The sequence below is a fragment of the Miniopterus natalensis genome, chromosome 3, assembly GCF_054644295.1.
Source record: "Miniopterus natalensis isolate mMinNat1 chromosome 3, mMinNat1.hap1, whole genome shotgun sequence".
NCBI classification, from domain to species: Eukaryota; Metazoa; Chordata; class Mammalia; order Chiroptera; family Miniopteridae; genus Miniopterus; species Miniopterus natalensis.
Window position 1 is genome coordinate 31,454,843 of NC_142083.1, and position 72,089 is coordinate 31,526,931.

Consider the following 72,089-nt stretch of genomic DNA (forward strand, 5'->3'; position numbering starts at 1 on the left):
TAGGCTCCAGAGATTTGATGCCTCCCGCAGGATTGGGAGAAAAGCAAAGATGTTACCAGAACAAGGGAGAGCTCAAAACATACCCCCTTAGGCTATCTGCACTCACCCTTCCCTGAGCCTGGAATGCTCTTCCTCCAGATTTTAAATGGCTCACTCCTTTACCTTCTTTGAATTATTTTTTACATGTCACCCTCTCAAGGAGGCCTAATCTAAGCCCCTTATTTAATATTACAGCCTTCCCGATCCTCCCCCACCCCACCCCTACCCTGCCCAGCATTCCTGATGTGCTTCAGTCAGTTCTTTTCTTTTCCCCACAGTTTATCACCTTCTAAAATACTAAATAATGTGTTTGTTCATTATGCTTATCAGTATCCCCCTCCTCCTCCCCCCGGTCTTATTCACGGATGTATCCCAGGCACCTGGCAGAGGACACTGTAGTCGCTTAATAAATATTTATTGAAAGAACAAATTATTGTTCCTAGCAGTTTCTTAGGAGATACCTTTTAACAAAAGAGCTATTTTTATTTCAAAACCGTCTACACTTGAACATGTGTTGTAGGTGTTTTGAAGGTTCTTAAATACCACTTGTTCGTTAAAGATTGTGTTTTTCCTTATAACCTGTATATATTCTTTCAAAAATAAAGGTAGAATGTGCTTCGAAAATGAATGTAAACTATAACATGCTTTGTTCAAAATGTTTATATTCCTAATTAGCAAAGTACGAATGAATGGTTTATTATTAATCATAATGAGAATAGCATTTGTGAACAAGGCAGAGAATTCTAGTTTATGATATTCCAAATGATATTCTTTCATTCTAGAGAATGAAGTTTTTACTTTCTGGTGAGCATATGAAAAATGGACTTAACTATCTAACTCAGCTTCTAGAAATATTTAATTCAGCCCTAAAAGATACTATCTTTAACAGTGTAGCCATTAGACTCTAGGTGCCAATTCCTGCAAAGCATCCTTAGCATAATCCGTCAGGAACATTCAGATCAAGAGCTGCTGGCATGACCCATAGGACTGGCATGGATTAATGGGAAGTTCAGGGAAAATAATGTTACTGAAAGAGAGGATTTTTTTCTGGATAATTCTGCCAGTCAGCTTCCATTCACATGTAAGTGCTTGTTACTTTGATATTGATTTCTGTGAGCTATGTCAATCCTTTATTTTTTCCTCTATACATTACCACTTGTCCTAGCACCATTTATTTTTATTTTATTTTTTATTGAATTTATTGGGGTGACATTAATAAAATTATGCAGGTTTCAGGCGTATAAGTCTGTAATACATCTTCTGTATATTGTATTGTGTGTTCACCACTCCACTATTTCTTGAATAGCCAGTTCTTTACTTCCTACTCTGCAATGCCGGCCAGGTCATATATCAGGTTTCCACCTAGGCTTTGGTGTGTTTCTTAGCCTTTAAAAAAAAATGTTCTGTATATAATTATTTCAGTTTTTGTAGCCTCAATCAACTGGCCTTATGCCTTGCTTTGGCTGAGAAACCCCTGGTGGAAGCAGGTGCCAGTTCTGGACCACGCGGGGCTTGCCACCTCACTCTCTGGGTGGGCCCCTGACTGCGCAGGAACAAGCGTGGGCAGTTGCCCTGCTCATGCCCACGTCCCCCAGCTGTCTTCCTTCCACACACCTAAGAGCTAAGTTGTCGTCTTTCATTTCCTCTAGTTCCCTTTGTTCTCCCTTTCAAATCAAAAGCTTGCCACTGTAGGTTTTTACCTAAACTGAAAAAGGAAGTATAAAAGAACAAAAAGCGTATCTATAGGACATCGAAACAGTCAAATTGAAAGTGAAAATTTTCCTTGCACATTGAGATACACTTGCCAACGAGAAGAGTGTTTTCACATGCACTCTAGGAAACATGGGCTTCTTTTGATTTATCTGAAAAATGGGTATTCAGAATGTTGATAAGAATTTGGTTGTTTTTTGTTTTATTTTTAAATTTATTTTTAAAATCATATTTTCTTTTTATTGTTGACTGTCTTCCATCTACAGATGTCTTCCATTTTCCCCCCTTTGCTCCCCTCCATCCAGATCCCACCCTCCCCTCTCTCTGGCACTCCCCACCTTGTTGTCTGTGTCCATGGGCTGTGCACACGTGTTCTTTGGCTGTTCTCTTCACCTTCTTCCACCCCGTCATTCCTACCCACCTCCCCTCTGACCTCTGTCAGTCTGAATCATGTACCCGTGTCTCTGGTTCTATTTTGTTTGTTAGTTTAGTTTGTTCATTAGATTCCACGTATAAGTGAGATTATGTGATATTTGTCTTTTTCTGACTGGCTTATTTTGCTTAGCATAATAATCTCCAGGTCCATCCAAGCTGTCGATAAAGGTAATAAGAGTGCCTTCCTTTTTACAGCAGTGTAGTATTCCATGTGTAAGCAAGGCAAGAATTTGTTTTTAATCTAAGTGTGTTGGGATTGTATGGACACAGCCGGAACTAACCCTGTATGATGAACGCTTTACCCGTGGCATTACGTATTTCACCAACTCTGCATATGCTAATGACAGTCCCTTTACATATTTTGTAACACCAAATTCCAAACTAAGCCTTTCAGTGTCTGTGCTCTTACTCTATATAACTATAGCATGAATCATGTTATTTCAACTTACAAATCAAATATCCACAGATCATTGTTAAATGACACACTCTATGAGAAAGTCCCCTGAAGATACCACACAAATTCCCATTACTCTGTTCCTGGAGAGAAAAAGGGAGGCCTTTGAAGAGGAGCTGAGCCTGGAAACTCCCAGGACAGAGGGAATATTGAAGGAAGCTGGGGTTTTCGTGAAGCTCCTGCCGACGTGTATCACACTTGCTCAAACTTTTGCCTCCCCGTGTCCTTCCTACAGGAATTCTCTCCCAAGCCGTTCTCTCCCATCAGCCTCTGCTGGCCCTCAGGGTTTCCCTCCTCAGGTTGTACCTGCACAGATTTCAGATATTTTTCAAGTTACACGTTGTGATAGACAGAATTCTAAGTTGGTTCCCAAGATTCCTTTTCCCTGGTGTACGCACCCAGTGTAATTTCTTACCCTTGAATGTGGGTGGAGCCTATTAATATGGTTAATTTACATTCTATGGGAAAGGTGATGGTATAGTCACTCAAGCTAAGTTTGTGGTAACTTGTTATGCAGCATTAGAAATATAATAAACATTTCAGATTTTAAATTAGAATTAAGCCTTATCTTTCATTTCTTTGCACATTCCAGAGGACCCAGGTTGGTTCTGTGTGCAAAGCAAGCATGTAATTAAGATTTGCTCATAGATTATTATTTTTTATTATTATTTTTTAAATTTATCTTTATTGTTGAAAGTATTACAGGTGTCCCATTCCCCCCCCCCCCCCCCAATTGACCCCTCGTTCTTGCTCCCACCCCCTCCCCAGGCCTTCACCACGTTATTGTCTGTGTCCATGGGTTATGCATATATGCATATAACTTCTTTGGTTAATCTCTTCCCACCCTCCAAGCCCCTTCCCTCTTCCTTCTTCCCACTGAAATATGATTGTCTGTTACATGTGTCAGTGTCTCTGAATCTATTTAGTTCATCAGATTCTTTTGTTCATTAGCTTCTTCTTAAAGAAGACCCTTCAACTTTTCCTGTAGTGCTGGTCTGGTGGTGATGAACTCCTTTCGCTTTTCCTTGTCTGAGAAGCTCTTTATCTGACCTTCAGTTCTAAATTACAGTTTTGCTGGGTAGAGCAATCTTAGTTGTAGTTCCATGGTTTTCATCACTTTGAATATTTCTTGCCACTCCCTTCTGGCCTGCAAAGTTTCTGTTGAGAAATCAGCTGACAGTCGTATGGGTGCTCCCTTGTAGGTAACTAATTGCTTTTCTCTTGCTGCTTTTAAGATTCTCTCTCTGTCTTTAACCTTTGGCATTTTAATTATGATGTGTCTTGCTGTGGGCCTCTTTGGGTTCTTCTTGTTTGGGACCCTCTGTGCTTCCTGGATTTGTAAACCTATTTCTTTCCCCAGGTAGGGGAAGTTTTCTGTAATTATTTTTTCAAATAGGTTTTCAATTCCTTGGTCTCTTTCTTCCCCTTCTGGCACCCCAATAATACAAATGTTGGGCCTCTTAAAGTTGTCCCAGAGGCTCCTTATGCTATCTTCCTATTTCTGGATTCTTTTTTCTTTTTGCTCTTCTGGTTAGATGTTTTTGTTTCTTCATGTTCCAAATTGCTGATTTGATTCTCAGTGTCCTCTACTCTACTGTTGACTCCCTATAAATTATTCTTCATTTCAGTTCATGTACCATCGATTTCTTCAATTATTTTCGTGATACTCTTACTAATATCCTTGAGCATCCTTATAACCATTATTCTGAACTCTGTATCTGTTAGCTTGCTTGGATCTATTTCATTTAGCTCCTTTTCTAGAGATTTCTTCTGTGCTTTCCTTTGTGACATGTTTCTTTGCCTCCGCATTTTGGCTGCTTCCAGGTGTTTGTTTCTATGTAGTAGGTAGAGCTGCTATGTCTCCTGGAATCTGTAGAGTGGCTTTGTGTAGTAGGTGTCCTATAGGATCCAGTGGCTCAGCCTCCCCAGTCACCTGAGATGGGCCTTCTAGGTGCTCCCCTGTGTGGGCTGTGTGCACTGTCCTATAGTAGTTGAGCTTTGGTTGCTGTTGGTGTCCCTGGGAGGAACTGACCCCGCGGCCAATCAGCTGTGAGGACCAGCTGCAACTACAGCCAGAGAGCTGCTATGCTGGAGAAACCCTGATGGAGCAGGATTTACTTCAATGGAGTTCTGGTGTTCACCAAGTGGGCCCCTTGAGTGTCACTCGTGGATGTGGAAGGGTTGTAATCCAGCGTGGTCGAGCCTGACCACCAGGTGCACTGTCTCTGGGGCTTCCCGGGAGGTACAAAGTCAGCCTGTACCAGTGCCTTGCCCAGGGCCCCCCAGCATGAGCTACACAGCAAACCGTAGTTGGCTGCTACTTGTGCTGGGCTTGGAGGTGCCCAGGAGAGGCCAAGCTATGAGCCAATGCAGCTGCTGCTAGTGCCAGGCCTGGGGCCACTTATCAAGCCATATGGGGCCCGCTGCTGCTTTTTGAGAGATTTTAGGAAAGTCCTAAGCATGAGGTCAAGAGGCCACTTGCACAGAAAAGCCCCTGGAAATGGCCCGGATGAGCTGCAGGTGGGGGGGGCGGGGCCTCCGGGAATCACGGGGCGGGGCCAAAGGTGTGAGTCCGGTGCTGGCGATTCAAACATGGCGCCTGCCTGCGGGCTGTGTGCGGGAGGACACACCACGGGAGCAACGGCCTCCGCCAGCCCTTCTGCCCGGGAGGAAGCCGCCCTCCGCCTCTCGCCCGGATCTCAGGCAGGTTAGTTCCCCCCGAGTGTCCCGGGTCCTTTCAGGCTGCTGCCCGGCGCTGGGCTCAGAGGGAGCGTCCGAGTGAGTCCGTGCTGGGCCCTTTAGAGGATCTGCTGGGGTTCCCGCAGCCTCCGCGACCCTCAGGGACAGTCCCCGCTGGTTTCACTGCCGGGAGTTGTGGGGACGTCTCTTCCCGGCCCTGGGGCCCTGGGCTGGGGGCCTGCTGTGGGGCTGGGACCCCTCGCTCCTCCGGGAAACCCCACCACCGAGATTCCCTCCGGGTTTAAACTTCGGCACCGGGGGTGGGCCCGAGGCCGCGTCTCCAAGGTTCAGCCCCGACCCGCCCGCGTCTCTGCCGCTCCTCCCGGTCTCGGTGCTTCTTCAGCTCCCTGGTTGTGGGGCTTCTGTGCAGCCGGATCTCAGGAGGCTCTGAGTGCTGGTGGTTCTGTATTTTAGTTGTGATTTTGATGTGGTCGCCGGAGGCGGCGGGTACAGCTGTTACCTACGCCGCCAGCTTGTTTCCTCTCGATTATTTTTTTGATTAATATAATTATCCTGAAAAATGTCTCCCAATTTAGCCTGCTTTTCTGCAACTAGAAAAGTCTTTGAACTTTTTTCCTGAATATTTAAAAAATATCATCTTTTTTTTTTCCTGGAAAATTCCTTCTTTCATTATCCTATCAAGCACATCCATGTTTACCCAGACAAAATAAGTAATTGATGTAGGTCAAAAGATACTTTGAGAAGGAAAACCATAATATTTGGGAAGATTTGTGTTGGGTAGCCACAGTCAAAGTCTAATCTACTTAAATTATTAAATTATGGAATAATGGCATGAGAAGTTTGATATGAATAGGTCAGAAGTTTAAATTTTATTTGTGATATTTCCTACTTACGTTATGTATATTAAGGGTTATAGTAAGATTAATAGCAATAGCTTACCTTTATTAATCACCTAGTATGTATTGGGAAATTTTTATGACTTTTATACCTATAAACATTTCACCCTTAAAATTATCTATAACTAGATTACTATCATTATCCCATCTTACATGTAAGGAAAATAGGGCACAGAGAGGTTAAATAACTTGCCTGGGGTCAGATGCATAATAATAACAATAATAATAAACCTTGTATAGCCCTTGTATTTTATATGTATTAATCATTTAACCCTTACAATAATTCTGTGAATTGAGTACTATCATTGACTTCATTTTAGTGATAAGGAAACTGGCACACTTAATATATCATTTTAGAGCACTTTAATTCTCTAAATATTTTACTCTCATAAATTAATTAACCAAGTTTAAAAGTTTGACTTACATAGGAGATATTATATAAATTTTTTTTTCAAAATTTCAAAATCAGTTTAATACTGCCAGATTAATCTTCCCTGAGGCCCTTCTAAGTAAGCATGTTGTCTTCTACCAAGGAAACGTCAGTGGCCCCCCCTTGCTAACTGACCAGATTCCAACAACTTATTGTGGTCATTCAGAGTCTTCTAGGACTTCACTCCAATATGCATTTCTCATTACATTTTCTTCTGTAACTCAGTGTACTCTGGGTTCAGTAAAATTAGCACAGGTAATGTTCCCTTCAACCAAGATTTCACGGATCTCTGCTTTTCTGATTTAATCCAGGCCACCTGCAAGGCCCTCCTCCATCTCTACTTGTCAGAATAGCATTTCCCTTCAATTTCTTATGTCAACTTCTCTAGCAAGACTTCCTTTAATTCCACAACCAGATGTGGTGCTTCCTTTACTTTGCAAATGTCTTGTGGAACATATCACATTTATGTTTATATTATAGTCTTTTCTTTCTTTCAATCTTCCTTACATACTATATATTTCTTAAGAATGAAAAAAAGTTGATCCCATAGAAATGCAGTTGAAGACCTGATATTATTTATGTTATGGGAATTCATTCAGTATAAATTCTCTTCTGAAAAATTCTGAATTTATTTCTGTAATAGTTTGATGAAAGACAAGCGGAGATGTTATTTTTCAGGTTAGAGGGTTCTTCCTTCCTATTTATGACAGTACTATGTTTTCCTATACATACATACCTTTTCACTTAAAGGATATACTTTCACAGCTTGTATCTGGCATATTTAAATTGCTAGCATCATTACTTTTGCACTCTGGGGCCATTATGAAACAAAGTGAAGGCGGCTGGGACACAACTTCTGAACACAAAGGTTACTGCAATATCACCTTAGTTGTTCTGATAATTGAGAAGGCTGCTAAGTGACTAAGGGGTGGGTGGTTTACAAAGCACGGATAAGCTTGATGAACAAATGGATGATTCACAGCCCATTCAGGATGGAGTGAATTTCACTGTGCTACTCCAAATGGCCCATGATTTTAAACTCATGAATTGTTGATTTCTGGAACTTTTCATTTAATATTTTTATTCTGTGGTTTACTGTGGGTAACTGAGACCATAGCAAGCAAAACTATGGATAGGTGGGGATGACTGTAGTTGTTAGCTGTCCTTAGAAGGGGGAGTGAAGTCAAGAACACCCTACATGGCCATCCTAGTGATGTCACTTTCCCTCTCCAAGTTATTAAACCAAACATTAGTGTAGGTGCCGCTGGGAAATACTTTTACAGATATAATTAAAGTTCCTAGTCAGTTGACTAAGTAAGATAATAAAAAGTTAAATTATCCTAATGGACCTTAGTTGGAAAATCTTTGAAACAGATCTTGAATCATCCCTGTGAAGAGAGACTCTCACCTTGTCGACCTGAAAGTTTCAGCTGTGCTCTTGGGATGCTAGCTTATCCACGAGCTTGTCTTCTGCTGCCTGCTTCCTGGATTTCAGACTTGCTTAGCCAGCTCCCTCACAGGAGTAAGCAAAATCCTTCACATGGGTGTATTCTATTTATATTAACATATAGCTATACATATATAACCTCTCTCACTGGTTTTGCTTCTTTGGTTGAACCCTGAATGATATACTTAAATTGAGGTTTTCTTGCTCCTGTTAATTCCATACAAACTTTCATTTGATTAAGTAATCCAGTCATACCTTAGCAATCAATTTAAATCAATTTTCCAAACAGTGAATTTGCTATGTATACATTTATCCAGAAGTTTTATAAAATTAACATTAGAAAATTATAAATGTTTCTCATGATGAATGCTCTGAGAGGGAAAGATACTATGAATACATTATCCACTTTCTTAAAAGGATGAGTTTCAAAGCAGAGTGGCATTTGTCTTCTGGGAAAATACTTTAAGTAAATAATTTATTCTTCTCTCATAAGCAAGCTCAGATCCTTCCAAACTTAAAACAGCAAAAATATCAATCAGCGTTACTTTCACCCTCATTCCTCTTCTAAGATCTCAGAAGAGCTGTCTATAGTCCTAATCTCCATTTGTTCACTTTTCCTTCACTCCTCAGCCATTAAGATTTTGTTTCCATCCTTAAAACTCTACAAAATCAGACCTGAGTCTTTGTCATTAAATGTAACAGACACATTTAATGATCACTTTACTTAACCTCTTAGCATCTTGCAATAATATTTGAGCTCTCTGTCCTTCTGAGAAACCTCTCTTTCCATTGGCATCCATGACATTACAACCTCCTGGTTTTCCTATTGTTTCCAGATTCCTCTTTCTCTGATCCTCCTGCTGGCTCATCAACCTCTGGCTATCCTTCAGCACCTCAAGGCTCAGTCCTAGCTTTCCTTTTTTTTTTTTTTTTGTGGTATATTCTCTCCATAGGAATATTTTCCCACATGCATGGCTTCAATAACCAACCAGATGCCAGTGACTTTCAAATGTATATCTCCATTTCAGATCTGACCTTTGTATCCAACTGCTTCTTCAGTAGCTCTACTTACGTGTCTCAAAACACCTTTAAGACAATGGGTCCAAAAGTTAACTAATGATTTGGCCCTTAAACCTTCCCTTCTCCAGTATTCCTCAGTTTAGTAATGAGCATCATTATCCAATTGAACAAGTTAAAAATATGAGAATAGTCTTCATATACCCTTTTGCTTCACTTACTCCTCCCCAAAGCCTCTGTCATATTTATCGCCGTGTCCTGCTAATTTGGCCATCTACAATCTGACTTCTCCTCTGTGTATTTTCCACTCCAATCCAACTGCAAGCCACCTTCATCTCAAAACTAGACTGTAAAAGTCCCCTACTGAGTTTCCAAACGACCACTGTTGCTCAATACCCTCCAATTCATTTTTTACACTGCATGCAAAAAAAATATTTTCAAGCCCCATCTTACCCTGTTACTTGTATGCTTAAAAACCTTCAGTGGCACCCTAGCTGGTTTGGCTCAGTGGTTAGAGCAGACTGAAGGGTCCAGATTCAATTCTGGCCAAGGGCACATATCTCCATTGCAGACTCAAATCCCTGTCCCGGTCGGGGTGCGTGCAGGAGGCAACCAATCGATGTGTCTCTCTCACATTGATGTTTCTCTCTCTCCCCTTCCACTCTCTCTGAAAAGCAATGGAAAAAATATTCTTGGGTGAGGATTCAAAAAAAAACAACCACCACCCTCAGTGGCTTCTTAGTCGCCTATATCTTCTTTGTCATTTCTTGCCATTTTCTCTAAATTTATCTGCCCCAACTCTGAGGACCGCACATGCTGTCTCATGCCTGCCACACCATCTCCAGCCAGCACCCTCACTTAGTTAACGTTTACTCATCATTTGGATTTTAGCTCAAATGACATTCCTCAGGGAAGGATTTTCTTGTGTCCTTGATCAGATTGTCCTGTTACAACCTCTCAGGCATCTACATTGCTCCTTAGTAATACGGGTATCTGTGTGCTCTATGAGAAGTGGAGGTATACCTGTTTTTCATGATTGTATTTTCAAGTGGGAGAGCAGGGATAAACCGTGGTGGACACTCAGGGTACTTGAAGAACAATGACAACGATGATTGATTCAGTGAAGCACCATTGCAGCATCCTACACAGTGTCTGTAAAGTATTGGTGTTGAAACGTAAGAACCTGAGAATATGACCTTGTGGATTTTCATATTTATTCTTTCTTAATTGCATATACTGCATTTGCAGAGTTTCTAAATCACAGGCTGATTTTTTTTTTTTTAACTCTCGGAGTTGAAAATTCATCCTGTGATGTGAAAATCAAGCTGTGCTCTCCCTATTTAGCATCATCACCAATCCCCAAATTCTGCAATTAAAAGTACAACTTTGTAGGTAATGCATGAGGATATTCAGCTTGTTTATCCATAGCTTTAGTGCCTCTATAGATATTTTTGGAGTAAAAACATTCCTTGCATTTGTAATACGAGCAACTGACACAAAAACACACAGCAAGCAAAAAGAGGAAAAAGTTCCATCTTTGTATGACTCACGGTTACACCTACAGTTTACATAACTGTCAGGCAGGGTTTTTAATAACCTTTTCCAAACTTATATTTTTTCTTCTTGCATCTCTGATAATTGTCAGTTAATAATTGCTAACTTCCCTTCTATAAAAGAAAGTTCATGTTATGAACTCTTCAGAGTCCTGGAGTTTTAGGACAGTTGTACCGATAAACGAAAGACAGAGACTAGAAGGAATTCGCTTGTGCATAAGAGGACTGACATGTGGGACCAATACGATTCTAAGGTCAATGAAAAGAATCTTGATCCTGTTCTTTTTTTCCAGGTTCTTGGAATTTTAGTCATCAAATAGTCAGTTAGGTCAATGAGATATTTTTTATTGGATCAAGTCAAAAGAGTTATTCCAAGAGCTAGAAATGTTTTCAGAAATCCCAGGTGTTGCAGCGATGTAAAATCCACCATTGTCAAAATATGGTGGAGTGTCCTAGGCCTGGCCTTCCCCACAAAGAGCATAAGGATTTTCACTTTACTTTGTTCCCCTTGCCCCTCAGCACTGGCTTCATTTAGAAAGATGCAGGGGGGTGCGAAAAATAGATCTCAAGTAGCCTGATGGCATCTTTTGCTCCATATTTGGGTATGGTTTCTCAAACTTTTGAAACTATTTTATATTCTTCTGTACAGAATTCCTGCAGGAAGTATAGCTATTTTTTAGGACCAAGTCACATTCTGTTGCTGGGCTTGTGTGCATTTGTGGGGGGAGTGACAGAGCAGTCCCAGGTTGAGGGCTGTGTCATGGAGAGGCCAGCCCTGTGTCATGCTTAGTTGGGGGTTTACATAGTGGAGTCAGAAAGGAAACTAGGGCACCCATGGGAAACTTTAAATCTGGCATTCAGGGCTCAGGAACATGCTAGGGCCGAGGGCATCGTCTGGGTTTCAGCTCCACCAGCTCAAAAACAGAAGTCCTTGCGTCTCTTAAGCTGCTGGGTTTTATCACCAAGAGGCACATAGGTCTGCTACTGTCCCGACAAGCAATAGCCTCCACCTTGTAAAAACACATGTAGACAGGTAATTGAAGACACAAACTCCTTTCTGGGATTGAGCTTGGAGGAGGCAAGTAGTAAAAGCAGGTACTGAAGCCTAAAGTTAACTCATCTAAATTTATGTACAAATAAAACCCAGTGAATGATAAAGGAGGTGTGTGATTAACCCTATAAGGGCATCACTGGGCTTTGTTTCAGTGGAAGGCGCTCTCTTTTGATGGAACCACCATCACCTCAGAGGTAACTATACAACAATAAGTGGACACTGTCTCAGAAATTTCCAGTTTGTATAAGGAATGCTCTAAAGAAATTTGTGAAATATCTTAAGGTTATCCACAGATGAATTGTTCACAAATTAATTGATATTTATCCTAAGTCATAATGAAATATTGGGCTTTCATTTTTCTTTCCAAGGTAAATAATAAAATTTCATGTAATATTGTGAACATTTTCCTGCAGAGCTAAGAACACATTATCTTGATTTAGCAGGAAGAATTATGTTTTAAAGATAATAGGCACCTCTATACATTCCCCAGTCAAAGAAAGAATGGAAAAGGGCACTCGCATTATTAAGAGGCATTTTTTGGGTTGTATTGAGTCCGTCTTGCCTACATACTAAAAATATTTAACCTCTGGTTAATAAAAATGAAACAAAAATATGCAGAACAACTAGTCAAACAACTGCTTATATTATAATATTAAATGATCAGTTTAATTAAGCACTTCATTTGTCACCAGCTGTATTAGTGTTGCATGGACACAGTTTAAACCAGCTGAAATTCAAATTCTGACCACTAGCCATGGGGTTATAGCAAAGTCACAGTACACTGGAAACTGTACACAGTTAGGCAGTTAGGTTTAAGCTATTCTAAATGCATAATAGTAACAGTGCACCACTCATTCCAAAATCCATAAAATGAAATATTGTTCATCAAGATCAGGACATCTTTCTCTGTGTGTGTGATTCACGTTTTATAGGATGTGAGCAGCTTGTGGCGCATATTTGGGGACACTGGCTAGTGGTCAGCCACACAGATAAAGTCTGACCTACTGACTTAATGTCCGTTCAGAGCCGATTTTAGTATCCTGGCTACCTTTTGGAGGCAGGTTTTACCTTACAGTTCTCACTTTATTCAGTGCATTAAAGTGTTCTCATTCATTTTATGCCACACTTGGTCTTTGTGGAGTTGGGATATTATTATGATTTCCTTAGGAACTCTGGAATCACAACCCTTAGGAGGAATGATGGGATCAAGCAAAGGCTGATAGAGATGCTGGAAAAAGCCGGGTCTCGGATAGAGGAGTGGATTGAGTATCTCACTGAGTCCTTGTCTTCCGAAGGCGTGGCTTTATTTGGTGAAATGATCTCTGAGATTATATCTAGTGGAACCATCAGATAAGCCTGGCATTAAGCAAGATCTTGAGTATTTAATCATATACTTTCACATGCAAATCCATTTGATAGGAAATGATCTGACTTAAATGAACTACAGCCACCCTCAATGTCTGTTCAGGACACAAAAGATATGGTCAGCATCCACTGTTTTTTTCTCAGATATTCTAAGCAGAACAAATGCTGTCACTGAGAGGCTAATTGGCTTATGACCAATTTGTTCATAACTATCACATCAGTATCTATTATCTTTACAACCCAGTGCAGACTACTGCAAGGATTCCTGACCTGAATCAGAGAAATCTGGCAGATAAGTCTGGCCCACAAATAGCTATAAAGCAATTCAAGGCAGGTAAGTGCTGGAAGAAAAGTAGGATAAAGTTCCAAATTGATTCCATGGTGAGATTTAAAAAAAAAAAAAAATCCCAACTAATACGTGTTAGAAATAAGTCTCAGTTTGATCTTACATATACATAATGGATGCACTCCAAAGCTGTTATTTTGCAGAATACTTTTCTAGTATGCTATTAGATGTGTTGTTACCAAAAAAATTTTGTGTTTAGCAACATTTGGAAAATGCTAAATTGTGTATAAGGGGACCACTTATTCCCCTATCCTGATGTTTTTATCAGACAGCATGCATCTCCAGGAGTATTTAAATAGAGTATCTACCTCCTCCCATCTCACACTCTCTCTGTCCCTTTCTCCCACTCTCCCTGCTTCTGCTTCGCTGGTATTCACTCTCTCCCTCTGCTTTTTCCTGTGAACCTGACATTTATTGAATCAGGTTTATTGGATGACTGGCTGACTATACCAAAGGACAAATAGGCAATGCTGACTTTGTGAGGCTGCTTTCAAGTTCTAGTATGTTTTTGTATCCCTGTAAAGCTGAGCACTGGTCTTTGGGAGTTATTAGACATCCTCAAATAAAGCGACACTGTGATCCTTGTCTGACTACTGTGCCTCTGCTCTGCTAGTTAGAACCAGAGAAGAGCAGGAATAATTAGCTGACACTTTCAATCTTGAATGCGTTAATCATCTTTGTTGCAGAATTCTTTAGATCTAATGCTATGATAATGTATTTTGAGAATATATAAGTAAGGTATGTATTAGTACAGTATTTTCTAAATCAATTTGGAGTTACTAGTAAGATGTACCAGAGCTATAGTAGATAGCATTTACTAAGCATAAACTAAGTGCCAGGAACTATTAAATTTTTGCAACATAATCTCATTTGATTCTTATGATAGTCCAGCAAGACAAGCATTGTAATCTAATCATTTTGCAAATAATGAGTTAGTCTGAGAAGCTAAGTAACTTTCCCAAAGTTACAAAACAAGTGAGTGCCAGAGTGGTCATTCAAACACAGATCTTGCAAACTCCAAAGATCCTGCTCTGGACCCCTGAATTATAACATGGCATATTCAGCTTGGGGCAAGAGTAGGTTTGCAGTTGTGAGTATGCAAAACAGAGTTTATTCTTGAATGATTACTTATTAATTATTGTATTATTTTCCGTATGAACAACTGTAACCTTACTTTGGTCCATCCTGCATTTGGGAAAAATTTGTACACAAGATATACATCTTCCCTGGGTTACCTTTCAATTATATGAAAATGTTTTTGGCTTGCTAAAATTGTAGAAAAAGCTGAGAGTTGGACTGAATTCTTGCTTTAGGGGAAAAATCAAGCTTCCACATGAAAAATTTAATAGAAGTCTGGTGGGCTGGGAAAGGACATCCATTCCTTCTCGCTATTACTGGCAACAGTATTACCTATTCAACTGCACAGGCAAGAAGAATTCGGAGGAGAATATTTTCACATTTATTCCCATGTTCCAGTTAAAACGCAGAGGCATCCACCGAGGGGATGTGACTGAGCAGTGTTTTAGGAGATTGTTTGGGAAAAGACCAATGATAATTTAGAATCAGTAATGTCACCATGGAAACAGCTTAAAATACAAAACCACACCCTGGCATTCCAGGTCTGTTTGTGTGATTGACTTTTATTTTGAAAATTATTGAATCTTTTAGTCCATGTTCCAATATTTATGAAATGAGTGATTCTCAACACCTTGCAAATACCCCGGATGCAGCAATGTACTACCTTTGGCTCTTAAGAGGAAAACAAGCTGCTTTGCTCCACTTTTCTGATTCACAGGGGGCAGCAGGTATTGTACCTGGCAGAACAAAGAAAACTATAGCAGTGGGGTTACTACTTACGCAGGATCTCGGAGAGAATCTTCCATGCACTAGAGATCTGAACTTGGAATAGCAAGCTAATAAGGGCTGTTAAAGACGAAGGATTATCACACGAGTGTTAAGACTAAAGTGCCAGATGAAAATACTTGCTTGCCCAAACTGCTCTGCAGTCATGGCAACTATGTGACATGGTTTTGGTGAATTGGGCCCAAGCCGAGGGCTTTAGGGAAGGTTTTGACTTTCTTGATTCAGGTACTGTCCCTTCCATTGTCTTCCTGCCTTGACCGCAGACAGGATGTGTGGAGTGTAACAGCCATGTTGCCACCATGGGCAGGATGTTTGTAGATAAAAATCCAAGGAAATATTGGGGCGGGTTTGGTCCTTGATGGTGTTTCTGCATGACATTTTCTGCATGAGCGATGAGGCAAATAGTCATCATCTAGCGTCAGCCCTCATTAGTCAAGCTTCCTGTTATGTGCAACCAAATGCATTTCTAACGTGTCTATTGGGTGAGCACTCTTCGTAGGTCTCCCTCATTTCTGTGTGTCTTGCAAGCAAAGGCAATGACTGCTTTAGCCCAGACTCTCTTTTCCAGGATGGTTGAATAGCAAATAGCCTTGGAAGATAAACATAGTGTGTCCCCCCAGAACAAAGGGAGGCATGTTTCCTATTCGGTATAGAAAAAATAATGCTTCCTTCTGCAACAGAGGATCTATTATGAAAGATTCCAGTTTTTCTAAGCTTGAGGTTTCATTCTTATAACAAAACCCACCATGTATGCAGTGTTACCTAGTGTCTTAGTTTGAGCTGCTATGATAAACAGCAGTTCTCGTGGTTCTGGAGGCTGAGAGCTCCAAGGTCAAGGTGCCAGTAGCTCTGATATCTGCAGAAGGCCCTAGTTTGCAGATAGCTGCCTCCCTGCTGTACCTTCACAAGGCGAAGAGGGAGAGCTCTGTTCTTTTCCATTTCTTGTAAGGGCACTAATTCAATCAGGAGGGCCCACTCTTATGACCTCATCTAAACCTAATTACTTCCCAAAGGCCCTACTTCCAAATACCATCACAATGGGGGTTAGGACTTCAACGCATAAGTTTTGAAGAGACATGGTCAGCCCATAGCTCCTGGCCTTATTCATATTGTTCTGTAGGAAATGAGGTTAGAAGAACTGGTAAAATGCTAATACTATGACTACTGTTATTGGTGTGAGTGAAAAGTACTTTGTCTCAGACCTGGGAGTCTCATGTCTTCTAGCTGCATCCATGAAAGTGCGGCAGTATTACTTGTGAGTTTGCAAGTGGGGTTTACCCTCAGACCTTGAGTAGCTCTGAACAAATTGATTGCACTGAATTCCATGGATAAGGATTGTTTATACTCCATACATATGAAATAAAATGCCAACGAAATGGTGCCCATCATTTATTACATTAAAGAAAACAAACAGAAATTCTAGCAAACTTCATATTTGTAAAAACTAACTGTGCAACACACATATAATTTTAATTGGCCATATATCCAGCAACATAGAGTAAAACTGTAGAATTTAAGAGGAATTCACAGACAAATGAAAAACTGTTTTAGAACCAGTAGAAAGAAAAACAGTATTAGTTTTGCAGAACGTTCTATCTATGTTTTTGTGGGTGAGGTTGGAATGGATCTAGGATGCAGTGGAAGGGATCAGAGAGAAGAAGATATGTATGAAGGATTGAATAGGTGCCATAAAACACAAGTACCCGGTGTCCCGGGAGTGAGCAGAAAGAGAACTCAAATATGATATGAGTCTAAGAAAGCCTCCCTGATGTGGAGAAAGACCTGAATTTGAATATCAAAATGACCCATGACTTACAAGGATAAAAAAAGAGCAGACAGATTGCCTGAGAAAACTCCTGAGATTAAAAAGTAAAGAACAGATCATACAAGAATCTAGGAAGAAAAAGTGTATTTTCACATTGGAAAAACAAATAAAAATGTTGCTATCTGTTTCACAGTACTGAATGCCAGAGTACCACAAGCAAAAATAATTTAGACAACTTAAGTGCACACGAATAGAGAGTCAGTCAAGGAAATTATTTTATGTCAACATGATAAAGTACCTTGTGATTTTTAAAGCGATAATACAACTTAATGTACTAATATGGACAATTATGGAAAATGGCCATGATTAGTTTAAACTAAAATGTCACAAACTGTGTGTTTATTTCTTTCTGTGCATTTTCTTCAGGTCTATCTTATTTGTATTTTCCTGTAGCTGTGCCTAAATTAGTGTTTAATCTATTATCGAGATTCTAATTTAAATAATCATATTTTTTATTCCTAGACATTTAATTCGGATTATTCAAATGTTATCTATCTAAATATTAATACTTTTAGTTATCATTAAAGCTAAAAAGAAATCTTTAATATAATTTTTTACACTTCTTTCATTTTACTGAGGCTTTTGAGGCTCCAGAAAGATCTACTTTTTTGACCAAGGGCACATAGGTAATTAGTGGCAGAGATCCTATTGGAATTCTGTTCCTTTGATTCCCAGTTTAGTAAATATTTAGGAGGTTCAATGCATTGAAAACATACAATACTACAATATATATAAGAAAAAAAGGAGATTAAGTACTTAAAGTATGAGTTGCCAGTTATAAAAATAGTAAAATAACAGCATAGGGAACATAGTCAATAATATTGTAATAACTATGTATGAATGGGTACTACAGACTTATGGTGATGACTCTGTAAAGTATATAAATGTCTAATTACTATGTTGTAAACCAGAAACTAATATAATACTCTATAATATTGTATGTTAACTACGATTTGAAACTAATTTTAAAAACAAGAGTATTTCATGAGATTTAGTGATACCCTGGTTATAGAGTGGAGCTGAGAAGGACCTGGAACATTAGGAAGTTAAGAGGCTCAAGGATTCTGAGGATCTGTGTATTGCTGTATGCATGGCCTGCTTCCTTGGCAGTGCTAGCCCTAGAGGCAAATCCACATATAACTTGATTCCCCTGTAAAATAGCTTAATTTCTATAACTACATAGAGAATAGCTCCTAGTACTAACAGCAAGTTGCCCAAGACGTACAGGAGAAATACAGGAGTAATGGTGAAACTCAAATGCAAACTCATGTACATCTGAATACAAAGTCCATATTCTCTCCCACTTTACAACCAGAAACCTAAGGCATATTTTTAAAAATAAATACTTCGTTTAAAAAAAAAGATACATGTCACTAATTGAACATGATGCTTCTCTTAGCTGAACCTGAATACACCATCATATTTATTATCACAGAATCGATGCCATAAAACTGTGTTCAATCAGAATTAATAAACAGATTAAAATCTTTTTATCATCTGTGACCTGTCTTAATGTCATTTTACAGATGTAGACACTGAGGATGAGAGAGTATTCTTGATGAGTTCATTTATCTAATTCATGTCAAGTCTTGAATGAACCTATGTTTTTGTCCAAGTCTGTTCATTAAGAAATAATTCATCCAATCTTTACTGGATACTTGTTATCTGCTAGATTGGGCACTAAATATTGTGTCACACATATGAAATAGCCATTATTAAAAAATTAATGGCTTTTAAAAAATACATCAATGGATAACTTTAAACTTTTCCGATTGAGCAATGAAAATATTTAAACACAAAATAAAGTTATGAATTTAGACATCTCTACTCAGCTTTGATAGAAACACATACCTAAATTTTAAAAAAAGTACTGTAAAGAAGATATTAATGGGTCCTTAATTAATGTTTGTTTTTACTAGCCAGCTAGGTTTAAGTAGGCCAAATTTAGATAACATTAAAACACTGTGATTTTATATATTGTACTACCATATGTACTCAATGTACTGAGCCTACCAAATACTTACTGTGCTGTGTACACATCTGAAGATATGAAAAATTAAAACTAAACTATGAATCAAAGGAGCAGAATTCCAACAGGATCTCTGCCACTAATTACCTATGTACCACTGGTCAAAAATTTTGATCTTTCTGGAGCCTCCAAACACTTAGTAAAATGAAAGAAGTTGATCAGAAGTCAAGACTAATTAAGGACTGAAGTGAAGACCCTGAAGTTGGTGATTAGAGCACACAGACCACTTTCCTGCCAAAAGACCTTTAAGGAAGCTTCTTTGTTCAAATTGGACCAGCAAAGGAGAGCCAACACATTTCATATTTTTTTCTCAGAAAGATTTTCACTTTGGAAAGAAAATAGGGGTTGATCCTATTATGATTGATCCAATAAAAATGGATTTTTTTGTTTGAACTTTAAAGTATGTGGGTGTGATGCCTAGAATCGTTAAGTACAGTAATTACTGATTCTCAATGCAGATTTAGAGATGGATGGATCCTGGAGATCATCCCATCAAGTCAATGATTTTCAAAGTGGAAAACTTAATATCTAGAAAGGTTTAGAGATGTGTCTGAAATAAACAGCACTAAACCTACAAGGAACTGACAAGTTCATCTAGGAAGTTTTGAAAGTTAGAGAAATTTTCCTAGAAATGATGAGCAACTTTATCAGTTTTTCCAAGCCAAGAAATCATATTTCAAACACTTCTAAATCATTTATACATGCAGGTGCAAACACTCAGGAGATCAAGGGAAAATGTCTTTATTTGAAAACACGCCTGCAGTCTGAATATGAGAAACTAAGCTATTCCCCAGGCAAAGGGAGGAATTCTAACTCGGAGAGAGCTCATAAGAACTTCAGAAGGCAATGGTAATATACCTTCTGATATCCCTGGAACATGAAGGCCCCTTGGGCATTTATGGACACTTAACATATTAAAAATGCAATTCTGGCTTTCCTGAAGTTTTCTCTTTCCCTGCTTTCCATTTCTCTATCTTCTTTGCCTTACAATAGCTATAACCATATGCTAAGGCATGCGGCCCCCTCTCTACCATGTAAGTAAAGCGACAATGAGGACTGAAAACCTTTAACTTATGAAGAAAACAACCCCCTGCCTTTTTCTTCTAAAAATCATTGTTTCTCTTGACTTGCATAGAACATACCACTATTTTTTTCTTTCTGTGTGTCAGAACATTTATAGAAAAAGAGATTCTCCACCTATGTTAAAAAGGAATGTAAAATAGAACAACTGGAAGCTTAATTTTAGCTTCACTGTAATTTCTGTAAACTGACTTTCTGTTTTGTTTCATTTATAAAAGACCTTGTGGAAATTTGTCTAAAAATGCAGGAGTCAGGGCAAGCACTTGGTGGAGAAAAACCTTTATTAGAACTAAGGGCTATCAATGGATTTTTCTTCTTTATAATAAGAACTCTGCTCAGAGATTGCTTGCTATAACATGGAATTTAACACTTAGAATTCCATCAGAAGGACTTTATCATCAGAGAAGTGACCTCAATTCAAGACTTCTTACGACATGCTCCTTAAATTAGACATCACTTTATTTCGCCAGCTTTGCACCGCCTTTTTGAGGACTGAATGTTCCAGCCTCCAGGAGTGTTCTGTGCACCCCCTCTGTAATTTCAGTATGCATCACAGTGAGATTGCACTGCAGTGGATCTGCTCTTTCACACTCTAGGTTGAAAGATAGTTCTGAAATCTTTCCCTAGTTGAAACTTAACTGTCAGATAAATATTTTTTTTAGCACAAATTATGTGAAACTCAGACTATCCTCAGCCCTAAATATGGTTTATTATAGGCCTGTGTTCCCTGCTGGTGCTCACTGCTTGTGCCACCATCGCTTTCCCACCTGAAGTTATGGGTTTGAATCGTGGTCATAATGCCTAGTTATTTACAGAAATGAAGATAAAGGAGAGTCTAATTGTCTAAGAAGGAAAACCAATAATGAGGTGATAGGAAAGCTAGAATTGTTTGTAAAGAAACTGTTGCCCAAAGGAGAACTCAAAAGTTGCTTATCTTAAGTTTTTACTTACTCCCCTTCTAATGAAAAGCAGCAAGGGCAGGGCGCCGAACACGGACCCCTCCCCGGTGGGCTGTTTCCGCCGTCACCGCCCGAAGCCCTGTGCCTGCCGCGGCCAGGGCCGTGCGGCCAGTGAAGGAGCTTGTATGCTTTGCAGTGAAAGAAACACCGCAAACCGAAGGCTTCTTCGTAAGTAAAAGGGACAGACAACTTTCCGTCCAAGTTCATGCTGCTGAGATTTATAGCGATTACTTTTTTCCTTCTCTTATCATTTCCTTCCTGGCTCACCTGCTGTAGTACAACGCACACCGTTACTGTGTCTAAGTGCACAAGTATTTCATTAGAGTTTGAACCGAGTTCAGGGTGGAATGTACACAGCTTTGATATTAGAAAATATGTGAAAGACGTTGGATCATTCGTATGATATGGATGAGGCATTTCAGGAACAAAGAGGTCAAATAACTGTGGAGAGTCACAAAGTCGGTTAGAGCATCTCGCGTTACGCAATCAACTGAGCCCAGTTTGAAAACGTTGATATGTGCTCTTTGCTGCGTGCACGTTCCATGCCTTATAATCTGGACTCACTCTCATTTCTTATCAGCTCCCCCAGCTTGCACACCCCATTCCCGCGTTCATCCCACAAATGTTTTTTATATTATAAATAAATAACACTGTACTCCAGGTACTTACCAGCACTCTGCCAGGTACTACGGATTCAAAGGCGAGCAGAGCAGAGCTGATCCAACCAAGAGTCTGATATGGACAATCAATCAGATGATCTCAGGGGCACGTAAATGTTGATCGGGACACGTATTTTGAAGGAAAAATGCAGGCATTCTTTAGATAGGGAATGAGAATATGATGTGTGAAAGGCGACAAGAATGAGCTTAGAGGGGGTAGGAGGAAAGTTAGGCGGACAGAATATAACATTCCTTTTCCAGAGGCAGGAGAGGGTGTCATTCCGGGGATGGGGACAGGTAGAGAGGAGATGAAAAAGCAGAGCGCACTGAGGCTGGGAAGAGAGGCAGGGGCCAGAGCATTCCTGTTTGTGGCCATCAGGGGTTTTCATCTTCAGAGGATCCTAAGAGTAATGGGAAGCTTGTGAAGAGGCACAACCAGGAAAATGATGAATTTGAATTTCATGTACTTAGAAAGATTATTCCAGGCACAGTAAGGAAAGTGAATTCAAGAGGAGCAAACTGGAAACAGAGAAAGTGGTTACACATCTATTGCAAAAGTCAAGAGGCACGGTGGGAGCATGGGCCAAGATGGGGTGGGAGAGAGCGTTAAACGTTGCCCCGAAAGTCAGCGGTACCTGGGCATTAAAGCTGACTAGCCTTGAGGGCAGTGGAACATTTCTCATAGCTGACTTGGTTTCTAGACACAGTCATTTTTTGGAGCGGGGGGAGTTCAGGTATGAAATATCTCTTTGTAGCCACTAAACTGAGATTCATAAATGTCTTCTCAGATTTCCTGAACCCTGTTTTCTTAAAAAGGGTGCTCAGAGCATGTTAGCTTGTTGAGGGTGCCTACTCATTCTGACTTTTTGTTCATGTCTTTACTTTTAAATAATAACTTTATTTCTAAAACCTCCAAGCATACATGCTTATGTGAAACAGGCACTATTAGAACTTACCTAAGAGGTGTAAATGAATATAACCATTTAGGATGGTAATCGGTACTGCGTCTCAATGGTCTGGATCACGCGTATCCCTTTTGCCTAATAATTTATTATCTGGGAGACTCTTCTAAAGATAACACCCTAAAGTACCCAAGGCTTCTATGTACAAAAGTGTCTACTAATGCACTGTTTCTTAACAGTAAATAAAGGTGACTAGCTACATATTCAAATACAGGGGAAGGAGCAAGTAAATTATGGTATCGTTGTCTCCCTTATACATGTTTATTTTTGCAATGAACATGTCAGAATGGCTATTACCAATAAATCAACAAACAAGTGCTGGAGCAGATGTGGAGAGCAGAACAGGAAACCCTTGTGCACTGTTGCTGGGACTGTAAATTGGTGCTGCCACAATGGAAAACAATATGGAGTTTCCTCAAAAAATTGAAAATAGAACCACCATGTGACCCAGCAATCCCACTTCTGGATATTCAGCCAAAGAAACCCCAAACATTAACTCGAAAAGACATATGTGTCCCTGTATTCACTGCAGCGTTATTTACAACAGCCAAGCTATGGAAGCAACCTAAGTGCCCATCAACAGACGAGTGGATAAAGAAGATTTGGTACTTGTACACAATGGAACATTAATCATTAAAAAAGAATGAAATCTTGATATTTGCAACAACATGTATGAACCTAGAGAGCATTATGCTAAGTGAAATAAGTCACAGGGAGAAAGACAAATGCCATATGATTTCACTTATACTGGAATATAAAATACTAAATGAACAAACAAAATAGAAACAAACCCAGATACAGAGAATGAACTGATGGTTTCTAGATGAGAGGGGTGTTCAGGGGATGAGTGCAAAAGGTGAAGGGATTAGGAAGCACAAATTACCTGTCATGAAAACCGTCATTAGGATGTAAAGTACAGGATGGAATATAGTCAGTAATATTATAATAAGTATGTATGGTTTCTGATGAGTACTAGGCTTATTGGGATGATCACTTCATAAGGAATATAAATGTCTAAGCACTATGTTGTACATCTGAAACTAATACAGTATTGTATGTCAATCACACACCAATTATAAAAATGGTTAAATAGAAAAGACAGGTTGGCTGAGGTCCACCTATATTGGGGAGGGCCATCTTCTTTACTTAGTCTCTCAATTCAAATGCTATTCTCACCCAGAATCACCCTCACAGACACACTCAGAACAATGTTTAACTGGATAGGTAGGCACCTTGTGGCCCAATCTAGTTGGCACATAAAATTAACCACCACAAGCCTTCGTCTATAGATAAAGGAAATGACTAGAATCCACTCTAATCCTGTCAGTTTTACGACATAATTTTGCAGTTTGGAAATGAATAGTTGAATCCTTTAATGTTAGTACACCACGATGCCATCACCACCAGCTATGTAAAATGCAGTAACCCAGCCAAGGAACATTTTATAGCTGTGATATTCGTAAGAGGTGGCATTTCATGATTCAGCCAGCCTGCCAGGAAATGAGAGATGTTTAAATTTATAAAGGGTTGCAATAGATTACATTTAATATTTTTCACACTACTTAGCAAGACAGACCACTAGTTTATAATATTAAAATTGGGGATACTTATATATTAGTGATTAACATATCCAAAGTAGCTATTTCTTTTACTGTAAAGCATCAAGACACTTTTAAATTAAGATTTTATCACAGTTACAGTCAAATAGATGTGTCCCATTCAAAGCAGCACCTTTGGAGGAAATGTACCCAACTGAACAAAGCTGCTATTGTTCAGAGGAGGTTCAGAAACCAAAAAATATTTCTAACTATTTAATAATTTATCTCACTTCTGAAACAAGCAAAATTTCCCCATGTCATTTCTTTTTTCTACTTGTCTCCGTTCTAGTAAATTTTGGCCTTTAGTTGATATAAAATTCACTCACAGAAGATGATTTAACCTTACACCGGGTATCCAAACATTGAACCACAGCTTTTAAGGTAAACTGAGAGGAGTTCTGAGATAGAGCTGGACAGTAGCAGCTTCACTGAAATCAATGTGTAGCCCCGTAACACCAAGTCCAAGGCAGATGGGAGGAGAGAAAGGAGCCCTGGGATGGAATCTGAAAATGTTATTTCCAACTGTGCTGCTATTCCAGCGGGGGCTGATGCCCCTTTCTTCCCTCCTCCCCCTTATTGTTTGAGACAGTTTCAGCTGAATTCTCTCACCTCTAGCTCCATGAGTGTGTTTGTTCTGAAAGACACAAAGTCAATTAATTCTAATTGCTCTTGTCAGAGTTATTGTTTCAGAGATTAATAGTTAACTAGTCCGCCATCACTATGCCAACACATGCATAGTCTTTCACTGTTTGTTTTATTTTTTTTGCCAGATTTATTCCATCCAACAAAAGAAAAGGGCTTTCAGCTTATACTTGTGGGAAAGACATCTCCTTCTAGCGCTTTCCTGTCCCAGTCGGTGGGGAAGCACGCCGCCCAGACCGGCTGGCAGCTTTGTTGCATAAGGACAAATACAAATTAAAACGCTGAGGCTGAAGTCTCCCTGTTAAAAATTAGGGGAGTGATTTTCCTGTTTCCTTTGTGTAGAGCATTTACTTTAGGAAACTTCTAAGTTCCTTCTCTGTCTCTTTGAAAGTATGAAAGAGTTTTAAAAAACTAAATAAGCCTTAGACCAGCTCTATGACCCCAAAGCCTTTTTCAAGGACCTGAGAGCCACCTAATTAATTACCAAGAAGAACAGCATCCCTATCAGTTCCTATGAGAGAGTAGGAGCCTAATTTCGGCAGGTCCTCTCAATCCACGTTGCAAAATGACCTCTTGTCATAAAGACATGTTTACTAGTCTTCTGAAAAAGTCAATTAGCTAATCAAGATTGCCACCCCAATTACCAGTGAATTCTGGATGAACTCTCTGTAACAAATTGTACTGTTAAGTCCTCTTATTTGAGGGCCAGTTATTGTTTATCTGGAGAACATGCGTGTAATGGATTGTATCTGCTTGCCTATATAGAAGGGTGAGATTTCTTTGTCATTGCAATCTCTTGGCGATTGCTCTTGATGTACATCACAGAAAGACAAATATTGTATGATCTCATATGTGGAAAAAACACCCCCCACCAATGAAATCAAATTTATGAGTTAAGAGGTAGGGGCTAAGTTGGAGAAAAGTGGTCAAAAGGTAAAAACTTTCAAATACAAGATAGATAAGTACTAGGGGTGTAATGTACAGCAGACTGACTATTGTAACACTGCTGTATGATACGAAGGAAAGTTGTTAAGAGTAAATTCTGAGTTCTCATCACAAGGAAAAAAAAATTTCCTTTTTATTGTATCTATATAAGATGATAGATATTAACTGCAGTAATCATTTCACTATATATGTAAGTCAACCACTTAAACTTTGACAGTGGTGCATATCAATTATATCTCAATAAAACTAGGGGAAAATAAAAAGCCATGAGAACTTGAGGCAGGTGCAGTCCTGTGGAGGAGAGGAGGGAGGAAGGCAGGGCAGGAAAGGCCTTAAGACTAGAGGAGAGTCTAAGATAATTTTGGCAAAGTTGACGAGCAGTCTGCAAGCCCCGGCTCCCGTCAGTGTAGTCCTGCCAGGCTCAGTTAAGGGCCCGATGCAGCCTGTCAGAAGCAAGGCCTTGGTATCAACTCATTGGGAGATTTCAGAGAGAACCAGAGGGGCCAGTTAATTATATGCCCTGCACAGGGAGAGCCGAGAGGCACATTTTCATCTCCACAACAAATGAAGGGACAATCTTGTGAGTCAAAATAAGGTTTCAGCTCTGCATATTTTCCTCATAAACACAGCAGGTGGGAGGCGGCACATGCTGGTCATTCTAGGTGGCTCTACTCAAGTTCTCCCTAGAAGAGGGGTGTTGCACTCATTCTGAAGAGAGCATAGGTTTCCCCACTGTGGAACCACAAATTGGCATAGCTGCCCAAATGTAGCATTGCCAGCTCAGCTCTCAGAACTATCTAGAACACCTTGGACCCAGAACAGAAGAACCTCAGAGCAGAACCTCTATTCACGAGGTTCAGTTCTGTGTCTGGAGCACATAGGCACTCACATAACCCACACTTTGCTGGCATTTGCCTTACTGTTAAAGCACTGCTTGCCCTCATTGTTTCCTGGATTTTCCAGGGAATATCCCTCATCTTCACAACCAAATCCTGGTAGCCACTACAAAACATATGATTTTTTTAACTTCTCCCATTTCAGTTTTCTGCCACTGGGAGCCACCAATTGTTATTTCTTATAGCTGTTTTGGTGGAAGGTCTAGAGATGCCCAAACTGTATGAATGCTTTAGAGAAATAAAGTGATGCTGTATTTATGTAGAAATGAAGAGAGGAGCCATCTCTCTGTTTGAAATTGATATTTACATATTTATTAAAATAAAAGGTAAAATATTGTTTATGTCATACCCGGATTTTATAGATTTCAGTGATAAAGCTTTTATTAGCACTTCTGTAAGTTTCCTTTCTCTTTATTAGATGGAGATAGGAGTTCTTTTGGAAATATATCCAAAGACAGATATTTAGAAAATACACCATACTGCACTCATAATTTCCTTTCCCTGTGTTGACGAACTCTCTTACCGGGCCGAGCTTGTTTGCCTGACTGCTTCTTTTCTGAGGATGCCTTCTCCCCAAGAGACTTCCCAGTCCTTGCAGCCATTGTGTCACTGCTGGCCCATCCTTCGGTTTGCTAGCCAAGCCCTGCCGCGATCCCAGTGGTGGGCAGTCAAGCAGCAGCCTCTGCTATATAAGAGCACCTGTAGTTACTATTCCAGACAACTGTTGCTCTTTCATATCTTCTCCTAAGTAGCACTATTTTTCCCATTGGACTTATCAGAGTATTCACTAACTGATTATATCCTAGAGCACAATAATGAAAATGCATCCTTAAATCAAAGGGAGAGATAACCCATGTCAAATTGATTTTACTTTAATAGGTTTGGCTTTCCCTTCTTGTCCATGCCCTCCTACAGAAATCCAATAGAATTCTTATATTCATCTTAAAAGCAATAAAACACAAAAATAGAAAAATAACACTTGGTCACTCAGCAAAGAACATTGAGCCAAATGTAACATTTGTAAGCACCTTAGAAATATGAACAACTGTGCCTTCAAGTGACATTCAGCCCCTGGAGCGGTGGGCGCACCTTCCTGTGTGATTGCGTTTAATACTGTCATGCCCTTGATCTAGATAACTACAGATCTCTGTCTTAATTTTTTAGACTTCTGTCTTATAGGCATTTTCTCCAGGTACTGTTTTTATGTGTGTGGCAGAAATATGGCCCTTCAAAGAGAGATTTATTGGAGACAGGCTAGACTTGTCCAAGTTTATTTACTATTAGATGGAAGTTCTCTGCCCCAGAGAACAGTCTGGTGATTGCTTAGGAATAATTCAGATTGTCTTTAACTGAGGCGTTTGTTCATTTTTTAAAAAGTTAATTTTTAAATCTCTAATCTTTTGCATGAGTGGTTAAAACTCTATTTTTTTTGAGCTCCAGTTGTAATGGCACTATCCAGGCCTCCTTGGATGGTTGCATTGGACTTCCAAATACAACTTCGCAGAAACACTCCTTATTTCATGCTTCTCAGTGCTGCATTGACACAACGGAACCAAATTACTATACTATTTTTATTAGAGGGTAGTATCTCAGAGCCCAGAGCATCTATCTATTTCCTCAGCTTCTGTGTTCTCTTGGAACTAAGCCTACACCCGTGACTCTCTGGAGGCTGCCCAAGGACTACTGGAGCCCCTTTGCCTGTGTGCAGAGAGCTGGAAATGTCGGGATTTTATGTCCGTCCTGGGATGATGGTGCAGGGTCAGTGCATAGGGCAAGGAGTCAAGCCCAGTTCCCCCGAGTCAGGACACATTTACATACCATTCATGCTGCAGAATTCCCTGTGGAGTCAGATTAATGCCAGGCCATTTTCCATAATCACAACCTTGTTCGGCTTTTTCTGCTTCCTAGCCTTCTTTCTTTCAGCTCTTGCTGTTTATTATTGGAAACACTTCTTTGACCAGAAATCCTCATTTCAGAATTGGTTTCTCCAGAACCCAGGCTAAGAAACTAAGGAATGGAGACTTTAAATATCCATTTTAAGGGCGCATATAAATGAGGGAGATCAAAATCAAAGCTAACTAAAGCACCATTCTTTTTTGTTGTTCTTGCGACTAGCTCATGACTAGGGACTCTAACATCTGTGTTGAAGTTCTTACTTTGCCATAAATTTACCTAACCTCTTTGAGCCTGTTTATAAATCTGCAAACTGGGAGATAATAGCAGCTGCTCAGACTGTTGCATACAGCGTATGGTGATGATCACATAAATTAATAGAGAAATACTTTATAAACTAGAATGCTCAAACAATGGTTCCAAAATTGGAAAAATAGAATATAGAGTCCCAGGTTCCACAGACCCTACGCTCGGCTCCACAGATTCTTATTCATGGGCACAGAGGAGGTGGTGAACCTACGTTTTTAGCAAGAACCCTGGGTGATTTAGATGAAGATTGTCCAAGTTAAATAGTTTGAGAAACATGAAACTGTACGAGATGAGTTGAAACCATCATTGTCATCATCTACATAGAATAGTCTTTATTTCCTTCTGACTTCTATGTATAAAATTTAATTTTTTGTTACTTGAGTTTTTTTATATTATTAATTCACTGATTTTTCCCATTACTATATTTTCTTTATTTTTTAGCTGACACTTGCAAAATTGTTATAATTTACCCAAAGCAAGCAAAACGAAACAAACTCAGCAGGAAGACTGAGCACGTGTATGAAAAAAATACTTGACAAGGACCGGGGGGAAATTTTTTAAATTGGGTTTTGGTGAATTATTTTTCATACAGACTATGCTCACTAATTAGCCGTTGATATTAAAAAGTTCAGTGAAAACACTCACTGTGGCAGTTTAAAAAACGAATTCAGCTAACGCACTCATTAAGTCCAGAACATAATTAGTCACACAAGAGTGACATAGAAACATGAAGTAGGAAGCCCACTGACTGGAACCTAGACTCATCTGTGACCTTGAGGGAGCCGCCGAACCACCCACATCTCCACAATGTTTTGCTGATGGTCAAGAGAGAAAATGCCTTTAAAAAATGCCATTTAATGGAAGTTAAAGTTCTAATAACTGTGCCTTTTTTCTGTGTGTTGCTCAATACAATGTCATATACAAATAGGACCATACTTTTATAGTGTTAAGTTGATTTTCATTGTTCTAAACCTCTTATTGGCAATAATTTATAATAATATATATAATGTATAACATATAACATAATTATATGTTTATGTTAATTATATAACCATATACATACCAAAGTATATGTGTGTGTATACAAACCAAGCCAAAAACAAAAAACCAAGTCAAGGAAGCCGTTCTTTTCAGACATAGAGCTGCTGGAAAATGTAGCGCCAGCTGAGGAATGCGGCAGCAAGGGCAATCTCTCTTTTCCAAGCTTGTTTACTCTTCTCAGTGCTACATTGATCGAGGGATGCCTCAGGCTTTGTAGCTAATGTCTCTGGAGCAGATCAGTTTCCTGATTTTTTCCCCCTCTGGAGCCTGTCCAAGGAGAAAGTCAAAGGCCTTTGTTGAACAGCATTTTCCACCCCAACCTGCTCATTCATTTGAACCAGTAGCACTAGTTCTATCAGAATCAAGGGGGTGAAAACAGCATGGGGCTCCTTAACTGATGCTTCCAGTTGGTTTTCTCCTGCTCTGTTTATTTCCTATAGCACCACTTTGGCGTCTTTTTTTACTTTCAAATGTCACTGTAATATACACGTGTGTGTTATATATATATTACATATACACATACATACATAAATGCATGTGTGTACATATGTGCATGTATGTAGCCCCACTATATTAGATGGCACATACATTGTACTACAAAATATATGTTAACATGCTTTACCTTCCCCATCACCTTGTAGGCTGCTACTTATCTTCCGGCGCTGGGTTCATACTGAATGTCAAATTCGTTTCAGATGAGTGGAAGAATGAATGCCTGCATGGATGGTTAGATACATGGGTGAAAGCTTGCAGTCTCTAAGCAGTTGAGAGAATAGGATTAATTTGGTATTCTTATGGCAAGGAGATTTGTGTGAAAGTCCCTTTCCTTTAACCTCATGTTTAGAAGACTTTTTACAGTATTCACATTTGTTTATTCATTCAATAAATGTTTTAAACACCAATTCAATGTACTTTGATAAATATTGGGGATACAGTAGTAAAAATAAAAATGGTTTCTGTTAGCCCAGCGTCATCCTCCAAGACCTATCCTTGACCCAAAGTGTATATTAATATCTGATTTTCAAAAAATATAATCAAAGAGAACTTTTACTTGGGCTACTATTTAAAGAGGTTGTCCCTTACACCCCACCCTCTCTATCCCTGCCCCTTAAGGCTTGGGGGCCTAGTTTAATATTTTCATAGTACCTTGCAATTATAATATTTACTTATAAACTTGAAGATTTTGCAGAGGCTACCTTCTCTCCAAGAATATGAATAAAGAAAAACTATTTTTTCCCCCAATGCTACAGAAATTCCCTATAAAGTTGTGGAAATAGCAGATAAAGTAAACAAAAGCATTTCATATCTCCTATCCCATGTAGATGATCTCTGAAGAGTAGTCGGTTGGATGGAATATGCTTTACTGTGTATTTAGAAGAAATATACTCCATATTTCCTGTAGAGCAATAAGGTCACAATGGCTTAAAAATAACAAGGATTTATAATTTACACAGATAAATAATTTTTAAAACATTTCCTCTAATAGACCATAAAATTAAAAGCTACTTGTCAGAGATGGCTGGGAAGAGCTGGAGAAGTGAGGAGATTGTGTGGTAATCAATTTACTGTAATCCTTCCTGGCCTGAAAATAATTACATGGACTGATGTGAATTTTACCTAAGATTTTTTTTAACTTCTGTTAATTCTCCTTCTTTTTAAAACACAGTATTATACACCACGCATTTTGGGGGAAAACGTTAATTAAAATTGAGGCAAGGGTGTTATGGGATGAAGTCCTCCTCATTACTGCAGATGTAATTAGTTAAGAGGAAGTCATACTGGAGTAGGGTGAGCCCCTGATCCAAAATTGATAGGGGAGGGGCATGTAATAGAAATAGAATCACAGTTGTTTAATTACTACTCACTATAAAAAAGAGAGATTTTCTTACCCTGCAAAGCCAAAGAACATGTGAACATGTCACAGGGAGGAGTACAGACCCTAGAGATAAGGCAACTGGAGCCCAAATCAAGGACAGGATGTATCTGAAGGGAGGCAGCGTTCTGGGGCTAATCTTTGGCAGGACAATGAAAGAAGGCAGTCCCTGGCAACTCACTAACTTTAGATTTCTTCCCACCCACTAACCCTATATAAGAGTTAGTTTGAAATGAAATGTTGGAGAGCAGAGTTTTTCAGGATGACCTGCTGTGCCCCCCACTGCCGGCATTATTAGAATGAAGGCTCATACATGATTCAACCTTGTCTCTGCTTTTGGCTCAAGTAGTGAGAGGCAGCCTTGGACCCGTTTAGTGTCTCATATAAAAATGACTGTTCTGAAGAGACAGATGCAGGAGAACGTGGCCATCTACAAGCCAAGGGAAGAGCCCTGTAACAGGTCCTCTCTCAGCCCTCAGAAGGAGCCAGTCCTGCAGACACCTCGACTTCTAGCCTCCAGAACTGTGAGCCAATACATTATGTGGTCTAAACTCCCCAGTTTGTGGCACTTTGTTATGGCAGCCTGAGCAGACTAATACTGACGGAAAAGCCCGAGCCAGTCTGCAGAGTGAGGAAAGTAACCAGAGAACTGGAGGAGAGTATCTTTAGATTCCATTTCATTTTCCTCAGCGTTTTCATCCAGTGGCCTGAACACAGGGGATATTCTGAATATAACAGATGAGCTAAAGCGGTTTCATATCTATTTCTCTTTAAGATATGTAACTACTGTGCTGTAATAATACAAACGTAAAAATGGCAGGGATTTAAGAATAAACACAGGAAGAAAGATTTACACATATGGAAATGTTTTTAAAATTTTCATGTCTATCAGAATATTTTATAGAAAGTGAAAACTATTAATATTGTAAGAATAGAGAAAATCAGTTTCCTTTGCCCAACTACTCCTATTGCATATCGCTTCCAGGAGTGCCTCAGTGTGGCATCTGTCCTTTGCTTATTTTTTTTTACATAGGAAGTAAACAATATATTAATAAATAGCTGCCATCCCAGCATTAGTATTTTAAAAGGCTATTACCTCTCGCAGGACAGAGCCAGTGTAGCAGCTAATTATCACTCTGAACAACAATAAAGCAGAATAATAAAGGTCAGATCTTCCCCCACGAGGACACTCACATCTCAGCATTTCTGACAGTCATCAGTAATGAAAGGTGGTGGCAGTTATGTGTGGTAATTCCAAGCTAAGGAGTCTATTGAATGATGCATTTGTTTCCCGTTACGGCACCAGGCGCGGCACTATAAGAAGTTAGAGTTTGTTACTCCCTCATACATCAAAGTCCGTTGGCCGGTGCTATATTTATTGACCTGTCCAACTCCTTTACCATGATTGATCACGTTTGCCACCCAAAGGTTTTCCCTGTCACCCGTCATAGCAAAGTTCTCAGCAATGCTTTGAAAATTAAAAGTCCGCTTAGCTCTTTCCCTGGGAAAATTTCAATTTCACAGGAACGAGGGGCATCCAGTACTGTGGCAGAAGCTGCTTATGCTGCCCTACATGCGTCCCCCCTCCTTTATTACCAAAGGAAACCCCTACTTTGTGGGGTTGCAAGACACCTGCCAACACATTTAATTTCCCAAGCTTCTTGATAGATTAGCAGTAGCTTTGTGATCCAGTTCTGACCCATAGAAGAAGTGCTGCATTGGCTGGAGCTTACAGAAGAGTGTTGTTTTTCTCGTATAAAAAAAAAAAGACAAATTATTCAGTGTTTACTTTTTCCTTTCACTGGCCATAGCTGGGCTTCTTTTTTTCTGGAATATGAACACGATATATGATAGAGGGATGACAATTTTATGAACATGGCAATGGAAGGACTCAGTAAAGTTGCTGCTGTCTAGGTCCCTCTGGCATTTCTAGGGCCCAAACTACCAGCTCTGGACTGGTTACCTCTGAGCTTCTTAAGCGAGAAACATCGCTCCCTGTTACATTTAAGTCACTGGAATTTATCTGGGTTTTCTGCTAAAGGCAGACAAGGACACTACTAAAGGAGTTCGCAGATGTAGAGTACAGGTGCGACTGGTGCAGAGAGCTGGGCTTTGACATGATACTTTGTATCAGGGTAATGACTTTTTCTACCAATCGATTTCAAGATTAAAATATTATATTTTAAGAGTTTAACTTGGAGACTTTGGATTATCAAAAAACTGTATATGTGGAGAACTAAATCTTTTTTCGCTCTTTCCTGCTGCAATTTATCATGTCAAAATATTGTTTGCAATATAATTTTATTTTTGTCTGATCTTCTTGGAGGAGGAGAATTCACTGAGATTTGTCTCCCGTTTTTAATTATTAATTTTTATTCTCCATGAGTTCCTTTCTATGCCTATTGGCTAGTTTTAAGGGAAACAGTGTGTTTGTTTTCCCTTCGATGCTTCCCTACCTGTCATATTGAAAACCATTTGCTTTCCCTGGTTTCTGCAAGAAAGTTGGGTCGGAATTAGAAAGCTCTCCATCGGCAAACCGCACACAAAGTCTATCATCTTGTAGCCTTATAATCCCTCCAGGGGCACTGAAAGCACAGTGTCAGCTAAGGCTGATCTGGCTCTTGCATTCACTCAGGACTTTAGAAATAGCATATATTTCATCAGCCTTAATGACTGAAACTTCACTGCAACTACAGGATGCAGCTGCTGTGAGCAGTCACCAGTCTAGTTTCAGAGTTTGCTCAAGTTTTGCCGACTAGTTTGTTTTTATTCTATAGAAGGTAGCTTATCCTATTGAAAAATGGAATACTTAAGGTTTCAGAGGAAAAATAGTTGATTTTTTTTTTTTTTTTTAGCAAAAAGCAAATACAATTGGGAAAACATTTGCTTCACATGAATGGCCCTACTTTTAGGAGTTTATAAAGCTAATCTCTTCCTTACAGTATTGTTTTTATCAAACGCATCTCACGTCACTTCCTACATTAGAAGAGGGTTATATAATTATAATATAATTTCTGGAATTCCAAGAATTCATTTTCTAATTGCAAACCAAAATGGAAACGATTTCAATTATATGTGGCAAAAAGCTAGAAAACATGTACTGCGGCACAAATACTTTTATAAAAAAATGACACCAGTTCACCTATTCAGGGCAAACGGACAAGTGCTTTCGTAGGCATCATGTCCTGGGCCTGACACCACTGTCTGGAGCTCCAATTACAGACCCTAAAATAATCACTTATCCACTGTAAAATGAGTCAACATGATTACTTCTTGTGAACTATCTTCCAGAATAGGAAATGTAAATCCACCAGCCCTGTCAACTCCTAATGGGGCAGCAGAAAGCTCAGCTCAGCACTATGCTGTGGAGCAAGAATGTTCTCTGTAACTGCGACAACTAACATGGTTACTTTTCCACAAAGCTCGCAGAATAACAGCAATAATATAACGTTGCTAATTGTTCCTGGCATTAATGAAACTGTCAGGCAAGAATGGGGATCCTGCTTTCACTTCGTATGGGTTAAAGCCTCCTGCCTCGTCAGTTTTCATCCTTTATGAGCCACTCCCCAAACAAATGACCTTGGAATGTCATAGGGCAGTTTCAAGCATGGAAGAGATATTGGAAGAGATGTGGGATCTGGGAAAGGATCACTGTGGCTTTTAGAAACGTATCTCAGTAAGAGTGTTTTTAGCTTAGGAAAGAACCAGTTTTAATTTACGAGTGCAACTCTGAAACACGATACTTATTTTGTCTTTATATTATTTCTTGGCAGTCAAATATCTACTCAACCATAGTGTGGTTATTACAAATGATGGAAGTACCTGAAATAGTGATATAGACTGCTATCCTCTTATGATTAGTGGCACCGCCACCAGTTCTCTATCACTGAATGTAACTGCCTTTCAGCACAGCCACGCCACCCTTTCAGGGAGAAATCACTCAGTTTGCTCACGCTTCCTGAATGAGTCCCCAGGTTACCCAGCAAGAGGTTGAAATTATGTGTATAATTCAGTTTGGATACACACTTGTTTGGTAATATGGAAAACAGGCAGATGAATGAATCATTAAGAATTCTCTGATGGCAATCCTGACATCTCTCCCTTAGTTATGACCTTCTTATCAGACAAGAGAAAAGTTTGCCTTGAAAACTCTCGCTGTCACTGACTTCATGAGCCTAAAAACAAAACTAGTGAATTGTTCACAGATATGGAGAGAATCCTCATCTCACAGATGAAAGAACTGCCCAATAATAGTTCTTTTAGAAGTTATTTAAAATCTTTAGCCACAGGGGATTTATCCAAAAACTGTTTGGCCAGTAGTTACTAGGTTGCTTAGTAGTTTTGCCATTTCTGAATAAATGGAAACTAATATAAAGTAGACAACTCATTCTAAAATAATAATTCTATTTGGGAGAGTATTTAAGATTATGTATCATTGGAAACAGGAATTCAGTGTTACAATTCCTCTGGCTCCTTCCAAAATTGCCCATAGTTTGCCTTTTTGAACATTCCTTCAGGAAGCAGAGCCAGCATAGTGTTAGGGGGCAAAGGGCAGGAGCTCCCTCTTTTATTATACATATGCCTAAGATTTAGGTTTTTCATCAGGCCAACCCAAATGCTCCATTGCTTTCTGCAGTAGGATTTTAGGGGCCACCTTTATAAGGGGCACCACTTTATAAATCTTCTCTCCTTTAGATAAAAATTGCAAACGTCTGGCTCCTGGGCTGAATTTAACTGATATAGAAATGATTAATTTTTGAAAAATTAATCTCTTTAGTTTAAACTAATTATAGATGAATCTGCAGGTATATAAATAAGATAAAGAGATTCTGTAGGCCAATTATAGATGAATCTGCAGGTATATAAACAAAATAGAGAGATTCTATGTGCCTTTACCCAATTTTCCCCAATAGCCATATCTTACAAAACAATAGTCAAATACCACAATCAAGATATTGACTTGGCTAAAAATCCACTGAATTTTCCCACAGACATGTTATATTGCATAATTTTAACCCATATTGTGCTATAAATCTGAATAGTAGCTAATATTTACAAATCAGAAGGTTTTACGGAATGAAACAGATTTAAATCACATTTCAAAACTGATCCTTCATTGTACACTTAGTGTTAGGCTGGAACCAACTAGCATTTTCATTATACCACAGGCATTCTCTATTCTGTACCAATCCCCACCTACTCCATGTTTCTCCTTAACAGCTCACCTAGTCTACATATTAGGTTCCTATGGCTGGCACTACTATGTAACCCTAACCTCTTATATTTTAGCATGTCTATACCCCAGTGTCCTAAACTTAAACAGTTATCCGCCCGAGGGCACTGTGTTCAGTGAGAGCCAGGAAGACTGAAGGTCTCACTAGACCTCTAACAGGTGAGTAGCTGGGGTCCTTAGAGGAGAAGGCCAACTATTTTTCAAATAGAGTAATGTCACCAAATAAAGCAAATGAAATTACACAATGTCAAGTGAACAGTGTTTTATTTCCAGTCCAGACTTTTTCCCTGAGGTCCAAATATATATATTTGACAACCTACTTGACATTTCTACTTGGAAATTTAACACATCCAATCTTAATACACTGAAAATAGAACATTTGTTGCCTTCCTTTCAAACCTGATTTTCTTAAAGTGCTATTTCAGTAACAAGTTCCACCATGTAACCACCCCTTTAAGCCAAAGACCTGGACGTCTTCCTTAATTCAACTCTTTATCTCAAACCACCTTTCTTCATATGAAATTTATCCATACATCTTGGTAGCTGTGTCTCCAAAGGGTATCCTTAATCTCCTACCCATCGAGCTAACCCACCAGTGAGCTCTCACTCAGACTCCTGCAATAGCTTCCTACCTCATGTGTGTGTTTCCAATTTGTCCCCTAGAATGTACTCTAGATATTATCATTTCTAAAAGCATAAATCACAACCTACAAGGCACTTTGCAATTTAGCCCCTGGTTATTTTTTTGGTACCTTTTTTTTTTTTTTTTAACAAAAGCACCAAATTTTTCCATCTTGGGGCTTTCAACGTGCTCTTCTCTCCTCCTTCCTTCCTTCCCCACAAAGCTCACCACCCATCCTTCCGTCCTTACTTTAAATATCACCTGAGTTAACTATCACCCCATCACAGACACTTCTGTTCATCATTTCAGCTAAAGTGGCACCTTTTCCCCAATCAGTGCTCACTTCTTATCTTATGAACTATTTTACTGTTGTGTATGTCATTATATTATCATATCTATGTGATTTTTATATACATTTGTTGTCTGTATGTTTCAGCTACAATATAAGTTCCACAGAGTTAGAGACCTGACATGTCTACTCACTTCATATTCCTCAGACCTAGAGCACTGACAAGGTCGTAGTCAATGCTTATTAAAACCTTGTGAATGGGTAGCTTGATTATTAGGGAAATTAAAGGGTAAATTATAAGTGGTATTTGAATTTGGCAAAAAAATTACAAAAACCTAACATAACACCTTTCAACGTTTAATTATTTTTTAAAATTTAAAACATATCAGATTATAAATAATTATCTCTAACTCACTACAATTTCTACTTTCAGCGATGACAGAGTAACAGAGGGGAAATTTACCTTCCCACCTTAAATAACTGAACAACCAGGAGGTATATAGAAATAATGATTTTCAGAAAGTAGAAAAGAAGTGGCATAGGACAGTGATCCCTACAGAAAGAAAACTCATGACGTGAGCTCTAAGATTACTCCAGCTGCTGCCTGGAGAGTCTCCACATCGTTACAGGCAGTGGGGATCCCAAACAGCCTGGTTAGCTGCCTAAACTGAGGAGAAAGTTTGGGAATCCTGAGAAGTGAAAGTGGCTGGAATTTGACGTGCAGGTTGCTGGAGAGGAGAGAGATGCACAGAATCCAGCAATCTGCAGAGGGTTCCTCGGTAGTATCCAGCTGGGCACTGACGAGCACAAACAGTGAGGAAGCTGGGGGTGGCGGTGGGTGGGGAGGGCAAACACTAGACAGGAGCCATAAGAAAAATGCCTGGAGCGTACACAAAGGCAGGAATAATTTGTGTTTCTACTAGTTCAAGTGAAAAAAAAAAAAAGATCTTGAAATACACAGGACATCCTAAAGAGGATTAAAAAAGACATATACTTCTAATAAGAAAAATTTAGCCTCGACTAATGGCTGCTCTGTTTCCACATAACAAAGCAAAAAATGACTCAACTCTTCAAATCACTTAATTGCGTCCTGGAATCAAGTCTATTTCAGGGATACAAAATATGAAGGACCTAACAATATGAACTCCACAAGTCTGGCATCCAAGAAAAAATTTGAAGATGCATAAAAACATACAATATTAAAAGGCATGGAGAATTATCAAACTGCTGGAGATGTGAAATACAATACCTGAGATGAAGGCACTGAATGGAAATGCCAAGAGGTTAGACACGAAAGAACAATACATTAGTCAACCTGAAGACATCTCAGTTAAACTACCCATAGTGAAACAAAGAGAAAAAATGGTGAAAAGAAAAGAAAAATAATGAACAGAGTGTCAGTGAGCTGTGGAACATCAAACAGCCTAAAATATGTTCTACTTGGGAAATCCCCAAAGTGGGTGAGGGAGGCAGAAAAATATTTGTAAAAGAGTGACCAATATTTTTTCAAATCTAAGGTCCAGGAAACTCCAGGTCCAGGAAGCTCACAAATCCCAACCATAAGAACCATGAAGAAAACTGTAACATGGCCCATCATAATCGCATCACTAAAACCAGCGCAGAGGAAAAAAATTCTTTAAAACAGCCAGAGGAAAAAGGTCTGTATGAACAGGAAAATGAAAATAAGGTAAATCAGAATCACTTCAGAAATATCTTCAGAGTACAAAATGAAAAAGGGACCTAGAAAGCTAGAAGTGTGCGAGAACAAAACGCAAAAATCCAAAAGCAAACAGACAAAAAACTGTCAAACTCTGCACACACATTTACTCAAAATGGATCATGTGCCATAAGCGTATCAGGAGCCACTGGCGACTGAGGGTGGGTGGCGGCAGGGAGGAACAGCTGGATCACAACAGGGCATGAGAAAACCTTAGAGAGATGGATGTGTTTATTTCACTGTGGTGATTATTTACAGGTGTGTACAAAGGTTAAATTCATGAAATTATATGCTTTAAATGCGTGCAGCGTATTGTATGCCGTTTCTACCACAGTAGGCTGTTTAAACAGTAAAGCAAAATCAGTGGCTTTGCTCTTCAGTTCCATCTTTTTGAAACAAATCTCTTTAGTTGACCAAATTCGAGATCACATGTGAAGAGCACCTTAACATGCTATTATTAGCATCTTTTTTGCTCTAAGTGCAAGTCAGGAACTGTTCTAAGTATTTGTCATGGATTAAGTCCTAGTCTATCATAACTGATGAGGCAAATTTTATCATTAAACTCTTATGTTTTGTTAGTAAATTCTATCATTAACTTCTTGAAATGGGTAAAAAAAGAACCTGTTTGACATGACATATTTAGAAGGAAAGAGATCTGGGATTAAACATAGGCATAGGAAATACATGCCCATACACTTAGTAACAGCCCTTGGTTGCTTCAGCTGGGGGAGGGGAGTACTAGGCTCCAAATAATACGCTGAGTGAGGCAGACTGGCTGCCACGAAACTGCTGTCAGATCAGAAGCCTTTGAGAGCCGAGCAAAAGACATTGCTTCTGTTGGTGAAAGAAGACAAAAGATGTCTTTACAACAATGATGACAGCTCCGGAGCCTAGGAGAGGTGAGGGCGATACTCTGCATCCTGCCAGTGAGAAAGGATGAACAATCAAAGCCGATTCTTTGTATAAGTTGCTAAGAGAGTCACAACTGTTGACAGAAGGCCCCTCCTGCCAATCACTTCTGCCAGTGCAGTGCAGGCCAGGGAGTCAAAATAAAATAGGGGGGCTGGCGCTACAGAAATTGGTGTCAGGAGGAGACGGGTAGGAATTAGGACGAGGAAACATCAATTAGCTCAAGCACTACAGTTGGCTTAGTATAATTAACTTAAGAAGGACTGAGATGGTAGTTAAAGTATATTTACCCTTTATTTTAATCCATCTTCTACTTTATACTCTGACTTATAATTTCATATGTTTTAATCAAAATAAAGCTTTTATAATCTGCTTTCATTGCTTTTTGTTTGTTTTAAAGATGGGACATGCTTACACAGCTTGAAGCCTACTAAACCAGATGAAAACGTTCGCTCCTTGTTATATTGCCCGCGAGGAAGCCGGGTGGCCACAGATGTGATGTTTACTGGGTCAGTCTCTTGGGGTTTGCATCTCCTCTGCTGTTTTCCAGTTAAATTGCTCTGCATGGGCTGAGGGAGACTAAACAGTGGTCTGACTTTGATCTGTAGGACGGGCATAAATATAACCATTCTCATCTGTTCTAGTGTTTTCACAAAAACATGCATGCAAGTAAAGGTTTCCAAATTTCTCCCACTTCACCCAGCACACTGGAGGGTTGGACCCACTTTCACATTGCTCCTATCGGTTGCTCCCTAAAGCAGCAAACCTCAATGGTAAGGAGGTCTGGAGAATAGGCTGGCAGGCCTTCTGGGAATATATTAGAATCTTGCAAATATAGTCGAAATGAGAATAGCACTTGTTTTGTTTTTATAAAAGCGTTTTGAGATATAATAAACACCCATAAATTCAACTGTTTTTAGTATATTCACAAGTTGTGCGACTGTCACCACCATCGATTCCAGAACGTTTTCACTAACCAGAAAGAAACCTCCTACCCATTCGTATCATTCCCCATTCCTCCCCTTGCCCAGCCACTGGCCACTGCTACTCTGCTTTCTGCCTTTATTGATTTGTCTCTTCTGTAGATTTTATATAAATGGAATCATACAGTATGTGGACTTTCCTGTTTGGGTTCTTTCACTGAGAATAACGTTTCAAGGTTCATCCATGTTGTAACATGTATCAGTATTTACTTTATAACCTAATAATAGTCCATTATTTGTATATCCCACATATTTTTATCCATTTCCTAATTGATGTACACTGGAGTTGTTTCTACTTTTTCACTGTCATAAATAAGGCTGCCATAAACATTTACATACAAATTTTCTGTGGATATTTGTCTTCATCCCAACAAGTAGTATTACTTGCTGGGTCATTTTATAATTCTCTAATATTTTGAGGAAATGCTAAATTATTTTCCAAAGTAGCTTCACCATTTAACAAACACACAAGCAATGCATAAGGGCTCCAATTCTTTCACATTCTTACCAAGACTTGGTATTTTCTGTGTTTCTTACTTTAGTCATCTTTGGGAGTATAAAGTGGTATCTTATTGTAATTTTGAATTGCATTTGCCTAATAACTAATGGTGTTTCACATCTTTTCATGCCCTTGTCAGACATGTGTATATATTCTCTGGGAAGATGTCTATTCAAATTCTTTGTCTATTTAATTTTTTTACCTTTTTGTTGCTGACTAAGACTTCTTTATATGATCATTGTAATACCTCCCCTTTGACATACAGTGTCTTGTGCAGTGTCCTTCAAAGTGTGATTCAGGAGTCTCTGGTGTTCCTTGAGACTCTTTCAGGAAGTCCATAGGGTCAAAACTATTTTCACTCTGCCAAATGTACAATGAATTTTTCACAGTGACTACCTATGTGTGATATCATAACAGAGTAATGCACATATGAGAAAATCCAGTTGAATTGTGCTAAGCCAGACATTAAAAGAGTTACCAAAATGTAAAACAATGCCACTTTCTCCATAATAAAAAATAACTGTTTTGGAAAATATCATTAGTTTTCATAAAATTATGTTACAGATAATGTAATAGGTTATTATTATTTTAAAATGGATTAATAAATATTTTAAATTATAATACAATAATGTTGATTACTATATAAGCCACATACACAAAAACTCTGTTGTCTTCAATAAATTTTAAACATGTAAGATAGTCCTGAGATCAAAAAGTTTAGAACCATGGACATAACGTGATGCTTGGGCACATAGAAACTCCGTAAAAGCCAATCTAGTCTTTAATGGAATTGCTCCGTTCAGTGCTAGAGGAAGGTTTTTGGTAAATCCTTTTAGCGATACTTATTCTTAGTGCTGTGTAGTTAGAGGCAACACGCAGAAGAGGAAATGAGCCCCAAAGACGGAAAGGAGAACACAGCAATTTCCCATCTCACTTTTGTGTTTGTCTTTTCCAACATATAGCTTGGACCATAAGAAAATTAATTAGTGATTATATCGTAATGTCAGTTGTTTCCCCAGTTAAGTCTTTGAATTCCAGAATTTTCATGCTAGAAGGACTCTTGGAGTCCATCTAGTCCTGCAATTCCCAACTTAACTTTGAATTTAAATCACTTGGCTCCACCTCAGTTCTATTGAATCAGTGTTTTGGCTGACATTTTGGCATCTATATGTCCAAAAACTCTCTAGGTATTTCTAGTGTGTAACTGAGTGGGAATTACCACAGTAGGCAATTCCTTTGTTTTATATTTGAGGAAAAGTTCAGAAGGGCAATAAAATTGGTAAGTCATCTCAAAACCAGTACAGGAACCCAAATTTCTAGACCTCCAACCAAATATAACTTACCAAACACTATACATCAGTGTGAAAGAATTTCAGATCCTTTTGAATGATAGGTTTTTCTACAGGATGAACATAAGGATTCTGAAAGCTGGAGCCATAAGAGTGTTGAGTCTATACATAAGCCTCCAGATACACAGTCTGGCCGAGCCTGTCAGCTTGGATGCTGGTCTATACACAGTTCCCACCTTTACCAGCCCCTTTATGATGCCACCAGCAGCAACAGAAAGGAGTCACAAGTCCTTAAACTTGAGAAATGTCTTTGATACTGTAGGGACCATCACTGTAGATAAGTATAAGGAAGAAAGGTACTTTGTACAAATGTCATCTCTCATTCTTAATTTACCAACACAACTTTTCTTTCATGTTTTGGTGACTAAGGCAAAATTTCCCAACAAAGATAGAATGCTACTAGTTATTAGTGCCCAGTTAGATCTTTAAAGAGAAGTAAATGTGACTACTTCTCTACAGAGAATAGAACCAGAGCCTGAGAATGAGACATCACTGTAGTCTCACTAGCATTCTTCCTATCGACAACACCCATAACTGAGGCTAGATGTTGGTATCAGCCCTGGGCAAAACTGTGACTATTTTTAATGTTTTAAAGATAACAGAATTATCATCTTATATTAAGACTTCATAATTTATAAAGTATTTTAAAATTATTACATCATTTGATTATGTACTTACATTGATTTACAGTTGAAGATACCAAGATGTGGAGACAGAGTGATTTGTCATTAATTATATGTATTAATTGGTAGAGTCAACATATTAATTGATACAGTTAAATAGAAGCCTTGAATTTGAATCCAACTCCTGTGCTCTTTCCAGAATACCAATGCTATCTTCCCATCTTAATTCTATAATATTAATTTTTGAAACTGTTTCATAAGTTATTTCCAGTGAGTTAGACATATAAAAGAAAAGCTTCAAATTAAATTTTAAAAACTCTAATTGTGGTGTTTTAAGCACATGTGTGTGATTTGGGGGGGTGGGGGGGCTCATTTCTCTCTCTTGTACTTACCCCAACTGATGCACACACTGTTTCTTGTATCTGTACCTCTCTTCTCCTTTGCTTATAAGTCCTGCTCTAAGAGGTCCTGTATGACCACCCTAACTCATATAACCTCACTACTTGCGTTTCAGACCCTTGTTTGTTAATTCCATACTCTTATCACCATTTGGCATTTTTTGCATGTTTGCTGACTTAGATACTGTTTCTTCCCTCCACTAGACTCTATGTGCCTGTCTTGTTTACCACCATATCACCAGAGCCTGGTCTGGTGTTGCTACTCCTTAAATACTTGAATGACTGTAGGTCTATGAATTCTCAAAGCTACTTAACCCTCCAGCCAGCTCTGCTGGGCAGTGCCATTAGGGGGCAGTCTGGGCTGAGAGTGCCTTTGGAGAAAGGGTTAATACTGTGCAAAAACACAGTAAAAGTTTTGATGTTTTTGGTGGGGTTTCTAAGTTGTGTGTCACCAATCCTATTGATCCCTCAGGCACATTGACTCACCAGAGCTTGAAATGTAATATTCTGACTTGTGTCAAGTAAGGTGTTTTTTTGTGTGTGTGTTTTTAACTTGCATCCCCCAAAGCTGTCAAATTCAGAATTTTGCTGAGCTGTGTTAATCTCCCATCTGTGCAGAATGGAATTCACAATGAATTTCTGGTTAATAATGTTGGGTTTGTGCTTTAGAGAGTGCATTTGACATATTTTCAGAAAGCGCGCTTCTTTCTGGCATAAAGTTTAATAGCATATGACATGTAGCAATGAGCTCGGGATATGGAAGAAGTTTGCTAGTTTTATGAGTTTTTATGGTTTGGCCTTCACCTTTTCTTTGGACTTTTCCCCTAGAATATCACACAACAGAGACAGAAATGTGAGGAACTGAAGTTAGAAATCATTTCCATTCTCATTGTACAACTCAGCTCATGCTCTCCATGTCATCTAACAGAGAAGGGACTTCTGGTACTGATGCTCCCTCTAGAAAATACCCAGTGCCTGCCACAGAGTAAGAGGGCAACAGAAGTGAATGACTGACGTTAATGACAAAGACGGATAATGAATGTGCCTGAATATTCTAACTGGCTAAATGCTTAATTAATAGAAATTCAGGCTTCAGAAGCAATAGATAAAAGTACAAATGTGTGCTGTCCGAATGGCTGGGAGAGGGAGGTACATATTACAAAGAGGAAATTACTCTCTAGTAATTAAGACCCTAAAGGGGCTTGATATTCAAAGAGCTAAGGAAGGATATGAAGTTCCCATAATCTAGGAGTAAAATCTGAGGACTAAATGAGAGTTAAATCTTTCTTAGTAATTAGACGAGATCAGGACAAGCTCAAGTTAAGAAAAGAATGATGACAAATGAAGTCATAATTGAAAGTTGAGCTTGAGCCACCACCTGGCTGGAGTATTATGATCAGATGGAAATCAGGGCTGAGGGAGCTTTAAATATTCCATTTGATTTGCGTTTGTGATAAAGTAGATGTTGAAAAGGGAGGAGATAAGGAGTGTCTCTTGTTTTTTTAAATTCAAAGCCAAAAGTATACAACCTTAAACTCTGGGTAGTGGCAGGAGAGAAAGAGCACTTTGCATTTTATCATAATAAATACTCCAAGGTGTGTGCACATCTGACATAGCAGAGCTGAACTCCGCCTGTTCCAGGAATCCTAGCACGGCTGAAGGAGATCTAGATGATAGAGTATGAGGCCAATGGCAACGACACATGGAGCTTTTAAAGGAATGATAAGCACTGTTGTCACCAGCCCTTCCAAAAATATGACATTGGGATTAGTCTGGGTAAGGAAAGGACCGCTGCTACTAACCAAAGTTCAGGCTGAACTTTATTTTCTAGATTGTCCATATTAAACAGGTGTACCTAATATGGTGAACGAACATGACTTTGGAATGTAATCATAAAGTAGTTGTTATCTCCCATTGTTCCTTTAAATGTGCTCAGCAGCACATATTCATTGCAGTGGTCAGGCCTATGACTTCTGTTCACTCTAATGTCACAAACCACTGCTTCAATTTAGTAACTGGAATGTCAAAATTCTGAAATTATTTCAAGTTGTATATTTCCCCTCCCTCAGCTAAGAACTGGTACAGGATGGGGGGCCTATAATGGGGAAGAGAGGGAATATGCTTGGCAGCTTCTTTCTCTCTCTGCAGAGTGGTTCCACATCCCCTTTCGCAGCTGGGTCACTGAAGTTTCTGACCCTTCTGTGGATGGAGTGAAGGGTGGGGAGAGAGGAAGAAAAGTCATACTTGAGTAATCACTTTCAGTTAATTAACACTGAATCTCTGGGCTTAGAAGATGCTTAAGCGAAGTCCTTTTAATAGATTCTTTATGAGTCCTTCAGAGAATTTCCTTCATCTGGGATTTCTTGTCTCTGATTTCCATTTTTAGCCTCCAGAAATTAGGAAATTCATTAACCGTTTTCTGCTGAATTCTGTCCACCCATTACGGAGGACTGGGCTCAAAGAATACAAGGTCTTCTTCCCAACATTATACTTCTCAAAGCTTCCTCTAATCTCTAGCAGCATGAATCATTTAAACTCTTGATCTGTGTAAAGGATTTTAAAGTCATTTAACTTGTTTTTAATTTTTAAAAAATGTGTTTTGCTCAGGTACCTCATTTTAAAATATCTTACTGATAGTATGTATGCTTTATGTAAAGACACAATAATCGGTCAAAATTTCCAATTTAACATCATGCAGATTATTATAGTAAGATTTTCTTTTAGATGACAAAAGAGACAAAGCAATCAGGAATGGGGTCAAAGGATACACATATATCAAGAAAGATGAGAAATAGGAAAAAAGTTCTGGTTGCAGTTTAGATTTGGAGAGCATTATCAGTAGAGCAATGGGAATGGAAGGTAGATTGCAGGGGGTTGATTAGGAATGGATTGTAAGGAAATAAATGTAAATGACTTCCTCCCTATGGTGGCTAGAGGAGTCCTAATTTCACATACTGTTAAACACAAGAGACCCTGCCAGCATGTCCTGGAAAAGATCCTGGGCTCAGTGGTTCCACTCCACCTCTTGTTTTTCCATTTGGTTCCACAACCCAGTATACTGGGGTTTGCAAATGGACATTTTGCCTTTATTCAGAAACATGCAGGCTGCTGCTGAGCACAGAGAGAATCAATATTTCACTTCCTCCTAACCCTATACACCACCCCATTAAACACAACTTGAAAGAAACCAACTGTACAGAAAGCCAGCCATCCTACTTCTGAGAATTCTTTCTGAAACACCTTTGAGAGCTAGCATTTCATCAGGCAAGCATTACAAATTGGTATGAGAGGGTTGGGGGAAGGAGTAAAGAGAGCATGGATCTGATAACGGGTGTTCAGGTGATCTAAAAACTGGATCAACAGATTTTTGAAAACAGTGGATGCGGAAGGGAATTAGCACACTTAGAAAGAGACTCAGTCGAAATGGACAAAGGTTCATGCTGTCTCCTTTGGCAGCAAGATGTAGTGAGCCTCTGTCTCCTTACAAAGAGATCCTTCAGGATGAGATAGACCACAGATGCTATAGGATATTTTTTAACATGAAACACACATGCACACTGTAGAATTAAACGAGTCAGAACAATGAAAATTCCAGGTTTCTCTAAACTTAGCTGCATCTTCGCAATGCAGCAACATGTTATTCCAGCCAATGAATTCGGCCAATATTTTACAATGATGTAAATTGCAAAAGAATGGTCACGGGACTTTCATGTGGCTGATGCTGTTGGACAATCTTCAGCTTTTTGACATGAGGTATATTTTGAGGCCATTAGATGGGAGAGTTATCAGACTGACAATATCAATGGGATTTCAGGCCACATGACATTTGGTATTTTACTTATCTATCTTTTCTCCTTCCTACTCTCCAGCCTCCCTGAGTTCACAAGGAGTTGCAAGGTGTCTAAAAGTCTTTATCTCGCCAAAACTCTTATAAAGTCATACTGTTTTTAAACCTAGGGAGGAATTATTATCTTATTTCTAAGTGACAAAAACATAGACAAAAAGAGGCTCTGTGGGGAAGGGAGTTGTTTGTTTCTGAGCTCAAGTTTTAATATTCCATCAGAAATAGCAAAGTTCAATGTGGGGGTACTTCCCAGGTCACAAGGTTTCATTGCTGTGTGGCTCACACAGTAAGTGCTTTTGCAAGCAGTCCTTACCAGAAAAACGCCCCCTCAGCTCATTAACTTCTCTGTGGTGTTTCCCACTCTGCATTGCCCCTGCAATGGGAACTGCTCCCTATGGATAACAGTTTGGGAAACAGATGACCCCATTCAGTGGCCCTTCTCACAGGCACCAGTGTTTGAAGGTGCCCCTTAGCCTGTTTGCAAAAGGGGGCTCCAAATCCATAGAAAGCGAGGAATTAACCCATTCGCACATCCGTGATCCTCTCCCCTAGTTCAAGCAAACCTTTGTCAACTCTGATTTTCAGTTCTTGGGAGGGTAGATTTCACTTCTGGCACGTGACCATCCCAAGCTTGCCCAACCCACTAGCTTATAGGTAGGTTTTGAAACACCAAATAACGTTACCGGAAGCCCTTTTGTGAATCCAAAGCTTATCCAAAGAGGAAAAACAATGCCGTCTCTGTGAAGTTCTAGATCTCTCATATAGGCTTATGCATCCCATCATGATTTGTACATGACATACAGACTTGCGAACCCGCACTGTGCACCGTGTGTGACTCCCCGCACACCCGAAGAGGGGCAGGCCCTGCTCCGGAGTGTGCCTCGTGGTGGAGCCGATCGTTCTTGAGGGAAAGCAGCCATAGCAGGGGTTCTAAAAGTGGACTCAAATTTACCTTTTCCTAAGGAAGTTGTCCATTCGTAAGGTAAGCCCCCACCTCGAAAGGCACCCCGCTTTCTGTACATGGAGAGCAGAAAGCCTCCGTTTCCTTTGCTTGTTTCCTTAAGACGCCCCCACATGCCCCGCGCTCACCAGCAGAGCGCACTGGGGCTTCGCGCTTGGTGACCTGCCTGTGCTGTCCCCACGGCCTCCCCAGCTGGCCAGGTCACTGCCCCCGTCCTTCTTTTATCTTCAGCGAAGACAGTACTGAAGACGGCTGCCTGGGGTGGCCATTCTCTTCATTCCTTTAATGAAAGAATTGCCAAATTCCCTATAAGCACTTGGATTCTGGGAATAAAAACTTCAGTTCCAGGACTCCACGTAGGTGTGTTTGTGTGACTAGCAGAAAACATGCCAGTTTGTTTCAATCATTGCAGAGAGTGGAGGCTTTTAAAATATGACAAAAACCTGGAAATTTATGGAAGGAAATGGTGATGAAACTATAGGGAAAAAACGATGACAATTACCTGATAAAATTACCCATCAACTACGATATAAACAAACAGATCATTTTTTCTCTATTAACAGCCTCAACGTGTCAAGGGCAAAATCACCAAGAATCCAACAGTTAGGTGAACAAACAGGAAGCTCCCAGGAAAGGAAATACCAATGACTCAAACCTATGGGGAAAGCCCAGCCCGCCTCACTCATAACAGAAACACAAACTTAAAAAGATTTGCCACCCCAATAAATTTAATAAAAAAGTGAAAGATTAACAAAGGTTGAACAACTTTGATAGGTTCTGGCAGAGTATGGGGCGCTTTCCTGTCAAAAATTGCTGTTGGAATATAAATTGGTGGAACGTGCATTGAAGCAACTTCTGATATCTGTTGGGGATATTAATTTTTATCTTCTTTACCAAGAAACAGCATACACATCTTTCTACTGTTAAATCAACTAACAGGCAGGCCATTAGGCAGTGGGGGTGGGGGAAGAAGGGATGGGAGGGACTCTGATGCCCAGAGGTCCTACTTGAGCAAACCAAAATGTAAGCCTGTAAATGCCTCCAGGTATGAATGAAAACCTGAAGACAACCAATCACAACCAGCCAGGCGGGCTTGAAGCTACAGTCAGCCAATCACTTCCTTGCTCGCTTTCGCCTTTTCTCTATAAAGGTCTTGTCTGTGGAGCGCTTCTAACCATTTCCAGTTTGGCACTAAACTCTTAACATTTTTAATATGCCTCGATTTATCTTTTAATAATACTATTATAATTTTACTGATGCAGAAATTGTGTGCACAAATAAATATATTCGAGATTTTTTTTGTAATTGAAAAAGTTTAAAATGCCCTGGATACCCATTACGAGGCAAATGAATAATAAGATTTGAATGTGCTTACATGATGCAGTACTATGCAGTCACTGAAAAAGTAATGAGGTAGACATAGACAGAGAAATGTCCTCTAAAAACATTAAGGGCAAAAATCTGGTTACAGGACACTATGTACATCATGTTATCAACTATCAAATGCAAATATAACATTATCTGCATAAGAAATCATTTTAGTGTGACTAAGACACAGTGGTGAGTGGAAAATTACTTTTAGCTATATTCTTTTATTCCTTTAGACATTTTCTATTATCATACACTAACTATTCACCAAATTTTCAATTAAAACAGTTCTTCCTAATTAGTGCTACTCTCCCTCCTCTTGACTCTGAGTCTGGATGCTCCCTCAGAGCTGTGTCATGTCCATGCTCATTGGGTTACTCGCACAGCAGAGGAAGAGAAAGTGAATTGACACTTCTGAAGCACATCATTATTTATCACAATGAAGTGCTTTGCAAAATGTGTTTTTCCACATTCAGTCTTTATAGCAGAAAAGAAAAGTGTGTGTGTGTGTGTGTGTGTGTGTGTGTGTGTGTGTGTGTGTGTAGGAGCTGGATAGATAGGAGCTGTTCCTTCCCAAATGCTACAATGTTCTAGGTACTCCACATACATTCTATTACTTAATTATTTTAAGAATCCTGAAAAAAAGTCTTATTATCCACACTTTATAAATGACAAAAATAAAGTATAAGATTATTAAAAATCTTGCCCAAAGTTATCCAGGTCAAAAATATCAAGACTGTGATTTGAGCCCTGAATTGTTTAGAAATACGCAATAAAAATTTCAACAATAATGACAACAAAACAGTTGAGCTTGGGATATGCCCTCTTCGTGATTCAGCTTCTATGACTGATAAAGAACTTGACTGCTCTCAAAGCGTTCAGAGTTACCTTCATCATTTCCAGTCTTAATTTTCCCCATCTAATGCTTTATTTGGTTTTGCTTTTCCCCAGAGTTCAATATTGTTCAACTACTTTTTCTAGGCTTTCAAAATAAGCAATATTTGAGTAGGTTGTTTCCATATGTTACTTAAGGTTACTATGCATTTAAAATCACCTTATGCAAATAGGATGCCTTGACACAGACTTTAAAAGCATATTTTCTCTTGTCCTAGAATACAATCTAGGAAGAATTTTTCAAGCAAAACAAAAAGCATGCTAGATAGTCCTTTTCCCCCCTCTTTTCTTCCTGAATGTATAAAATGCATTAGGACTCAGTAAGGTAGGCATCTGGCTGGGCTGGGGATGAGTGAGTTATAATAGTCCAGAAAACACAAAGGAAGAGTAGCTAGGTTGACGAGAATGTTTGTGTGGGTTAGTGGAAATCAGGTAAACAGTGTAGAAGCCCAAGGACAATGAGGCTGTCTTCCTGGAGGGGCAGCCTGGTGGTGGCAGTGGTGATAAAGGGATAGAAATGTTGGAGCCCCGGTATGTTGAGGTAGATGTCTGCCTAAGACAGCAGCCCAGGGTGGGCTGATCAGGGTAAGGACAGTACTTGTGTAAGTGGCCTCCCAGCAACAGGTGTGAAAGACAAGGTGAGATGAAAGGGTTTGTGTATGGAAGGTGGCCCAGAATGGCACGCTGAAGCCCCAGTAGGGGTTGGGAGAAAGACATCCATGCTGGGCTAGAGTGGAGGTAGGTGGGTAACTAGCCTGGCGTGAAGTATCAGATACCAAGGGGAGTGAGAAGGGTGTCCATTCAGTAGAGTACCCCGATAGGAGATATCAGAAGCCAAGTTATCTGAGGGAAGCATCCATTGGGGGTGATATCAAATCGCAGGGATAAGGAAGGTAATTTCATAATAATAAAGAGGCCAATTTATTAAGTAGACATAACAGTCATAAATTGCATGTACCCAATAAGAGAGTTTGAAATGCACAAAGCAAAAAATGATTAAAAGAGGCAGACAAATATACAGTTATTGTCAGTGATTTTAATACTATTCTCTCAGTTGATAGAACAAGTGCTCAGAAAATTAGAAAGGATACTGAAGATTTGAACAGAACCATTAACCAGCTTTCCTTTATTGATCTCTATGGACAGTATACCCAGATGTCAGCAGAGTACACACCTTTTCAAATGCCCACAGAATATTTACCAAGATAGAGTACATTCTGGCTGTAAATCTCAACAAATTTAAAATTATTTAAGTCATAAAAAGTATGTTAGTAGATTACAATGGAGTTAAATTAGAAATCAATTTTTGAAAAATAAAGATTACTGGAAAAATCCCCTAATATTAAGAAATAATACACATCTAAATAATTCATGGGTTAAAAAAATAAACCAAAAGAAAGATAAAAAAGTTTTTTAAACTGGGAAAAAACACACAGAATATATGTCAAATATTATGGGATGTCACTAAAGCAGGCCATGGGGTTGGTGGTGGGATTCACATAACTAAGTGCTTATATTTGAAAACAGGAAAGGTCTCAAATCAATGACTTCAGATAACACTTTAAGAAACTAAAGAAGGAAGAATAAATTGAATGTAAAATGGATAGATGAAAGGAAATAATAATGGTCAGAAGGGAAATAAATGAACCTAAAAAAATCCCTAAAGAAAAATCAATACAACAAAAGATAATTATTTGAGAGGAAAAATAAAATTGATGAACTTCCAGCCAGACTGATCAGAGCAAAAGTAGAACATACAAATTACCAAAGATTAGGAATTAGAGTTGTGACATCACTAAAGATTCTACAGATATTAAAAGAATAATAATAAAATGCTATAATCAAATTTGAAAAGAAATTTGACATCTTAGATGAAATAAATTTTTCGAAAGGCACAAACTAAAAATTTTCACTCAAGAAGCAACAGTTAAAATGAACAGCCCTACATTTATTAAATACACTGAATTTACAGATTAAAAACTTTCTCATAAAGAAAACTATAGGTCTAGACAGCTTCACCGGTAAATTTTACCAACCATTTAAGAGAAAAATACAAAAACACTTACAGGAAAATAAAGAGAAATAAAAATTCTGGAGACATTGTAGGAGGCCAGTCTCATGCTAATACACAAACTGAAGATTTATAAAAAAGAAAACATGCAAAACATCTCTCATGAGTATAGAAACATTCTAACTAAATTTTTAGAAAATTGGATTCAACAATATATATAAAATAAAATATACAGAGCAATAAATACGACACATCATAGGTTTATTCCTGGAATGCAAGGTTAATTTCATATTTAGCATTATTCATTATAATTCAGCATATTAGCAAATTAAAAAAGAAAACCCACATATTAACTCAATATATGCAGAAGAAAAGCATTTGACAAAATTCAACATTCATTACTGGTAAAAATCTCTCTGGAAACTAACCTCAACCTGACAAAGGGAATCTACAAAAGGCCTACAGCTAACACCATAATTATTGGTGAAAATGAATGCTCTTCCCTGAAGATTGAGAGCAAGCCAAGGTTATCTGTGTTCAAAAATTCTATTCAACATTATTGTACTGGATTTATAAAGGACTCTTAAGCCTCAATATTAAGAAAGTGAACAACCCAATTAAAAATGAACAAATAATTTGAACAAAATTTCACCAAAGATAAACCAGTGGCAAATAAAAGTAATGAAACATACTCATCCTCATTAGTTAGTCTTGTGGAAAATGCAAATCAAACCACAATGAGATGCACTACACTTCTGTTTGAGTGAACAGAATTAAAAAGACTCACCATATCAAGTGTTAGGATTTTAGAGAAATGGACATCTTTTATCTTCTGATTCAGGCATTCCATTCCTAGAGAAATGAAAGCGTATGTCCATAAAAAGATGTTCATATGAATGTTTATAATAGCTTTATTTGTAATAACCAAAATATTACAAGTATTTTGGAAATATTCATCAACAGGCATATGGATGAACAAATTCTGTATCTAATGCTCTACATTTAAAATAAATGAATCATTAAGATAGACCACATGTTAGAACACAAAACAAGTCTCTACAAGTTCAAGAAGATTGAAATCATATCAAGCACCTTCTCGGACATTTACACCGTGGAATACTGTGCAGCTGTAAAAACAAAGGATCCCTTACCCTTTGAGACATCATGGAGGGACCTGGAGAGTATTATGCTAAGTGAAATAAGCCAGTCAGAGAAAGACAAATGTCACATGATCTTACTCATATGTGGAATCTAATGAACAAAATAAACTGATGAACAAAACAGATCCAGAGACATAGAAGATGGAACAGACTGAAGAATCTCAGAGAGAAGGAAAGGGTGGGTGGGTGGGTGGGGAGAGATTAACGTAAGAACTTATATGCATATATGCATAACCCATGGACACAGACAATAGTGGGGTGAAGGCCTTGGGGGAGGGGTACAGGGGGGAGGAGATCAATGGGGGAGAAAAGGGAACATTTGTAATACTTCCAACAATAAAGATAAATTTTTAAAAATTAAATGAATTATTGATACACTCTACAAATGGGACCATAAAAAAGAGTCTAGACATAGATTCATACACGTAGAGACTTGATATGGATATGATATTAATAACAAGTGGGTTGAAAATGTACTGTCAAATGGTGCTAAGATAAGTGGTTCTTTATATTGAAAAAATGTTATTTCTTAACATATATAAAGTCAAATTCCATATAAATGAAAATCCTAAATATAGAAATAAAATGTATAAATCACTTAGAATAAATATAGAAAGATATTTTATGACATTGGGTAGAAAATAATTTCTTAAGACATGAAGCCAAATGACATATTTGACAAGATTTAAATTAAAATTGACCCTGTTTATGGTCTGAAAACAAAACCTATAAATTTGGAGGAGGTGTTCATAGGCTCATAACTGACAAACGATTATTAAGTTGACAATGTGAAAAATGTTTCAGATCAGAGATAAAGACCAACAATAGAATTTAAAAACAACCTAGAGAAAGAGATAGGAAGGTGAATTAACAAAATGAGTGCCAAAACATAATCAGACACATCAACAAAATAGTCTTAACCTCACCAATAACCACATGTATTAGAATTAAAGCAAGATATAATTTATATCTACAAGTTAGAAAAAATCAAAAGTCTGATGATGTCAAGTATTGTTAAGCATGTTGGAAAATGGGAACTCTTATATAAACTGCTTATAGTGTAAATTTGTACTTTCGCTTAGGAAACATTTGGCAATAACTAGTATATTTTAAAATGTCCATAGTAGTTGACCTAGCCACACCCTTTCCTAGTATCCATCCTGAAGAAACTCCTGTACGTATGCAACATGTACAAGGTACTTCAGTTCTGCTCCCCCCTCCCCCTTTGGTAGAAGTAAAACACTGAGGACAATGTAAATGTCCTCATTAGGAGAATGGATAAAAGCTGATTCATTCATAGAATGGAATATTTTATGACAGTTAAAGTACTGTGTCTAAACTTTAACTATATATCAATTTTAGGGTAATGGTCCCAACTGGGTGGGGAGGAAAATTAAAGAGATAAGGTGTATTGCTTTAATTCTATGACAACTTACTCAGTTTTAATACAAAAGAGAATCAACACAGATTTATTCTGTGGCACACACAGAGATATCTTTCATATTATTCTATATTTTTTGTATGCTTGACATATTTTATAATTAAAATTACAATTTAAAATAGAAGACTAAGACTAAGATAAATCATTGAAATGATCAGAAACCAATTGACTATATACAAAGGTGGTCAAAAGTAGGCTTACAGTTGTGAGTACACGAAACAGAGTTTATTCTTGCATTATTTATGAACTATTGTATTATTTAGTTGTAAAGTGCATCCAACTGAGTTGAGAACACTTATATTTTATTTACAGAAATAGCTCATGGCGCAGCTATCATTCTATATCTATTCGCATTGACTTGGTAGGAAAAGAGCATTAAATATCAAGAAAAACATTTTCATTAAAATATTATAATAAGTATTGCATTTTCTCACCATGGGTCATAGTGGTCGCAAGGAAAGGGGAGATTTCTGTTTCCCCTGAATTCTTTTTTTATAATGCTATATTTTTGGTAAAGCTGTACAAGTAAGCTCTCTACAAAACCATGAGACCATGCCTGATTCCTGAACCTTTCAAAAATTAAATCCATCTTTTACCCAGTTATGAGCAGTAATAAAGTTTGTATTATGAGAAAAATATATGATTAAACTTCATTATTAAAATATTTTTAACACTGAAAGTCAAGGACTTTTTCATTTACTTCAGCATGTGTTTTACTGCTTAACTAGGTTCTAAGCGACTTGGATTAACATTGTGGGAAGGCCCTCAACTGTTTTAATCCCCTAGGGTACCGTTTAATTCACAGTAGGAAGCCTTAATATAAAGGAATTATCAAAATCTTGTGAAAGCTATTTCATTATGAAATACTATTTTTAAAATTCAACTTCTCATTTGGTATCTAGTCTAACTTAATTATTATAATATGGCGATATATTGTTTTTTTAAATGTAAACAGACAGCTTGATATATTATTGTAAAATAAAGACGTGTAACCTTACCTGGGTAAAGAAATAGAACTAAGGAGCACTCCAGACTCTCCCACCTCCTCACCTTGCTACCTCCCTAACTTAAACTTTCTATCTCCCTAGGAAACCATGTTCCTCAATTTTATAGTATTCATTCCTTGATTTTCTCCATAGTTTTACTGCTTAAGCACACATTCCTAAACACTGTAGTTTTGTTTTTTAATATAACAGTATAATGGAAATACAATTCACACATTATACAGTTTTTTCATTTAAAGTGTACAATTCAATGGTATCATTTAATAGATATTTCTAATTTCAGCGTAGTGATGACATATTGTCAATCAGACTGTCATATAAAATAAGTTCATTTTTAAAATAAATGGGCTATAAGTGTTACCTTTTCTTTCTAATCTTAAAGCCATGGCATAAATATCTTTGTGCTTCTTAATTATTGAATTTTTAGAATCCTACTGATAAATTCCTTATTCTTGGCTTGTGGGTGTAAATAAAATGAAAAGATAGTAACTTAAGGCTGTTCACATAATATTAGGGTTGCTTCAAGAGTAATATCGTTTTTCCTTTTATTGAATGACTAGCATGTTCAGAATCTTTACATTTATCATCTTTAATCTTTGCATCAGTCATGCAAAGCCAATTATATTGTTCTCTTATTACTGTAGAAGAAACTAAGACTTGGATATTATTTCTCTACTGTGACCAGGTAATAAGTAGCAGAGGCATGGCAGGAAGCTAGTTTTCTTAAACTGTTTTTATTTAGATGTCATACTGTGCCCATGGTCCCATGCAGCCTCAATAATGATGGACCAATTTAGGGAAAAATGTGAGAATTATCCACCGAATCTAGGGTGTCAAAAAACTGGGATGAGAGATTTGGGTTATAAAATATTCCCTGTGATTTTCTGATCAATTACTGGCTGATCAGCACAACTCAATTGGCACCTACACATAAATAAGACATGCAAATTAGTGGTGTGTATTTAGGAACAAATCAGACCTAAGAACTCCAAATACAAGACACTGAATTACACTCTTCGGTAACAGTCAGAGATCAGCATTCCTGGTCTGAGGAGGAAAGGCATGATGCCTCTCCCTAGAGAAATGGAGCAACATCTCATACATAAACAAGGTACTGTGTATTCAGGGCTGATTCTCAGTGTCTGCATGTTTCCTTGGGTTCTTTGAGATGCTCTGAGTTATTTTCAATAATTGGCAAATAAATTGTCATTTTGTTTTTGTAACTAGGTACACTAACTTCAGATGTGAAAAGAAAATATAGTCTTAATTGAATCTAAAGTGGATTTGTTTTCCCCATGAATCTCCATGCACAGTGAAGCAAAGATAAAACAAACAAAACTGAATTTAGTCCATGTGATTAAATAAAATAAAAATAAAACCTTACTCCCAACCAAATCTAAATATTCTCCTTCATTTTAATTCAGTCTCTCATGCTCAACTCCCTTTTCAGGTTCTACCTTAGCTAGAGACTGGGTTTACACATGTTTTTCCCATTCAGATTCCTCTGTGTACTGGATGGCATCTACTGAGATATGATTTGCACACCCGTACTTTTAGTCAGCAAATTATCTTCTGATTTCTTATAAAACGCCAAGCATGTTTTAGGTACAGGAGATAGAACAGTGACCAAAACAGACAATCACTGTCTTTAAGGAGCCTGAAGTTCAGTGAAAGATTTGGCCCAGGTCCATTCCTGGGCATTTGTCCAGTGTCTTATATCTGACAATGATTTTTTATCTCTTTACTTGGTTGGAATCCATAATCCCTCCCTGATGATTAAGTTTCCCATTGAACTCCAATTTGATACTGCAGACGCCTGAGTCTTTGTCACATCCTTTATCTTTTACACACCTTGGTACACAAGGGTTCCCTTTTCTCCACATCTTTGTCATTGTCAACACTTATCTCTAGTTTCTTTGATAATAGCCATTCATATGAACTGATATCTCATTGTGGTTTTGATTTGCATTTCCCTGATGATAAGTGATGTTGAGCACTTTTTCATGTACCTGTTGGCCAGGTGTTTACCTTCTTTGGAAAAATGTCTATTCAGGTCCTTTGTCCATCCTTAAATAGGGTTATTTGATTTTTGGCTTTTGTTTTGTTTTGTTTTTGCTATCGAGTTATATGAGTTCCTTATATATTTTAGATATTAATCCCTTATTTGATATATGGCTATCAAATATTTTTCCCATTCTGTAGGTTGCCTTTTCCATTTTATTGACTGCTTTGCAGAATCTTTTTCATGTGATATAGTTTTACTTGTTTATTTTTGTTCTTGTTGCCTTTGCTTTTTGTATCACATCCAAAAAGTCATTATTAAGCCCAATGTCAAGGAGTTTTTTCCCTATGTTTTCTTAGGAGTTTAATGGTATCAGGTCTCACATTTAAGTCGTTCTATTTTGAGTTAATTTTTGTAAGTAGTGTAAGATAGAGGTCCAGCTCCAATTATTTTAAGGGGATTTCTTTTCTCCATTGTATGGTTTTAGCTCCTTTGTAAAAAATTATTTGCCCATATACATGTGGGTGTATTTCTGGGCAATTCTGTTCACTGGTCTATGTGTCTGTTTTTCTGCCAATACCATGCTGTTTTAATTATTGTTGCTTCGTAGTATAATTTGAAGTCAGGGCATGTTATACCTCTGGCTTCATTTTTCCCCCCTCAGCATTGCTTTGGCTATTTGGAGTCTTTTGTGGTTCCATACAAATCTGATAATATTTTGTTTATTTTTTTAAATGATGAGTATTGCATTAAATCAACTAAAAAGTATCTTCACAGCAAAAGAAACCATCAACAGAACAAAAAGGCAACCAACCAAATGGGAGAATATACTTGCAAACAACAGCTCCAATAAGGGGTTAATATCCAAAAAATATAAAGAACTTATATAACTCAACACCAAACAAATAAACAATCCAATTAAAAAATGGGCAGAGACCCTGAATAGACATACAAATAAATGGCTAACAGATATGTGAAAGGTGCTTGACTTCACTAGCTGTTAGGGAATTGCAAATCAAAACTACAATGAGATACCACCTCACGCGTGTTAGAATAACTGTTATCAACAAGACAAGTAAAAAGTGTTGGAGAGGTTGTGGAGAAAAAGGAACCCTCATTCACTGCTGGTGGGAATGTAAACTGGTACAGCCCCTATGGAAAGGCATATGAAGGCTTCTCAGAAAATTAAGAATAGAATTACCTCTTCTGGGCATCTACCTGAAAATTTTGAGAATATTTATTTGCAAAGATATATGTACTCCTATGTTCACTGGAGCATTATTCATGGTGGCCAAGACATGGAAACAACCAAAGTGTCCTTTCATAGATTATTAGATAAAGAAGATGTGGTACAAAGCTACAATGGAATACTACTCAGTGGTAAGAAAATATGAAATACCGCCATTTACAACAACATGGATAAATGAACAAACAAGAAAAACAAATAAACAAAAGCTCATAGACACAGAGAACAGTATGGCAGTTATCAGAGGGAAAGGGGTTCAGGGGTAATGAAGGGTAAAGGGGGTCAAGTATTATTGACAGAAGGAGATTTGACTTTGGGGAGTGGGCGCACAATGCAATATACAGATGATGTATCATAGAATTGTACGCCTGAAACCTATATAATTTTATTAACCAATGTCACCCCAATGAATTTAATTTAAAAATATTAACTTTCTCTTCTTCAATATTTTAAGTATATTTCCTTAATTTTTATAAAGAGAGCCCCAAACTCTTTATATCACCCTCTGTTGGAACCACTAGGACTTTTATTTAAGAGATAATAAAATGGCACATAAAAATTTATTTTAAAGTTGATATCTAATCAGTTCAGTATGCCTCAGAGGTGGAAATGAAAGGCTTTGTCATTAGCCCTCTGCTAAATGTGTAGGAAAGTTTTGGTTGAGGAAAGAAGTTATTAAACTGATATTGTTTGCTTCCTATAATGACACCAACTTCAGCAACTAATACATGGGAAATATTTTCAGTCTCTAATCTTATGTCAAGTCATTGTGCGATTTGAATGGAAATTAACCAGATTTGATATGGTATGAATCCCTTTCTTGTGACCCCAAATAATAACTAATTTAACCTTTTGTGTAAAAAAGCTAAATTACTATTTCAACGGTAGATTATTAGAAATGCAGTTCCAGAGTATGGCCTTTTCAGATACGCAAGTATTTTAAGTGCCTTATATGTTTAGGTTACACTTTATTACATTAATCTTTGCAAACCACCTATCTACATATTCTTTGTTAAATATCTGTTTCAAATAATTTCTGTTTTTATGTCTATATTTACCACATGCATTCCTATATTTATTATTTAATGTCTGTACTTGTTATGAATGCATGATGTATACCAGCAGACCTAGAACCAATGGGCCATATAATAATGCAGTAGCTCATACAATAATAGTTCATATAAAATGTGTGTGTATGATATGGATAATAATAACCTGCAAGCTAAATAATTCCCCTGGCCCAAAAAGGGAGGAGAGAGAAAAAATAAGAATAGAAAGAACAGGACCCTTTAGAAAAACTTCCTGCACTGAAGAATCCTAGGAGAAGGTGTTTTCTGGTGTGAGGTGCCATAAAATAAAATGCTTTGGGGAAAATGAGTACTAGATCTGTCAGTAGCCAATTAGCTAGGCTTAAAAGATAAAATATCCTCTCTGATCTCCTAGTCTCTCAGTTATAACGGGTCAGCAAACTACAGGGCCGATCCAGGCCGTTTTCATTTCATTTGAACAACCACCCCACTCACACACTCACACACTCACACACTCACACATTGTCTATGGCAACTTTCTCACGCTAATGGTAGAGTTGAATAGTTGCCGCAGAGATTGGTGAGTGAGACCTAAAATATTTACTATCTGGTCTTGTAAGAAAGGAAGTTTGTCAACCCCTGATCCATAGAGAATGATGAATTATTTAAGTATTTTCCTGATTTCAGTGCTATCATTTTCACTACTAATTTTAAGTAACTTTTAAAGGTAGATTTGCTATTTTACTTAAATATAGTTTTTAAAAAACCCTCATAATAATTAGTAAAGTAGTGATGAAAACAAAATAATGTCATTACCTTAAGTATTGGTATTTTTGATTGCCAAAGACTTGGAAGTTTAAGCCTGCATTCTCTCTTTAGGAAAAAAAAAAGAGAGATGTTAGGTATTAAATTTATATTAGCACAATGAAAAATTTTAATAAATCAAAAGTATAGAGAGACAATTGAAAAGCAAATAATTCTCTTATGACTAGATATGATGAAAATGTATGCCATGTGTATGGACCACATAAATTCATTTCACTCTGTATAAAAGCACCTTGTATATGAAATGCTGAGCATGACAAATGGATGGACTAAGAAATTTCAGTGGCACAAAAATGTTTTCATTGAATTTGAGACATATTATTATAGGAGAAAGCTTTCATATAATCATTATAGGAAAATTGGAAGTCTTCGTGTATTTCATAGATAAATCTTGTTTGATCTAAAGTTATGTTTTGGGAAGTACAAATTGGTAGTTACAGAATTGTCACAGAGATATAAATTACAGCATAGAGAATATAGTCAATAATACTGGAATGACTGTGTATGGGGCCAGGTGGGTACTTGAAATATCAAGGGGACCACTCTGTAAAGCACATGACTGTCTAACCACTATTCTGTACATCTGAAACTAATACAGAATATTACTGAATGTAAACTTTAATTGAAAAAAATTGATGTCTCTAACTAGACTGATCAAAAATATATAAGTGAAAGATACAAGTAATATCAGTAATAAAGCAATTATCATTAGAGTTCTTGCATATTTAGAATTTTTGCACCTATGTTCTTGGGTGATATTGGCCTAAGGTTTTTCTTTACTGTAACATCATTATCTAACTTTGGTTTTAGTGTAATCCTGGCTATTTATAGAATGAGTTAGGAAATGTTCCCTCTGCTTCTATTTTCTGGAAGACATTGTAGGGAATTGGTATCATTTTTCATTTAAATGTTCAGTGGAATCCACCAGTGCAACATTCTGGTATGGTGCTTCATTTTTGGAAAGTTATTAATTATTGATTCAATTTATTTTATAGGTATAGGTTTATTAAAATTATTTATTTATCCTTGTGTTAAGTTTAATAGTTTGTGTCTTTCAAGAAATTTGTTATAAAATTTGTGGACATGGAATTGTTTATAATCTTCCTTTTGTCCATGGGATCAGTAGATATGGTCTCTCTTTCACTTCTGATATTAGTAATTTGGGCTTTCTCTCTTTTTTTGTGATTAGTTTGCCTAGAGTTTTATCATTTATATTGATATTTTGATTTTATTAGTTTTCTCTATTGTTTTCCTATATTACATTTCATTGATTTCTACTTTAATTTTTATTACTTTTCTTCCCTTTCTTTAGTTTTATGTTGTTCTTTTCTCTTTACATTTCTACAAATGTATCATTTTGCTTTTTTTATCCATGCCACTATGCATAATTTTGAGGAGGAAAAACCTTATGTAATATGTAAGAGAGAGAAACACAGTTTTCTTAGATACACAAACATCTAAGAGAGTCACCTGCTTAACACTCTTCAGTAAATGATTTAGAGGAGAGTTCATATACATCTAGAACCAACAGCTCAGTAAGGAGGAAACTGGTGCAAAATGGCTGGCACAGAGCAAGGAGACATCAAACATCAACAAGGTAAAAAAACATTATTGAACACAGTGTACACAGAGATTATAGTCAGCTTTTTGCACACTACCTGACTTAAGACTCATAAGATAAATGAGTTAGATTATATTCACATTAACATAAGAAATAAAACTGCCGATGAGGTAGTTTATTAACAGTATCTCCATTCACATACCAGAGGCCTGAGTACAGAGAGGTTAAATGTCCTACTCATAATTCCCTATTTAATATTATGGCATGTTTGGCTTTTGTTCTGAAACAAAATGCATTTTATTATGTTTATGTATTATACTTTTATCCATAGTTTTAAAAAGTTATCAGCATTCTACATTATTCAATAAGTTAGGAATTCTAATAGATGGTCTTGGAGCCAAGTGTTAGAGAAATGCTCTTCCATCTTGTTTCTCAAGGCAGTATCATGACTTCGTTTATCATCTGTATGCTGAGAGCCCAGATGTATTACTCCAGCTAAAGTTTATCCTGTCCGCATCACACAGACATATCCAACTCCTCACTCAACAAATCTCAACAGATTCACCTGAAGTTGTGCAAGAACCTCAGAGTCACTGTATCAAAATAGAACAAATGACCCCCCCACCCCCCAAACCCATAACTTCTGCAGTGCTGCCTTGGTTCAGATAATGGCACCCCCACTGACCTACTTGAACATTATTATTAGCAAGTGAAAGATTCCCACCTATAGTATCTGGTGTATAATTTTATGTACAAATCACCAAAACACTTTGACTTTTTCTCAGGGGTTCATTTTTTTCTTATTTCTTTAATTTGGTACAAAGGTGCCCTAGTTTCTTAAGCATGTAACAACTCTAGCAATACAGTAACCACGAAACCTACCAAAAAATACACAAAACACAAACAAAAAAAGAACCCCAAATTTAAAAATCTTGATGACTAAAATAGGCCAACTAAGAAAGACTAAAACTAAAGGACTGAAAAATAGAAAGGCTGCTTGAAGAAAAATTTAATGGCAAGCAATGAATCTATTTAAATATAGATTTAAGACTAAATAAATGTGGAATTTTAGAGTAGTTAATGTAAATGTTATAAATATTGAAATAAAACCATACAATTATAAAATTATAAGAAAACATTCCTAAGCTTATTAACAAAAAACTAGAAGCTTGTATTTGGGTATTTTGGAAGATGAAGTTAAGGAGAAGAATTTTAAAGAAATAGAAACGATTATTTCTTTACGTCATATAACAGCAAATTAATACAGACATTTTCATGTCTAAGACAGACAAATCCAGAAATATTGTTTTAGTTATGAATTTTATAATGGTAGCCACTTGAACAAAGGATATACCACATATTTTACCACATTTTTAAATAATCTGAAGCATTATTAGAAAAGAAAAATGAAGACTATAGAGCAAATGACAGAAAGCAGACAAAAAAGGAAGCATTGAAAAACTAAAAATAATATAATAGAGAGTGATTTTTCAAATGGTATCGGCTATTAGAATCCAATTATATGGGTTGCAAAAGGTACATTGAAAACAAAGTGACTTAGGATGGCTTAAAGTAAAAAGATAGGCAGACTGATAAGGTTATATTCTAGCAAAAATTCACAAGAAAAAAGGGAGATACTTCATTATGATAAAAGGCATACTTTACTATAAATTACATCATGAATCTGTTTGTAGCAAAGAATATTAGAATAAATTCACAAATCCAAGTTGCAGTGATTCAAGAAGAAATTGAAATAAATCAGATAATTGCCCAAAATTTGGAGAATGCTTTTAAAGTAGTTTATCTACATAATAAAATATGCCCATATACTTATTATAATATTCATGAAGCATTTCAAATGACATGGGAAAATGGTTTTGATATATTAGAAACAGCACCAAAAATTAAATAAAGCGCAAATTTATGCATAAAATATGATTGTAACAAAGACAAGTAAGGCTGGAATTTTTTTTAATTTTTTTTTTTGAGCAGGAGTGATTATGGCCATAGAATCAGGAGTGTAGTGCGACATATTTACAAAACATCAGGACACTAACATACACAACAGGTGCTCCAACTAATCAAAATGGAAATCAGCCCTGGACAGGCACAGTTATACTTGTACATAGAAATAAGAATGTATGTTTTTGAGTAACTTTACTTCTTGAATAATCTCATCAGAATAAACTAACAAAAAACATACTACTCATTAACTTTGGTAAAATGAACTATTTAATTTTGGGTAAACTAATTAAATTTTGGATAACTTTTAATTTTAATATAATTTCAAACTCACAGAAATGTTGCAAAAATAGTTTAAGAAAACCTGAATACCACTTACCCAGATTTAAGAATATTTACATGTCACCTCATTTGCTTTATTAATTTCTCTATCTCTCTCACACACACAAAATACACATATATACATGAGACAGGGGAGGTAGATATCTTTCTGAATGAGTTGAATAAAAATTACAGACACTTTTGTCATTTGCCTCTAAATACAGTACATTATCTTTTATAACCACAGTGAAATCATCAAAATCAGGAAATTAAACATTGACACAATGGAATTATCTCCTTTTTAATCTAAATTGTGTCAAATGTCCCAATAATATGTTCTATAGTATGATATCTCCAGTCCAGGATTCAATCTATGATCACAAATTCCATCTGGCTTTCTTGTCTCTTTTAGCCTTAGTCTGGGCAAATTCTTCAAACTCGGTTTTTATTGTTGTTTTTTTAATTTTTTTTTTTTTAAATATATCTTTATTGATTTCAGAGAGAGGAAAGGAGAGGGAGATGGAGAGAGAGAAACATCGATGATGAGAGAGTCACTGATCAGCTGCCTCCTGCATGCGCCCGACTGGGGATGGAGCCCACAACCCGGGCATGTGCCCTGACCGGGAATCGAACCCCGATCACCTGGATCCTAGGTCAATGCTCAACTGCTGAGCCACGCCCTGATGGGCATTCAATCTCGTTTTTAATGGCCTTGACATTTTTCAAGAATTCAGGCCAGTTATTTTATTATTATTATTTTAAAATATGTCTTTATTGATTTCAGAGACAGAAAGGGAGAGGGAGAGAGATAGAAACATCAGTGATGCGAGTCACTGATCGGCTGCCTCCTGCATGCCCCTACTGGGAATCGAGCCCCCAACCTGGGCATGTGCCCTGACCAGGAATCGAACCACAATCTCCTGGATCCTAGGTCGATGCTCAACCGCTGAGCTGAGCTGGCAGGGCCAGGCCAGTTATTTTTTGACTGTCCCTCAATTTGGATTAGTTTGGTGTTTCTTGTAATTAGATTCAAAGGATCTGTTTTAGGCTGAAATACCAGGGAAGTGATGTGTCTTGCTTAGTACATTATATTGGGGAGGGGGTGAACTTCATGTCACTTTGTCCCATTATTAGTGATGTTAATTTTGATCACTTGGTTAACATGTTGTATTCCAGCTTTCTCCATAGAAATGTTACTATTTGTTTTGTAATTAATAGTAATTTGTTGAAAGATACTTTGACGGTGAATCACTATTCTATCCCTAACCAGATATTTACCCATTGCTTTGAGTCTACATTGGCAATTCTTGCTTAAGTTGATTATTACTAAGATAACTGCCAAAAGCCCATTTTCTAACTCAATCATTCTCTCCACATGCATAAGTTTGTATTCAACTGTAAGGAACAATTTTTCTCCTTATTTATTTTATTTGTATAACTATGGATTCTTATTTTATTCAATGGATTATAATCTGTTACTATCATTATTTATTTGATGCTCAAATTTCCCCAGATTTTTCCAGATGGAGATCTTTCAAACCTACTTATGCATCCTACTGACATCCTTATGATTCTTGGAGAATCTCCTTTATTCTAGCACAGTGGAATGCTCATTTTATACTGTCCTTGCCCCACACCGAGAATCAGCCATTTCTTCAACAAGCCCTGATTTCTTCTACTTGAGAAGGTAATTAGAAATGAAGATCAGGATAGGAGGTATGGTCATTGTTACTGTCATATAATTTCTCCTGCTCTCTCTCAACATACAGGTCAGGAATGTGTGTGTATATGTGTGCATGTGTGCCTCTATTCTGTACTCTATCTATCATCTATCTATCTATCTATCTATCTATCTATCTATCTATCTATCTATCTATCATCTATCTATCTATCATCTATCTATCTATCTATCTATCTATCTATCTATCTATCTATATCTATCTATCTATCTATCATCATCTATCATCTATCTATCTATCTATCTATCTATCTATCTATCTATCTATCTATCTATCTATCATCTATCTATCTATCTATCTATCTATCTATCTATCTATCTATCTATCTATCTATATCTATCATCTATCATCATCTAACTATATGCAAAAACCTATATGCAAAAACATAAGTTTACACTTAATTGTACACTTTAAATTTGTGAATTTTATAGTATGTGAATTATAGCTCAATATAACTATCTTAAAAGAAAAAGAAATAATTAGTTTAGACAGATACCTTTTATTCCAACCCAATACCAATTCCACAGTGTTAATTCTAATCTTCTCTTTTTTATATTTGGAATTTCTTTACCTAGCAATGCAAAACATAGCTCCTATGATGTTTAACATATTTATCTATATACTTAATTCTGGAATACTCAGGAATTACTTTTAGAGCTGCTAAACCAAACTACTGCAAAAAACCTAACTCATAAACTAGACCTAAATTTTTATATATATATTTTTTTCTTTAGGCTGAAATCATAAAGTCAAAATGCTACAAAAATTACTCAGGGTAATTAATGGTTTTCCTTTAATGTGGCTACGTTACTGATTTGAACTACCTTAATTTCTTTTATTTCTGTTTCTTTTCTTTTAAGAAATTTCCCCCATTTTATTTGTATGCAAACATTAGCGCGTTTAATCAAACTGTCTACACAAAGCTGGAATTGGAGAAGCGCCTGGAAGGTTTCCACCTCTGCCACCCTCCCCCAAGAGAACACCAATTACATGATTTCTGCTTTATCCTTCTGTCTTTTTGCACAAGCAAAGCATGCTGAGATACACTTTTCCCTCCATTATTGTACAAAAAGGGGGTATTTGCTGTGTGCTATTTTATAACTTCTGCTTTTTCCTCACTTAAAAACGACTATGTATTAGTTTGTAGAGTTCTGCCTATTCCTTTTTCACAGCTGCATGATATTCCACTGTGTGAGCACAGGTTTATTTACTCTCCTAAAATGGGCGCTTACATTGTTGCCAACAATTCTACTTTCTGAAACTTATTGATAGTTCTAATATACACTGACATTTGATCAACTTTTATAAATCTTCCATATTTCCTGGAACAGTATGTCCTGCTTTCTCTCTTCCATGCTGACTCAGGCATCATATTTGGAGGGTGTGCAGATAGATTCAGTTAGGCTGTGGCTACTTCCTCAACTAACAACCAGTGAAGGGACTGTTATCAAAAATATGTCTTTACTTTTAGAAACACTAGGAATAATTTGACCTCAAAACCAACTGAGGAAACTTCTGGTTCATGATAATAACATATCACCTTTTTTTTTTAGAAGGAAATAGGATTTCTAATATGCTGAGAAGGGAGACATACATCCAGATAGTTTGAAATCACTTTAAGTTCTTTAAAATGAAAGAGTAAAATAAACTGGATGTAGAGAGGCAAGAACACCATCCTGTTTTTTATTGCTGTGAATTATTATCTGGTTGGTAGGTAGGCAACTTTTGCGTCTCTGGACTCTGAGATTAGTGATAAAATTCAAGATTCAAGCATTATTTACTGGAACTTTATATTGAGCTCAAGTGGCTTAATTCATAATGTATTCCTTTCTAAAAAGGCTGAGGGAAAAGGAAATCAATAAAAGCTCAGTGTAATCTTTGACAGATTTCCCTTCAAGTTAGTAAAGAATGAAATAGTGATTTATAATGGGTTAACCTTACCAGGAGCTTCCTTATATTCCATTTTTATGCAATTTCCTTCACATGGGTAAGTTCTGCCCATTCCCTAGACCGCCACCTCCACCCCTGGCTCTAACAATTAAACAGAGAGTTGGAAAAGTAATGTTGTCTGAGAAACATAACGTGAGTAACTGGCCTACCCACCTGTAGGTGTACGTGTCAAGCTCCCAGGAGGAAACAGATGGCGCCCACAAGCGGCCTCTTCGGAAGGGCTTAATGGAAGCATTATTTACAAAGCTGTTGCAAGTACCCAGGGAAGCCGACGAGGGATGCTGTGGCCCCCAGCAGCGGCCACCGCCACCAGATCCGACGGTCCCAGGGGGGCCATAACTATTGGAATCCTGAACAGGATCAAGCGTATGTGAGGACCCATCCCACAGGAGTGTGGCTTTCAGAGATAAGCGTGGCGACTGCCAAGTCACGGCCCGGGCGGGGAGGGAGCCAGAGGCATACATCCCGCCAGCCCGTGCTCTCCCTGCCTCCCGCCTCTCCTGCTGGTGCCGGCCCCAGCCAGAGGCCCCCGGAGCCCAGGGCCGAGGGGGTCGACTGCCACTTTCCGCTGTGGCCACCTTCCAACGCGCAGATCGGGAAGGACGGAAGCTAGTAGGAAACAGGCCTGGAGACGGAAAATGGAAACGATGCAGCACAGCCAGAAACAAGGAGAAAGCTGCTTCCAAGGCTTACCCTTTTCCTCAAAAATTATAAACTCCTAAAATGTGTTTTAGTATCATATAGACATGGTTTTGAATCCCAACTCTTTCCCCAATAGCTGTGTGACCTTGAACAGGTCACCTCAACGCTGTTAAACCTTAGCTTAATTATGAAACTATAGAGGGCAGTCCCTACGTAATTGGGGGGTAAATCGGACTCTCTCTCTTCCTGTTCCAGTTGAAGAACCAAAGGCTTAAACAAAACAATAAAAGCAGCTCTTCCCACATCCTAAGGCAAGGTGTGTGGCCGCCTGATTAGGATTTACAAAGGGGACTGGTGAAGCTGGTTTCATGACCTCCAGCTCTTCACTGACCTCGAGGAATTAATAAATGACTGATGCAAGAGAGCTGAAGAACTCTTGAAGAGCAATGTTGGGACTCTGCATCGTTACCCTCCCACCGAAAAGAACGGACGGGGACATGCTCTGTGTCACCCTGTACTGGCTGAGAGGGGTTTGGAAGGACCTACTCTGAGCCTGACACGGGCTTCGGGAGTGTAGGGAGCTTAAGACCTGGCCTGACAACTTATGGCTCGGTCGTCGGGCTCCTCCTCATGTTCTACTATTGTTGAATGGGCTTGTGTGCTCTGTATTGTTTAATATCTTTACTTAATTTACAGATCCTGACCATGTCCCTTTCGTGTTTTATTATATTTTGATAACGTCTCCTAACCCTTCTGCTGTCTCCTCAAATGGATTCCTTTAATCTCTTTACCTGTGCCGTTCTTTCCTAGATGGTCTCTACCTCTGTTGTGATTTTATTGAGGTCGGAAGACCAGACGTATACTGTGGATACTGGAGCCCTCTTCCTTCGCCAGCTTCCCACCAAACACACACACACGGAAAAAAACCCAGATTTTCCACCTGGAGTCTACAGTTTGTGTGTACCCAGGTGCTAAAGAACTTGCCTGGTACCAGAAACAAAATCTAAATGAAGGGATAAGATATGATGGGAGGAAAGGGAAACAACAGAAAGCAAAACAAGCCGTGAAGCTACAGCCTTTCTACTTCTTCACTCTCCTGAGCTCATTGCAGCTAGAAACCATCTCCAGCTGCTATCCCACCTGCGTCCTGCTCTGCTTTTGACATTCGTCCTATTTCCTTATGTTAGAAGCCACTGATACAATCACAGGTCATCCCTCTGACATAAACATAAAAGCATAAGTGGGCAGTAAGTCCTCAGTGATTGACACACTTAGGGGGAAATATCAAACTTCAGGGGTTGTTCGACGTCACCTGAGTTTGTAATGGGAGCCCCGAGGGTTCAGGACGCCTAGACTGACATCTTTCAGTACCAGTAAACCCATCAATATTCTGCCCTCTGTTTTTCTATTTGATGTTTTGCTAGAATATTTTTTGACAAATTTAGGACATGTCCACATCCAAGATCACTGAATAACTACCCCTATTTT